Source organism: Lagenorhynchus albirostris, chromosome 16 (genome assembly GCF_949774975.1).
Source record: "Lagenorhynchus albirostris chromosome 16, mLagAlb1.1, whole genome shotgun sequence".
Lineage (NCBI taxonomy): Eukaryota > Metazoa > Chordata > Mammalia > Artiodactyla > Delphinidae > Lagenorhynchus > Lagenorhynchus albirostris.
The window spans coordinates 47,552,316-47,624,404 of record NC_083110.1 but is presented as its reverse complement, the minus strand read 5'-3'; the positions used below and the strand labels follow the sequence as shown (position 1 = coordinate 47,624,404).

Here is a 72,089-nt window from a genome sequence, read left to right as displayed (position 1 = left end):
GGGGTGAAAATCAAGGAGATGGAGTCCTAGACAGGACATGAACGAAGCCAGTCCATGGCGTGAGGACCTGGGCTCACGTGTGGGGCTGAGCCGAATTGGAGGCTGGCAAGAAGCTGTGAATCGGAGCGCAAAGATCAGAGAGCAGCCAAGAGGGGCCAAGTCCAGACCTTACTGGAAGAGCCAAGTCAGAGCTCAGGAAACTCAAAGAGGAAAACATGTTTGGAACCTGTGTCCTGCCTAGGTTTCAAGACTTGAGCACACATAGAAACTTGAGGCCAGGTTGTGTGGTTTACCTTTAATCTTTAAAAAAAAAATCATATTCTAACACCTTTCCACCAAATAACTTAATATGACGTAGAAATGGTTTCTTTAGCAATTTTTCTTAAAGTATACATTTTATGAAAGCGCAACACATACAAGTGTGCAGTTTAAGGACTTCTTTTTATAAGTGAACATACCATGTAATCAGCATCCAGATCAAAAAATAAAACATTACCAACACCTTCATGGTCTTCACAGACATTATCCTTCTAAGGCTAACCGCTAACCTTACATGACACATAGATGACTTTTTCTTGTTTTGTAATTAATATGTAACTGGAATCACGCAGTACATACTGGCTTTTTCGGTTCAATATTACATTTGTGAAAATCACACATTGTTGCACGTAGCCTTGTTTTACTGCTGTTGTATGAAAACACCGTAATTTATATATTCATTCTATTAGATGTGCATTTGAGTTGGTTTCCTTGTCTTTTTCATTTTAGCCATTCATGTAATTGTGAATTGGTACTTAAATTGTTTTTAATTAGCATTTCCCTAATAACCTGTAAAGTTGAGCACCATTTCTTATGCTGATTGGCCATTTGAGTATTCCCTTTTAAAAAGCATTTTTTCATGTCTTTTGTCCACTTTTTCCTATTACATTATTTGCTTTTTTCCCTTTCTATGAGTTTTAAAAATATATGTATTCTGTATATGAACCCTTTCGTGATACCTGTTTTGCAGGTATCTTCTCCCATTCTGAAGCTCGTCTTTTCACTAGTGATGTCTTTTGATGAACTGATATTTTAAATTATAATGTAGTCCAATGTATCTGGTTTTTTTTTTATGGTCAGTGCTTTTTAACTTATTTTATTTAGGAAATCTTTGCCTACTTCAAAGTCATAAAGACATTCTTCTATACTTTAAGCTTGAAGCTTTAATTATTTTATCTGTCATAACATCTGTCTATCTGGAATTAATTTTGTTTACAGTGAGAAGTAGGGGTGAAATTTTTTGTCATACGGCTATCCACTTGACACAGCGTCATTTATTAAGACCAACCTTTCCCCAGTGCACTGCAGTAATCAAGTGACCATATGTGATTTGTTTCTGGACTCTCCTTTCTGTTCCACTGGTCTATTTGTCTGTTCTTGCACCAGTGCCCCGCTGAAACTGATTAACTGCTCTATAACAAGTCTTTGTATCTAGTAGTTTAAGACCTTCAGGTTTATGTTTCTTCTGCAATATTGACTTAGTTATTCTTGGATCTTTTCACATCTCATATAAATTACACAGACATCTTATTAATTTCTACATGTCCACACACACACCGACTTGCTTGGAATTTGACAGGATTTGCATTAAATTTATAGATCACTTTGGCGAGAAGTGACATTTTTACAGCAGTGAGTCACTTTATCCATTAACATGATTTCAGTACCTGTTTTTTAGGCCTTCAGCTTTCTCTCAAACTTATTTGTATTTCTCAAAAAGACCACACCGTCCTTCTCACAAGATTTTATTTTTTATTTATCACTATTTTATTAATGTACAGTTTTCTGATTACCTACATAATAATTATTCAATGTACAAAAAATGTTCAACTACAAAAAAGGGGAGAGAAAATCAATAATTCATTCATGATTTCTACCTTCTGGTAAAATCACTGTGAATATTTTCATGTAAATATCTTCCATATATGCCATAAAATGAGGACCATGCTATATATAATCTTTTCTATCTTCCTTTGTCTCCTAACATATTTCAGAGATATTTTCTCACTTGAATAAATTTCTATATATTATATAATAAATTTATATATAATAAAAAATTATTATATATGATAAATTTCTATGACTTTAAAAATAATTAAATAGTACTCTTCCAACATATTGGCATCAAATAAACAATTTAACAGAACCATTATTATTGGTAATTTCAGGTTTCTTTGGATTCTTTCTCTGTTCTGAATCATACTGGAGCAAACATTCTTGTAAATTAATATTTGGTTTTATGCCTGACTCCAGGAAACTGTTGGGGTCCCTCTTGCCAGGTGTCCTCATGAGAATGAAATCATCTTTAAACCCTACATGACAATCTCTGATGCACCACCAGTTTGCCCAGGGAAGACAGCATGACCTAGGAATCCAACTGCTTCCTTAAGATCATCCAAGTATTGGATGATTATCCAAAATGCTTCATTGTGGGAGCAGAAAATGTGGGCTACAAACAGGCATAGCCAAACCACACGCCCCTGCATGTAAAGACTGTGGTGCTGATGGGCAGGACCGCATGATGTGGGAGGCCACCGAGGATATCTGGCAGGCAACCCAGATCCCCCACTTCTCCTGTCTTCACTGACACCAAATGGTATTAAACCACATTTGGTAGTTTCCCACAGAGACATCTGGTGCATTTCCCCAATGCCCTCAGAAGCTCCAGAAGTGGTATGCACAGAGCCCCAGAGGACATTTAGAAGACATTGCTTCACAGTGAGTTTTCCCCCGGTGTGTTTCTCATACTATAGGAACTTCCCCCCCACCCTTCCTCTCTTCTTTATGCCTCTCCTCCTTTGAGGAGGAAAAAGCAGTGGAGAGGGCAAAGGAAGTGGGCAAGCCAAAGTCCTACAACTGCTGTGGTCAAGTGTGTCTGGTTTTGTATAGAATCTGGTGTTCATCTCTGTGGGAGTTTGATTCTTGATCCTAAAAGTTACTTTTCTGGTTGCCCTTCATCAGGGCTAGGGTGACAAGGCTTATCATTTGTTCAGCACTACTCTTCTGGGAGTGATTTACCATTTATTTATATCCCATTGTGAAAAATCATTCCAGAGAGATTTGTCTGTAATGGCATATAGGTTTAATGCCTGTATCAATTCCTCTTGTTTGGTATTGGGTAACTGGAGAACTAGGTGGAGAAACAGATTCCTAGTTTAGAAGAAAAGAATGCTAGAATAGTTTACCAATATTCATTAGGAATGTGTGTGTTGGGGGGAGTATGTTTCTGAGTCTATGTTCTCATTGCTTAGGATGTTAAATTAGGGAAGGTACAGGAGGCTGCTGATAATGACCATTAGGAAACAACTAGAGGTAAAAATTAGTTGAAAAGTATTAGCAGAGAGCTCCTGATTGGCACCTTGGCTGATGGGTCTAAATAATGTTTCCCTGAACCAACCCATTTCTCATCCTGTGAGAGGGCTTTTCTCCCAGCCCTAAATATGTGTCCTTAAATTGCTCCTGATTTTTTCATAACTTCACTCTCACTTTCACCTCTACTCTCCTGTCTTCTAAGACGTTTTTTTTCCTTCAAAAAGTTCCTTTAGGGCTTCCCTGGTGGCGCAGTGGTTGAGAGTCCGCCTGCCGATGCAGGGGACGCGGGTTCGTGCCCCGGTCCAGGAGGATCCCACATGCCGCGGAGCGGCTGGGCCCGTGAGCCATGGCCGCTGAGCCTGCGCGTCTGGAGCCTGTGCTCCGCAACGGGAGAGGCCACAGCGGTGAGAGGCCCGCGTACCCGCAAAAAAAAGTTCCTTTAGCAGGAGAATTTGCAAATAATAGTAATTGAATTCAATTCAATTCAGTGCAACATATTAAGTCTTCAGTTCAGTTGAGGGCCACCAAATTCCTCTAATGATAATTGTTTCACTGAATCACATGAGGTACATATACAAGCAAAAACACAAAAACGGTCACTTACTTCCAGTGGGGTTATCACAATATAAACTGAGTATTGGAGATGACTAATGCTATGATAAAAAGAGTTAACAGGGAGGCCACTTATCAAGAGCTGTGATGGATCAGAGCTTTCACCCTCCTTGCAAGCTAACAAATTAGTCTAACACAGTTTCATGGAAACTGTGAATTTCATGTTTGTGTCACTTCCTCTTGCCCAGCAATTTCCACAGAGGTGACTGGGAGAGACGCATCTGGATGCTTGCTTCATAGCTGAGGTCCCCCTGAGTTTAGGGAACCTGAATCTAGTATGAAAGTACTACTCCCTCCTCCTCAGAGGGAGACATTGTATCTATCTTCCAAGGCTGCTTGCTGTATAAATATCCTTAAAAAGGCCGCCAGAAACAAAAGGACGCTTTGTGTCCCACTCACAAGACATGCAGAATCACAAGAGACCCATGGAGAATTAGCTCTGCCTGGAAATCAAGGAGGGCTTCCTAGAAGAGTTGACTAATTTTAACAATAAATAGGAGGTCACCAGGCAGAGAAGTAAGAGAAAAGACACTTCAGAGAGTGGAAACCGAGTGAGCAAAGACCTGGAGATGGGATGAGGAAAGTACCAGGACAATTTCCAATGACTAGGGACTAAAGTATTTTTCTCAGCTTCAAAGATTTAATCAAATTTTGATCATTATTTAAATTTATTTTTGCTCTAAGTTGATGTAATCATGATCCCAGGTATGTTCGTGAGACAGATCATTGAGTTGAAGGCGCTGAGGGGTGGGGTACAGGTCAGGATGCAATCTGCTGGGATAAATATATTTTACCTTCTGGAGCCCACAGAATAAACGCCCCTCCACTCACCCCAGATTATGACAGCAGTGTTACAGCTATCTGAGGACAGCTCCTTCCCCAAAGCCTTCAGCATCCTCAGGTCTTTCAGCCACCCCACAGATGTCATGGCTTTTAAACTCTTCCCCAACTTAATCTATTTCTGGACATATCTCAGAACACTCTAAGAGTGTATCATCTGGAACTGGACAGAATTTTGGGGTCCTGAGTTCATCTTTTAAACTGCTGAGTATCTAAGTGACTAACTCCATTGATTGCTTCTGGTTCTACTAGAATTCATGTTGCCAAAGCAACCAACTGAGCGGTAAAGGTATCATCCTATCAGCCCAATTGGTATCATATGGGGCTTTTGGACACACCTGGCCCTGCCAAGGAAGGTGCTGACCAGTCTGGAGAAAAGAAATTTTGGGAGCCTAACAATCTTTCCTGAATTGGGGCCAGAAGACCATCTGCATCAGTATAATGGGGAGGGGGGAGAGTCGTGACTGATAAATGCAGATTTCTGGGCACTACCCCTAACAAATTAGTCTCCCAGCAGATGAGGCCTGGGAAATCTGCATTTTTAATAAACTCCTTTGGTGATATTTATGCACTCAAATATTTTTATACACTTGAATATTTTTATGCACTAGAATATTAGAAAATTCCTGCTTAAGAAAGTCCTTAGGAAATGAGTCATTTTGTCCTGAAGGAGTTAATAGACCTCCTTCAGGAGCCAATGCACTTCCCAGCCCAAGGGAGAAATTTCCCACCTATTCCTGCCAGTGTGTCTCCAACATCCCTCAGAGGAAAGGATAATTTATTCTCCTAGCTCATTATTAGGGGCAGAGTGGGAGCAGAGATTGTTTCCTTTTGTCCTGAGGGTGACTCACACAAGTGGGTGTACCCTGTGTTATGCAGCTCAGACTTGATAATCCTCAGAAGAAGTTCCAAATGGGTAGTCAGGCTCAGTGTAAGGCACACATAGGTCAAAGAGGTGAACAATACATGGTGCGCTTGGATGTCTAGAGAAAGTACTAAAAATAAGGCGGCGGGCACACCAAAAAACATGCATCATAATTAGTGCCGTGAATGAAATAAGTGGAGTACAGTGAGAGAAGGAATAAAAGATGAACTGGGCTTGTTTTCCTTCAAAGGCAAAGAAAAAATGTAAAGAAAACACACTACGTCTATGGGAAACCAAAAGGCAGGCAAATGCCAATGATATGTCCTGAAATATACATTTTCTGTTATATATGGTTACATTTAACACATGTCTTTTAGTCCTTACAATAATTCTTCTAGGTTAGATCCAATTACACCCGTTTGATAGATGAAAAAACTGAGAGCAGGAGGGTTATTTAATTTATTCCACAAACGTTTATGGAGCACCCTCCAGGCGTGGCATCATATAACCTGTATGATTAGGGTCCTATAACCAGTTTGTGTCTGGCCTCTGACTTCAAGATGCAGACTTTCTGTGATCTCTAGTCAAATTGCTCATAGCATGTGCCAAAGTATAAACGTGAAAATGTAAGTTACAATATCACTTAAATGAAAGTATAATGTACTATATAAACTAAAATATGAGTTATTCCCCTATAAGAACTGTAATAAAACATTCATGTACTCGCCACTTTCTATCAAAAGTCAATGACAAAGAAAGAATTTTGAAGGCAGACAGGGAAAAAAGGCAGTAACCTGCAAAGGAAACCCCATTAGGCAATCAGCAGACTTCTCAGCAGAAACTTTACAGGCCAGGAGACAGTGGAATGACATACTTAAAATACTGAAAGATAAGAACTGTCTGCCAAGAATACTCTAACCAGCAAAGTTATCATTCACATATAAAGGAGAAATAGTTTTTTGGATCTGTCTCCTCAGGCAAGGGAGACAAAAGCAAAAATAAACAAATGGAACGACATCAAACTAAAAAGCTTCTGCACAGCAAACTATCAACAAAATGAAAAGACAACCTACTGAATGGGAGAAGATATTTGCACATCATATATCCAATAAGGGGTTAATATTCAACTATGTAAAGAATTCAAACAACTTAACAACAAAAAAACAAACAACCCAATTAAAAATGGGCAGAAGATTTGAATAGACATTTTCCTAAAGAAGACATACAGATGGCCAACAGGCACATGAAAAGATGTTCAATGTTACTGTATTAGGGAAAGGCAAATCAAATCTATAATTAGAATTATAAAGGCTATTGTCAAAAAGAATAGAAATAACAAATGTTGGAGAGAATGTGGAGAAAAAAGCACACTTATACACTGTTGCTGGGATTGTAAATTGGTACAGCCACTGTGGAAAACAGTATGGAGATTCCTCAAAAAATTAAGAATAGAACTACCATATGATCCAGCCAATTAATATCCACCTCTGGGTATTTATCTGAAGAATACAAAAACACTAGTTCAAAACAACATACACACACCTATGTTCACTGCAGCATTGTTTACAATAGCCAAGAGATGGAAACAACGTAGTGCCCATGGATAAATGAATACAGAAGATGTAGTTAGTACACACACACACACACACACACACACACACACACACACACACACAGTAGAATACTACTCAGTGATAAAAAAAGATAAAATCTTTCCATTTGCAAAAACATGGATAGTCCTTGAAAATATTATGCAAAGTGAAATAAATCAGATGGAGAAAGACAAATACCGTATGATTTCATTCATATGTGAAATATAAAACAAATAAATAAATTAACAAACAAAACCAAACACATAGATACAGAGAAAAGAGTAGTGGCTACCAGGGTGGGCGAGGTGGAAGGGGGAAGGCAAAATGGGTAAAGAAATTCAACTGTTAACATGATGGGTGGAAAATGTATACAGAAGTTGAAATATGATGTTGTACACATGAAACATATAATGTTATAAACCAATGTTGCCTCAATTAAAAAATAGGGGAAATGGGGTGCTAGGTATATGGAAACGCCCTGTATCATCATCTCAATTTTTCTGTAAACCTCTAACTCTGTTCTAGAAAACAAAGTCCATTAAAAAAAATGCACTGTCTTCCAAACACAAAACTTGCAAAAATGGAAACACTTCCACCAACTATTCTGATGGAAGTCCAGGTCCAACTGGAAAACTTATGTGCTATGATTTGAGAGTGACTCCCAGGAAGCCTGTGCCCCCAAACTATTATGCAACGAGCCAGTCACTTCATTTCTTGAGTTCCTAAGGCCTTTTCTTAATTTGAGATATAAATACCTTGTGTGTTTGGAAGCCTTAGAGGGAGGTAGAGAAGAGGGATAGTGAAAAATGTGGAATTATACCATTTCTTTTTTTGTTCTCTGGGTGGTGCGTTTTACCTCTATCACAATTTGATTTCGTAAAACTGAAGTTAGAGCTTCGCCTTCCCCTTTGTATTAAAACAGTTTTGTATCTGTCAGCCCAAGCTAATCTTTTCCACCTTCCTCCTTCTTGCTGTGTTGGACTTAAGTTATGCTGGGGTTTGCCTCATTTGTTGATGCTGGATGTTGGATTGTAGCAGTGAGCTGTATTCCTAGTGCCAAGAATTTGGGAGTACTGTAACTGGGCAAAACATTTGTTTCTATTTTGAAAAATTTAAATGTAGTATAATGCAATATATATGGTACAGATAAATATAATACAATATTACACAGTGTGATACAATAATAAAACATTCATGTACTCACTACCTAAGTGTAACAAATAACAGTTCTTATAACTGTTTCAAATATTTTAATAAAAGAAAAAAATTAAAAATATAAGCCCAGGAAAAAACTATAAAAACTACAAAAATTCCATTCTAAGAATTCTGTATTGTACCTTGAATATAGTAGGAAGTTAAGATGTACAGCCTCAGCAAAAGAAAAAAAGTACAGTACAAAGTTCTGAGAAATAGGAAATTAATAGAAATCTGTACCCTTAAGAGGAGGGGGAAAATATCACAAGTTTCCTCTTATAGTGTCAGGAAGTAACTTACTTCAAAAAGGATACAGAAGGGAAAAAGGAAAAAAAAAGATACAGAAAGACTAAAATACAACCTTGAGTTTATCTCTCCTGGAAAAATACAATCATGTACACACACATACACACACACACACTAATTTGTCTCAGGGTTTTTTCTTTCTGGAACTTCCAAAATCACTGAGAGGTCAGATTTACTTTATTTCTAATTTCTTTGCCTCTTACTGTCTAAACAACCATCACCTTATCATCTGCTATCATATTCCTTGATTTAGACAGTTGAGTGATCTATTACATAACTCCATAATGCTGTTAGTTCTTATCACTAATCATTTTGTTTATAATTTTATAACTTATCTCCCCAAGTGGATTGTAAATTCTTTTTTTTTTTAATTTATTTATTTTATTTATGTTTGGCTGTGTTGGGTCTTCCTTGCTGTGCGCAGGTTTTACCTAGTTGCAGTGAGTGGGGGCTACTCTTCATTGCGGTGAGCGGGCTTCTCATTTCAGTGGCTTCTCTTGTTGCGGAGCACAGGCTCTAGGCGCCTGGGCTTCAGTAGTTGTGGCTCGCGGGCTCAGCAGTTGTGGCTCACAGGCTCTAGAGAACAGGTTTAGTAGTTGTGGCACACGGGCTTAGTTGCTCCAAGGCATGTGGAGCCTCGGATCATGTGGGATCATGTGGGATCTTCCTGGACCAGGGCTCGAACCCATGTCCCCTGCATTCGCAGGCAGATTCTTAACCACTGGGAAGCCACCCGGGAAGTCCTGGACTGTAAATTCTTTAACAAGAGCTTGGTGTTATGATTTTGGAGTCCCTGAGCTCAGTGACTTCAGAAGTTGTACACCTTGTAAATCTTCAACAAGCACATGCTGCTTGCTTGAGTGAACTGGTATTTTTAATGTGTATAATTAGTGGTTTGTTTGCATTTTTCAACTTCATTGAAAACCTCAATGAAGGTTGCATTGTGTAACCTTAGCAAATGCCCTCTATTCCTGAGACCATCACTAAATCCTATTAACTTTTTTTTTTTTTTTTTTTGCGATACGCGGGCCTCTCACTGTTGTGGCCTCTCCCGCTGTGGAGCACAGGCTCCGGACGCGCAGGCTCAGCGGCCATGGCTCACGGGCCCAGCCGCTCCACGGCATGCGGGATCTTCCCAGACCGGGGCACGAACCTGTGTCCCCTGCATTGGCAGGCGGACTCTCAACCACTGCACCACCAGGGAAGCCCCATATCCTACTCTTTGGAAGGAAGTCACCCTAAACAGCTCACACGTAGAGATTAGGGAGTATCTGCATCAATTATTTGGAAGTTTTCTGCATGGGAGACTTGTCTCTTCTCCCTTCTTTGTTAATTTAATCAATCATTTGTTTATATCAGTATGGACTTGTGGATATTTCTTTTATACTTTGGGTTATAATCCAATACTGTGTTATTTTGTTGCTCAAATTGTTCCAGCTTCGACCATTGAGAGCTCTTTCTGTTGGTTCCCTGTGGTCATATATTCTTATGTAAGTATGACTATCTTATTTGGTATTGAGAACATTGTATATGTCATTTAAATTTTAAAAAATTTGTTCTAATTAGATATATTTATGAGAGATAATTTTAACAATACAAAGTGCATAGGAAGCTAATCACACAGAATATAGTACTCAGAGTTAAAAGTTTTAGCATATAAATTTATGTTTATATGAATATTTAGAGATCTTACTGATAACTTAAGCTTACTTAACACATTCTTTGGCCTTCAAAAGAATACAATATGGAAAACTTCTTGATGAAAGAGAATTTTTGTCTCTGAATAGTTTACTAGTTTCTTCCCAATTAAAAAAGGAAATAGAATGATAAAGGACTCAAATCAATGTAACTTTTTGTCATAAAAATAATTTTGCAAGTTCCTTGGCAATTAAAATTATGAGCTGCTTCTTTGTAATTCATACAGATCAGTACCTGAGGTTATATATAGAACTAAGCCATTGTTGGTATAGAGCTACTTAATAGACTCTTACCACTAGGATTATTATGTTATACTCAAAAAATGGTGAGGGATTCAAACTAAATGGAACGAAGAATGTGGTGCCAGAAACACATTTCAATACTGAGAATAAAGTAGAAATAGAAAAGAAACTTCCAAACACTGCTAGTCCTACATTTCAGCTCTTTATCCACTAAATTTTATTAATATGTTTAATTTAGTCATGTGCGATATTACTTTGATTCCAATTGTACTGGTTAACTTATTAAAGTAAAAATTTAGAAACCTAGTTTTCTTTAAGACTTTATACATCTTTTGTCAATCTTGTATATTTACTAATTGAGTACAAATTATGTAAAACAAGAGCTATTATTTCTGGGGGAGGTTTTGATTAACGTTCGATAACCTCATTTCAAACATATTAAATTATCTACAAACTTAGTAAATTAAATTATGTGACATTTTAAATGCATTTATAATTTTTATATTCAATTTTCTTGTTAAATACTTCAAAATTTGCAATAGGTTTTGGTTTCTGGGTTGACAATTGATAACTTGAATACGATTATGTGTCAGTCAAAAGCTTGGGACCAGTATGAAGAACTGGAGGCTACATAATTCTAAGATGAGTCTTCTTGAGCCACAGACAGAAACACTAACACCCTCCCACTCCACCTGCCTACACACACATTCTTTTTGAGTTTTTATGAAGGCAATGGGAGATTCCAAGTTAATACTCATTTTATGAGATTAGTTTTAAAACCCTGACCTCTGGGTTCTTTCAAATTTGTCACATGATATGGTTAGATGATACTCTGTAAACCCTTCCTAGGTTGTTTTATTAATTAATTGGATGAAATAAATCCATAAATCTATTTAATGCTTGAGTATATTAACCACAACTCTAAAGTCATTTTAATGACAAATATTTGTCATCTTCTCCTTTTATTCACTCTTTCAAATCATTTCTTTTTCACCTCTACATTCAGAATTTTTCCTTTCCCATTAAATTGATTTGATTTTTTTCATTGTAATTAGAGTATCTTAAATTGCATGTGCATTATTAACCTCCTCTGCCCTATGAAATTTTTTGTAAAATAGCTACTTTTCACTAGTGTCCATGAATATATGTTGTTGTCTTGAATCACAAAAAGAACTGATAATCTCTCTCATGTGGTTAGAGCTGTGTTTCTCCTGGGGAATTTGTAACATCTGATTTAAATCTGACAGAATTCTGCCTCTAGACCACCTTCAGACTCAAAACTGTAATGTAGATTCCTGCCTACCTGCCCTGCAAATTGCAGGCATGTCAGCCCCATGATTGCATGAGCCAATCCCTTAAAACTCTCTCTCATTATATATATCTTGTTGGTTCTGTTTCTGTGGAGAACTATGTATGACAAATACAATTTTTTGGTTTTATTTTGTGTTTTGTTTTGTTTAGGATATGAAGTGCGATGTAGAAATGACTCTATATGATTGATAAGGCTATAGGTTATAAAGGCGATGGAACTTCTCCTTGCTTCTTTTGGAGTGCTTGCTGTTGAGAGCCAGTGACCATGCTGTGAGGAAGGTAAATCAAAAAACTGCATGTTGGTGTTCTGACCAGAGTCCAGCTGAGATCCCAGGTGGTAGCCAACCTCAACCACCAGACACAGGAGGGAGAGAGGGAGGGAGCGAGTGAGCCATCTTGTGGTTCCAACCCTCAGCCACTGAACTGCACTAGTTTATACTGCAGGGAACAGAAAGACACTACTCAACTCTCCCTAGCCCCAAGCTCCACCTAAGTTGTAGATTTGTAAGCAAACACAATGATTAGTGCTGTTTTAAGCCATTAATTTTAGGGTGGATTGTAAACAACAATTGATAACTGAAACACCTTGTCTGTGAACATGTGGATCAGCTTAGACTAGGTTTTACTACAGGAACAACTCCCCAAATCCCAGAGACTTAGTAACAGCAAAAGTTTACTTCTCGCTCATTTCACTTGTCTAATGTGGGTCAGCTGCAGTTCTACTCCAAATAATCCTTGCCCTGGACCCAGATGAAAGAACAACCTCAATCTGCAGCATAATGATGTCATAGTAAAGGGCAAAAAGGAAATGAAGGAACCACACTAGGGCTCTGAAAGCTGCTACTCAGAAGAGGCACACGTTTCCACTCACACGTCACTGGGCAAAGAAATCAAGTGGCCCAGACTGACAACATTTCAAATGGGGCAGGAAAGGATGATCCTCCTGCAAGAAGGAGCAGAAGTTGTATGTCCAGCCACACTGGGGCCTGCATGCATCACCCTTTCACAGGGAGGAGTGGGGGACACTCTGGACAATGATGTGATCTGCCAGAGTGAACATCCTTATGTAGGAGAAAGAACAGTAAAGAGTCAATGGTTGGACACTTTTTAAATCTAGTTTCCAAAAAAACATTGCTCAAATATCAACACATTTCTTAAAACGTTGCCCACTATCCCAACCAGCGTGTAAGATTGTTTCCCTGTTCTCATAGCACTTAGTATTTCCCTCCTCAATATTTATAATACTCTTGTAATTACTCCATACTGGTGGGCAGGTGGTCACACAATGAGTTTAACCTGGAGGCTTTCTCTAAAAGACGGTGAGGAATTATTGAGGATTTGTGAGCAGAAGAGCAAAGCAATCTGCCTTATATTTTAGAAAGACTGATCTGGGGACTTCCCTGGTGGTCCAGTGGTAAAGAATCCGCCTTCCAGTGCAGGGGCATTGGGTTCGATCCCTGGATGGGAAACTAAGATCCCACATGCCATGGGACAACGAAGTCTGCGTGCCACCACTGTTGAGCTCGCGCGCCTCAACAAGAGAGCCTGTGTGCTGCAAACTACAGAGCCCATGCGCCCTGGAGCCCTCACACCACAACTAGAGAGAGAAAACCTCACTCCACAACCAGAGAGAAGCGCGAGCACTGCAACGAAGAGACCACGCGCCGTAACAGGAGATCCTGCATGCCTCAACGAAGATCCCATGTGCCGCAACTGAGACCCGACGCAGCCAAAAAAAAAATAAGGAAAATTTTTAAATGAAGTAAATAAATATTAAAAACACAGTGTTTAAAAGAAAAGAAAGAAAGATGGATCTGGTGGCAATTTGGAAAATGGGTTCAAGTAGGGTGAGACTGGAGGCTGGCTAACCAGCAACTCTGAGGATTTTGTCGAGAAGTGTGGTGAGTAGAGGCTGAATAAATTGATAATGGGACAAAGACCAAGGACATGGTTAAAAAATTATTAATAAGTTCCATTGACTAGCATGGGAGATAGATAGGCTGTGGGAAGTGAGGGAGGAAAAGAAGATGACGATGCTTGAGTTTTAAAGCTTAAATGATTTCTCCTTAAGACAGAACAGCTGGAATGTTTCCTTTCTATTGTTGTCATTTCCGACTTTTCCAGAGAGCCTGATCTGCAAAAGTCTTCCAGGAACTTATGTTCAGGGCACGAGTTTTCTACTAGTTTATCAATGATTGTGTCATAGCTCTTAGATATTTCTTACTCAAAATCTACATGAAAACAATTCTTAAAAGAAAATTCTTACACCAAAAAAGGAAGTAATGGCAATAAAATTTAGAACTGAACTCTGCTGAAATGTGTATCTGAGAATTCCTGGCAAGGAAGGATGTGAAGCCATCAGAAATGATGCTGTCTACTGCTCCATGACAAGTCATGAAAAGACACAGTGTTGCTCAGCAGGCATCTCTGTCTACTTGGATGTTCTCCAATTGAGTGGCAAGGAGAAACTATCCTTTGAGGAAAGAGGAGGGAGAGAGGATTTATCTGCCTAGATTCCTCCCAATGGATGTTTTCCAATGGTCAAATGCCCCTGTACTTCTGGGTTGTGTCATCTAGTCTTTTCAGTAACCTCTTGGGATGCTAGACTCCAAACCCTGATATGGGGCATTCTGTCTAAACCCAGAAATGATGATCAGAACCAGAAATGCCAAGAACGCGGGTGGTCAGTCAAGGCTGAGTCAACACACTCAGTGCGAGTTACTGGGTGGCCTTAGGTGGCAGATGACAGGGATAAGCAGAGTTTAGGGGACTGTACTTGATAGGTGGGGTAGTAGTTGGGGCCCTGGGAGATAGGCGGAGTTGAAGGAATCTGAAAGGACTCAGAAGATTTGTGCTCCATACATAACCTATTCTTCTTATCTATGTCATTGCTGCACACTAAGTGCTCTGTTCACATCATCTAATCTTTTTAACCTTATAGACATTTTACAGGTGAGGAAATTAAGATCCAGAGAGGTTACATGTGTTGGCCAAGGCCACACTGCTAGAAATGCAGAACGATTTGGAAGGAATTTACGGGTCACAGTACTAAACTGGCAGGCTTGGAGGAAAGCTTCCTGCACTTGACTGTCAGTGTCGTGAAGTTGAGACCTTGTCTGTTCTGTTGCCCCAGATGGTACGTGTTCAGTTAGCATTGCTTAAATGAATTTAATAAACAAGACACTCATTACTAGAAAAAGTATTATATTTGCAATTCTTTCTCCTTAACTTTCCTGTTACGTAATTTTTCAAAATCATAGGATTCTGGGCCCTTTTTTGAATGCCGAAAAATATAGTTTAGAAGAAAAAAACAGAGAGTCTTAATTATATACAACATGAATTTTTATTGGTAGGAATACTTCTCTCACCTACAGTATATTATTTATGGAAAAGTGCTCACCTAGAGCAGAATGGAATCCCCATCTCATCATTTAGAAACAAATTGTTAAATTTTAACAATATACCAGCAGATTTTATTTATCTCAAATGTTATACTTTAAGCATGTAACCTTAACTCCTGTATAGTAATCAGTCATCAACAGTATAAAAGCCTTTGAAGCACAACACTTAGTAAGTTATTAAGATCCCATAGCTTTGAAAGCCCATAACATTACAGATATTTTGGGTTTTCCTTCTTTGACAGCTATAATTAAGTTTGTGTTTGATGATAGTTTGGTGAAAATTGAATAAGGGGGCTTCCCTGGTGGCGCACTGGTTGGGAGTCCGCCTGCCGATGCAGGGGACGTGGGTTCGTGCCCCAGTCCGGGAGGATCCCACGTGCCGCGGAGCCTGTGCGCCATGGGCCCGTGAGCCATGGCCGCGGAGCCTGTGCGTCCGGAGCCTGTGCTCAACAACGGGAGAGGCCACAACAGTGAGAGGCCTGCATACAGAAAAAAAAAAAAAAAAAAAATGTAAAAAAAAAATTGAATACGGAAACATTATTTAATAACACAGCATCTTGAATAGCATATATGTCTGCCAATGACATATATATTCTGGGTCTAATATCAAGAAAGAAGAGGGAGGGGCTTCCCTGGTGGCGCAGTGGTTGAGAGTCCGCCTGCCGATGCAGGGGACACGGGTTCGTGCCCCGGTCTGGGAAGATCCCACATGCCGCGGAGTGGCTGGGCCCGTGAGCCATGGCCGCTGAGCCTACGTGTCCAGAGCCTGTGCTCCGCGACGGGAGAGGCCACAACAGTGAGAGGCCCGCGTACCACAAAAAAAAAGAAAGAAGAGGGAGATAATGTATAAAATGTGGTTTGCAGTTACATGGCTTTTTTATTTCTCACAAATGTAAAAACTGATTCTAAAATTTATATGGAAATGCAAGAGACCTCAAATAGCCAAAGCAATCTTGAAAAGAAAGAATAAAGCTAGAACTCGTATTTTCTTGTTTCAAAACGTCCTGGCATAAGGATAGATATATGGATTGATGGAGTAGAATTAAGAGTTCTTATATAAACGCTTATATTTATCGTCAATTGATTTTTGACAAGGGTGCCAAGGCAGTTCAATGGGGAAAGAACAGTCTCCTCAACAAATGGTTCTGGGACAACTGGGTATCCACATGCCAATAAATCAAGTTGGGCGCCTATCTCACACCATATAACGAAATTATCTTGAAATAGACATAAACCTAAAGGTATAAAACTATGAAATTGTTAGAGGAAAACATAAGTATAAATCTTTGTGATGCTGGGTTAAACAATGGGTTCATAGATATAATACCAAAAGCACAAGTGACAAGATAAGAAGATAGATAAAGTGGACTGTATTAAAAGTAAAAATTTTGGACCGCAAATGATATCATTAAGAAAGTGAAAAGTCAACCCAAAGGACAGGAGAAATATTGCAAATCGTATATCTGATAAGTGACTTGTATCCAGAATGTATAAAGAACACTAACAATTCAGTAATAAAAAAGACAGATAAGCCAAAAAAAATGGGCAGTGGAGATGAATAGGCATATCTCCACAGAAGATGTACAAATGGCCTATAGGCTCATAAATTATAAGTTGACATCATTAGTCATTACTGAGTTGCAAATCAAAACCACAGTGCGATATCATTTCACATCCCCGTGGGATGGCTATAATCAAAAAGGCAGACAGTAACAAGTACTAGGGACAATGTGGAGAAATTGGAGCCCACATTCATTGCAGCTGAAAATGTAAAGCGGCATAGCCACTTTGCAGAAAAGTTTGACAGTTCATCAAAATGTAAACCATAGAGTTACCATATGATCCAGCAATTCTAGGTATACACCCAAGAGAAATAACAACATATGTCCACACAAAAACTAGTACACGAATGTGCATAGCAGCATTATTTATAATAGCCAAGAAGTTTAAGCCACCCAAATATCCATCCACTGATAAATAAACTGTGATACATCTATACAATGTATATTGTATACAGTGTTCACCTGTAAAACGGAGTGAAGTACCGGTACATAGTATAACATGGATGAACTTTGAAAATATTATGCTGAGTGGAAAGAAGCCAGTCACAATAGGTAACATATTGCATGATTCCATTGACATCCAAGGTCCAGAGTATAGAGACAGAAAGTAGATTCGTGGTTACCTAGGGCTGGAGGTGGGGAAATGTGGACTCATTGGTAATGGGTATGGGTTTTTTTTGGTGAGGTGATGAAAATGTTCTAAATTTAGATTATAGTGATGGCTGCACAATTCCATGAATATTTTAAAAACTACTGAACTACACACTTTATTTTTTTTAACATCTTTATTGGAGTATAATTGCTTTACAATGGTGTGTTAGTTTCTGCTTTATAACAAAGTGAATCAGTTTTACATATACATATATCCCCATATCCCCTCCCTCTTGTGTCTCCCTCCCACCCTCCCTGAACTATACACTTTAAATGGGTGAATTGTACAGGGGTGTTGAGGAGGTGGAGGGAACAGTTAGCTTCTCTGAGCTTCAGTTTCGTCATTTGTAAAATACTTAGTCCATAGGTTTTTTTTTGTTGTTTTTTTTTTTTTGCGGTACTTGGGCCTCTCACTGCCGTGGCCTCTCCCGTTGCGGAGCACAGGCTCCGGACGTGCAGGCTCAGCGGCCATGGCTCACGAGCCCAGCCGCTCCGCGGCATGTGAGATCTTCCCGGACCGGGGCACGAACCCGTGTCCCCTGCATTGGCAGGTGGACTCTCAACCACTGCGCCACCAGGGAAGCCCCCAGTCCATATGTTTTTGTTGGAGTGAAGTGAAATGCCTGATGAGCATCTGGCCCTTGAGAAGTGCACGGCAATCAATACTCTTCAAGGAGGTGATTTGTAACCCATTTTCAGCGTGGATTTTAGAGACGATGATGAACAGGATGGGCTGTTTCCTAGACAAATTTACACACAACCTCAATTTAATACATAATTTTAGAGGATTCAAGGCTCCTTGAAGCCCATCTACAGGTCCTCTAGGTCAGTATTTCTCAGGGGGTCTTCACTGGAATTCACTAATGGGGAACCACGTTAGGAATTCAGATGTCAGCTCTGCTCCTCTGCATTAGAATCTACACATGAAAACAGTCCTCTACGTTTTAAACTCTCCCCACAAGGTGATTCATGTGCCCTCATTACCATACGGATTAAATGACCACAGTCAATATGTCCTGCCTGACATTTTGGGTTATTTGCAGGAATAAGAGAATGCAGCCCATGTGCACTCAGAATGTGCTTTTGTGTGATTGGCTTGTCTTTCCCGCAAGACAGCAAGCTCCCGAGTACTGGAAACTCTGCCCAGTGGCCTCCTTCACATACCCACCCAGCAAAGGTGCTGTGACCTGAGTGAGTTCGTCACAAAGAAGGCTCACTGCCTGGTGTTACAGGAAAATTAGCCCCGTGTGATGGCTTCAATTAGGGTCCAGCAGACACTGTCATTATTTGAGTTTGTAATACCTATTTTGCAATCCAATTCTCGGAAACATAAAACATCTGAGATTTCCTAAGTTTCTCTATGAACATCAAATAGCTCCTTATTTAGTAAAAGTTACAAAGTCAAAGATACAAAATCAGCAGAGATTAAACCAGCTTTTGATTTGATTGTGCTTAAACCTAACTTTCAACAAATGTGTATGTACTTTATCTGCATAGGAAATGCCTTAAAAAATAACTTTTGTTTCATATATGTGTGTGTGTGCAAAAGAATAATCCCACATCATTCCAATGCTCACTGCCCGGAGGTAATCATGTTTTAATTTTTCATGAATATCTGTTCGTATCTATATAGAGATACATTTAGATATGGAAAAATACACAGTCTGACATCATTTCCTTGAGAAGCCCTTCCCTAATCTTCTAGCCCCATCCCAGTCTAGATTAGGTTTCCCTGTTACACCAATTCATGGCACCTGTACTTTTTTCTTGATATCCCTCATTAGAGAAGAAATTATTTAGTTAATTAGTATAGATGTTTTCTGCTATATATTTCCACCATGAGATAAACTCAAGAATATATATATATTCCTGAAATATATATATTTCTTGAGTTAACAAGGGGTAATATTAAAGGTCTGTGTGTATGTGTGTGCTTCTAAAGCCAGTTAGCTGCCATCTCAAACATTTTGTCAGGAGCAATCATGAAAGCATCACATGGAAACGAAGAATGCTACTATAGCTCTCATTAGGAACCACTGCCTCTGGTAGACTTGAAACAGAATAGGGAATTCACACATACACACACACTCTCACACACACACACACACACACACACACACACACACAGAGTTTGTGAAAAGCGGTATGAGGCATAGAGGATACCTGGCTGAATTGAGCCTGGTCTGGTCATCTTTACTGAGTGTCACTGAGAGCCTTCTCTAGGTGGGGGCAGGCACCCTCTCATCTAACTCTAAATCTTATGTCAGACCCATGTTGGTTTTCAATGAAAGTTCATTAGGCTTCTGGTGAGGGTACTAAGAGTTCCAGGAAATGACACTGCTCATTATTTTAGAACTTTCTCTAGAGTATAAAATCTCAGTCTCAGTTGTCAGCAGAAAGATGTATAAAGTTGTACAAAGCTTTATCTTCTTAAAGCCTCAGTTTCTTCATCCTTAAAATGGGTGTAATAATACCTACCTCAAAGTCTGGGAATAATATGCATTGATGGAGTTAAAACTGAAAAGGATTCTTGAGGGGCCCATTGATATTTCTCCATAAATAGAAGAGTAAGACTACCTCGAAGCTCTCCACATCTGAGACCCTCCATCCTCACTCCCTGCAGGAAAACATTTCACTGAACTTCCCTACTGAAACATTTGCTCTTATTGACAGTAAGGGCAGAAATTGAGGGTAAGGCTATGAAATGATCTATCAAAGCTATTACCATTGTCACCTTATTCCGGATTTTTAAAAAAAATTTTTTTACTGGAGTATAGTTGATTTACAATGTTGTGTTAGTTTCAGGTGTTATTCTAGATCTTTACCCAAAGAAAACTCGCCCTAGAAAATAGAAGTCTGACAATCATTGTATATGTCACCTTCTGAAGCTGAAGAAATCAGAAAAGCCTTTGATTGTTACTATCAGATAAGAACTAGCTGGCATTACACTTCCTTTTCTGACTGTGCAGAATTAAAATACGCAGCTTCACTTGAATGTTTTTGGAAATACTGCTTCACGAAAGAAGCTGGACATAAAAGACCACACATTATATGTTTCCATTTATATGAAATGTCCAGAAAAGTTAAATCCTTAGAGACAGAAATCAGATTGGTGGTTTCCAGGGGCTGGAGGGAGAAGACGGGGAGAAGTGACCCCTTAATGGATACAGGGTTTTCTTTGGGAGTGATGAAACTGTTTTGGAACTAGATAGAGGGGGTGCTTGCACAACACTGCAAATATACTAGATGCCATTGAACTGTACACTTTCAAGTGGGTAATCTTATGTGAATTTCATCTCAATTAAAAACAAAAAGGGAGGGGTGAAGAAAGGGACTTTCCAAATGCTGTGTTCTTAAGAAGTCCTGTCTCAGTGAAAAGATGACTAAGGTGTGAGGCATAGGTCAATCCCTAGAACAGCTGGCAGAGTGAAGAAAATGCCCAAGGGCAGAGTGTATTCTGCACAAGGACTTGGCGGGATGGGGTGTGGAAAGTGCTGCGTTGAGATCCCCCCTCATTTACTGATTCAGGGTTCCACCAATTCAACAAATGGTCCTTACAAAGACCAAGTGCAACCAAGTCCACTTATTGTTAATTGTGTGTCTCCTGTTGTTAGAATCTCAGCTCCAGAGTCTCTGGATATTTTATTAACATTTTAGTGAAAGGCTTAAAATGGTGCTGGCTCAAAAACAGTTGCTCAACAAGGATTTTCTAGAAGACTAAAAATTCTGTAGTTCTGTTTAAGCACGTTCCTTTCTGTAGCAGTGTGAAGTCTGAACAAGGTCCAAGTGAAGCAAAATTCTATAGCCCTTTCAGAAAACTTCGCTATCTCCTGTTGCCTAAGGTGAAACTAGAAACACCCACGTCCAGGTGCTGGGGTTGTCATGTCTGAGCTATCCCACCCTAGCCCCGCACCCAAGGGGCCAGACTGCATAGCTCTCCTGCTCTGTTCATCCTTTGAGTGGGACCTTCTCTGCTGGGGCAACAGCCCACTGGAGGAGTATCCTTGGAAGAGTAGGGGGGCCGAGGCTTTGCGTAGAAATTGTGAAAATGCTGCCAGTACTGGTCAAAAAATCCTGGTGGTCTGTGATAGTCATAGTGATAGAGCACTCCAGGAGATTCCTGAAACTTCATTGCTAAACTTCCTGCACATCTGCTTCTCTCGGCAGGGTGAAGCCCATGATCCAGCCATTACCAGAAGGCACTGGGTCAGTTATTTGGAAGCAAAGATAAGCCCATGGGAGTCCAAAAGCAAAGCTAAGACAATTCTGTTGAGTCTGTCAAGTCCTGTTACCCAAATATACCCATAAATGGGGTAAAACTTTTAGGGATGCCCTACAGACTGTCCTAGATCTGATTATCACACAATAAATATTTCCAAATACTTGCTGTGAACATGAAAGGATGAACAAAATGCACATTTCTGCTTTGATTAATCTATGAGGAGAGGGGATTTCATAAAATTTTATTCAAAATAGAAAATAATACGTGCCATTACAAAGGGAGTTAAGAATAACTTCTGTGCCTTAATCTCTCTTTCTACTCGTATGTATTTGTATAATGCGGTTTCTTAAATTACGGTCCAAGGGCCTTCAGCATGATGATTATCAAGGGTGCTTGGTAATATGCACATTCCCAGGCACGGCCCTGGATCTACGGAACATCTCTGGGTGCAAGACCTGGGAAATATGCAGTTTCAAAATTTCCTCAGGTGATTCTTAGGCACATTAATAGTTAACAACTCGTTCCATAGTACATTATAATTTATTACACTTGCCCATGTATTTTCTTCTTGTTCCTCTCCAAGTCACAAGAAGGGTAAGCCAGATGTGTCTTTCATCTTCTAGATGAGGAAACAGAAACTTGGAGATGTTCAATTCAAGGCTGTAAGTTAGTTTGTGGCAGAGCCAGAAATTGAACTTGGATTTGCCTGATTCCAGACTGCGTCTTGACCTACTACTCCAGGCTGTGCTTGGCCTCTACTAGAAAAAAAAAAAAAAAGAATCAAAATATGAGATGACTGGGATATGTTTTGGTAGGGATAAGTCTTTTATACAAGGAGGGCAGTTAGTACTAGGAGAAACACTGCCATCTTGTGGCCAACTGAGAGCAAAGTGTAGCCTTGTTATTTATTTATTTTATTTTATTTGAATTAATTAATTAATTAATCCTCTATGTAACTGAAAACAACTTGAGTGCTAGTTGTAACTTAAAAATGTAAAACAAAACAAAACATTGTTTCTGATCATCTAATGACAAAATTGGGGCCTTGGGGTTAATATAGAATTGTAAGTGCACTTCTTGAGGGCCACCCCCTCTCCATCTGACCAAACGGCAGTGACACACAACACATTTTAAAAGAAAAACTAAAAGGCACAGCCAGGCTAAAGAATAAGAAATCCTTCCTTGCTAGAAGAATGGAAAACAACAGCAAGATAATTAATGACCTGGACAGAAGCCAAAGCCTCGTGAGATCAATGCCTGGAAGGAAAGCAGAGTTTGCTCCTGGGTTTAGCCAAGAATAAATGGGCCCACCTGAGGCAGAGGACAAGAGCCAGGCTCCCTTCTTAAAATCGGGGACTGAGGCAGAGCTTTCTGACTGGTGAAAGACAGCTAAACAGAACTTCTGCCAAACACTGCCTGGGACTATGGCTTATATGATGCTGTGGGGCTTGGGATCTGGGAAGACCTAGGCACAACCTCATGACATGGAACTGAGCCAAGCTGCCCCCAGATACATGACTGAATATGTGACAGCCCCAGTGTCACCAAGGGCTGTGAGTTGCAAAACGCATCTGTAAATCCAGGCTCAGAACTGGGGACTCTGAAAGCCCTGGTAAAAGAAGCCACAAAACTACTAGATAGAGGTGAGTGAAGAGAAATAAGAAAAAACCCAAATCTGTTATTCAAGATGAACCTACAGAGCTCAAAAATACAAGAAGAAAATCACACCAGAAAAGCCACACTATAAAATCAGCATGAAATCACTGCAGTTAAGGTTAAGATAACAAAGCAATTCTAAAAGAGACTTTAAAATAACTGTAAGATCCTGAAAGAGATAGATGGTAGAATAAAATCTATTGAACTCTAATAAATTGCCAGTGAAAAACAAGCAGAAATGAAACAGGTACAAGTGAACGTGTGAAAGAAGCCCTTAGAAATGTTAAGAATGAAAAATGTAGACAACAAACTATATACCTCAGTGGATGTAATACTCCAGCCTGATTAGTAAGAAAGAAAAGAGTTAATTTGAAGAGGATGAAGAGGAATTCCCCCAAATGCAATATATAGAGACAATTATACTAAAAAATTAAAAAAGTAGAAGTAAGAGACCTGAAGAATAAGCCAAGAAGCTTCACCAGATAATACTAAGAGTTTCAAAAGAAACTCTTCTGAAAGAGAAAATAGCTGAGAATTTTCCAGACAGGACAGAAGCTACAGCCCTATCTTTCTGATTAAAAATTTACTCTTATTAAATAAGTTCAGTAAAAACAAATCTACATCAAAGCTCGTTGTAGTGAAACAGCAGAACACCAAGGAAAAGGTAGGGGAAACTTTAAAACGTATCAGAATTTAAAAATAAACATTACCTTTGAAGGAATGATATTTAGACCAACAGCAGACATTCCATCAGCAGCGATAAATGTAAGAAGACAGTAGATTAACATTTTCAAAGTGATGAGGGAAAACTGCAAGTATTCTGGCATAAAATTCTATACTCAGATACATTACCTTTCAGGAGCGAGGACGGACAAAATTCTAAGTTGCATTGATTATATACCTTATCCAGACAGCTCTACAGAAACTGATGATTCAATAGCTAAAAAGTTTCTGATCAAATCGACGTTGGGAGAACTCCGTATGCAAACCAATGAGGAAGACCAAGATGTCTGAGTAAGCAAGTCTCACCATATGATCTACGACCTCTTTCTACAAATAACCTTTTTTCTACAGCTCACGGGTGACACTCTTACCCAGGATGTCCGCCACAAAGAGGACTAGACCAGGTTCACCACAATAAGGGTGATCTTGAACCAAGGGCCACCTCAAGCTCTGGATCATGGCTGTGATTATTGGGAACAGTCACACTCAAGTGAAACTATGAGGGAAAAAGCCATACCACCAAGTCCCAAGACCTTCTCAACTTCCCTCGTCCTCCCAAAGGAACCTGAAATTCTCGGATTGGAACTTACCAGAATAGGTACAGGATGTTCTCTAACTCAACTTCACCTTGCAAAGTACAAGGTGAAGATACTGTGGATTCTGTTCTAGACCACCGCAATAAAGCAAATATCGCAATAAAGCGAGTCACACAAATTTTTTGGTCGCCCGCTGCATATAAAAGTTATGTTTATACTATACTGCAGTCTATTTAGTGTGTAATAGCGTTATGTCAAAAAAATGTACATACCTTAATTTAAAAATGCTTTAGTGCTAAAAAATTCTAACCATCATCTGAACCTTCAGCAAGTTGTAATTTTTTTGCAACAGTAACATCAAAGATCACTGATCACAGATCACCATAACAAATATAATCATAATGAGAAAGTCTGAAAGATTGCGAGAATTACCAAAATGTGCATGAAGTAAGCAGATGGAAAAAAAAATGGCGCTGATAGACTTGCTCGATGCAAGGTTGCCACAAAACCTGTTTGTAAAAAACACAGTATCTGTGAAATGCAATAAAGCGAAGCACAATAAAATGAGGTGTGCCTGTAGGACTTCCGCTTCTGGCCGTGAAGATTAACTAGTATCAGACTTGCCCCCCTGCTGTCTAGAACCAGAAAACCAGGTAACAGATAGTGCGGACTATCCCTCAGAGAAGAGAAACTAAGGAGGTGATCTCTATGACCACTCAGCCTTCCTGCCCACAAGCCCTTTCCCGATCCTAGTACAGGAGGAACTCTAAGCAGAGAACAGTCATCTTGTCAAGTTGAGGGGCAGAAGGTTAAGTTTAGGAGGCGGAGGCTGCCAGGCTTTTCGGAACAGAATACTGAAAAGAAGGAAGCTACACAGAAAAAGAGTTCCAGAAATCGGTACAGAGATTCTCTGGAGTCTTTGGATGATACTACGCGCACATGCAGGGATAAGACTCCAAGACCAGCAAAGAACAGCTACGGGTGCTGTAAGCAGAACAATTCCCAAAGCTGACATAGGAGTAGGAGACTGTTGATGCTCCAACCAACCAGAGTGAAGAGATCCCGTTGAAAAGCCACAGAGAGTACTGGACTTTAGTAGTAGGGCTAAACCAGCCATAGAGTCAAGGTTGCCAGATCTGCCCTAACAAAGATATAGACCTGAACTAACAATGCCGTAACCAGTCCAAACTGAGATGTGCTTGTAAGTATAAATAAAATACAAACCAGATTTTGTGGGCTTTACTATGAAAAAAAAATGTAAATTATATCATTAATAGTTTTTATACTGCTTACATTTGAAATGATAATATTTGGGAAATGATGGGTTAAACAAAATATATTATTAAAATTAAGTTTTAAAAAAGAGAGCTAGTCCAGTGGTCACTATGTAGCCAGAAATGGAAAGTATGCAGGAAGGATTATTTCTAAATCCCCATTTAGCTTTCTTACCAGTAAAACCAACCCTTTGAAATATTTACTTTCTTAACCACACGTTCAGTGCCTGATATATAATCCTGTTATAGTAAATCCTCACATAATAACTAATTATGTGTTTAGGAGAGGGGTATTTTTGAGAGTAACAGCCTATGGAGGAAATTATTTAACTACTAAAGGGCTTTAAAAAGGAAATACCTCCTAAGAGACCAAAGGAAGGATGAAAGATTTATAAACAGGTTACATTTAGCAATAGATGGAAAAAAGAAAACAAAAACAAAAACAAAAAGCAAGGCCCCACCAAAAAAAGAGATAACCACAGATACCAAAAACATGATTTTAATTAAATAGTTTTACCTATATTTTCTATTTCCAAACATAAGAGGAAAACACCTTCCATCAATGGAAGCTCTTTAGGTAGTTCTGAGTATCTGTCTCAGCTTATAACTGTCTTCAGCTTACAACTATATAAATATTAATAGTATTTATTAACATTCACATTTAGTATAAACTTTCGAAAGTGTTTAATGTAAAAGTAAGGAAGTGGTAGTGGGGAAAGGGGCTTGTTTGTCTAAGAAGCTACAGGAAATAACAAGAGCAATTCCTGAAACCTGACATGATTTCACTTTTGCTCTGTATAAGCTGCCTTTGCATCAAGAGAGAACACATGGGGAGTTACTGAACATTTTGTGGCGGGTGGAGCAAAATAAGAATCTACCTTATCAGCTTTGGTGGTAGACATGGGTTCGTGCTATGCCACAAAGCTACCTTCCGTAAGACCAGTTAGTCTCTCCAAACTAAGCTAGGTGTTTCCAAGGGCAGTCCCAGCTTTGCATGAATCAGTTAAGTGTTTCTTAGGCAGTCCTTCCAAGTCTGGGGGTGCACAGGCCACCAAGACGCACATCAAGGAGAAAATGGAGAGGTGCCAATGATCTAGTAATTCTTTCCTGATCAAAATGTTTTGACACCTGAGAAAGAAGTGGATTATTTTGATCCAAAGTGACAAACAAATATAAAATAGCCAAGCATTATAACTGAGTCTGCATTTTCTATGTGAATTCAAAATTGAAATATTTCACCATGAAATGCCAATAATCTGTGCAAAGACCTTTGAGGTAGAACTTTATTATATTCTACATTCAGATGTATGTGTAAGTTTTCCCTGAGTACGCTCCTCTCAAAACTAAACAAAATTTACAAATATGGTAAAATCTCTAGAATTATCAGTGGAGCTGGGGAGGTCATTTAGAGCCAGTTGATTGTGACAGGACAACAAAAGATCACATCTACTGATTTATGGAATGAGGTCAGCCTGTGGATAGGCATTTGTATTTACATATGTTAATTACATTCATACTTACAGAATCATATGTTAGATACTTGAACATGATCTGAAATCTTTTGTCCTTTGCATACGTTCTTTTTTGCGCACTTGACATGCCCCTGTATTTACTCTTAACTGTGTCTGTCTTCCCAGCTAGATTTTAAACATCCTTGAAGGCAGAACCATGAGATGCTCAACGCCTGTAAACATATTAGCTCTACAAATCTAATAAATGAAAAAAGAAAACACACCCAGTAAAAAAAAAAAAGCCAAGCAATATTTATAGCTTGCAGCTACCCAGAACTTATTCGAACGTTAATCTTTCTTTAGTATATTCTTAGAACTGAGTTAGTTGTTTTTCACTTTAAGCCAAGCTTTCATTTTCATTTTGCAAGTCTGCATTTTCATGTTCACTAGTAATGTCCTTCTGGACTATATCTTGAATTTTCTCTGCAAGGGCATGAAGTTTGGCTTTTCTGAGACTTTTAATCAAAGTGCAATAAGCATCTTTCTTCCCATGACTTTGATACCAATTACGGAGCAGTTGGACTTTCTGTTCAGCTGTATCTTGGGGATTGTCGTGCTTGATCTCATCTATTTTAGTTTCCTCCATACCATTCTTCCGAACAAATTCTTTAACTTCAGTTATTTTCATTTGTTCAGCAATACTAATGATATGTTTTCCCAAGTCAATGTCTGAAAAATACAGAATAGTCTCTGAAAATTTGTTTTTCTAAACAAAATTCCCACTTCTGAAAACCATGTTTATTTCTCCTCTTACAGTACTTAAGAATATGGGTAAGTCCTAGAGATCTAAAGAGCCAGTCAGGGAAAAACAAAAACAGAAACAACCTTGAGTTCTAATCCCAATTCCTCCTGTGTCCCCATTAATTTGCTCTATTACCTGGGCAAGATACGTAACATCTCTGTGCCTTCTTTTCTCATCTATAAAGTAAGAGGGCTGGAAAAGATCACCTCTAACGTCCGTATGGATTTGATGATCAATGACCCACACATCTCAAAGGCTGGCCAAGAGTTTATATGACCATCTTATCACTGACTCACAGGTCGAAGAACAGAACAGAATAGAATCATGAATGTTGTTACGGAACTAGGATACACCAATAATAACTGAGTCTACAATTCAGATTAGCCTCCGAGTCAATGTAGGCAGGAGCTCTATACTACACCTAACTGCTTGTGAAGGGAAATTAAGCCTTCAGAATACAGCATCTTATGTTACCTGAGTATTGGTTATACATTTAAACTGCTTAATAAACCCTTTTTGGTGAGCAGGAAGAACTGGAACCTCAAGAAACGGCAAGACCCCACTATATGTTTACTGAAATTCACAAAATTATTTAACTCTAAGATTAGCTTGTGACTCCTAAGGAAGCCAACTCGATGAAATAAAATGATAAAAGTTTTACCTGTGAAATTCAGTGGCATCATTTCCTGGGGAGAAAAAAAAATGGAGGGAAGGAGAAAGATAAAATATACTTAGAATACTCTAAATGTAACAGAATACTCTAAACGTAATAAAATACTCTAAATGTATAAATTTAGACTAAGTGACTAAGGAGGATTCTTTCACCATTCAAATTTTTATTCTGAAAGTTTCCAGCCTAACCAGAAACTAAGGAATATTGGCTTTTTTTTTTTTTTTTAAGGAGGCAAGGAACCTAAGTAATTTGTGGAATGTGCTGAGATTATTCTTTATATAGACTCATGAAAATAGACATAATAACCATAATCATTCTAAAATTTTCTTTACTGTAACTATTCTAATTTTTGACACGACAACATAGTTTAAGTTGAAATGATTTTGTACCACATTGATTTAAAGAACCCTAAGCCTCACTGGCCCCAAATGAGAAAATCATTATTCATCAAGTGAACTGGTTACTCTCCCCAGTGTATCTTTTGCTATATGTGTGTGGGGTTTTTTTTTTTTTTTTTGGCCGCTCTGTGTGTGGCTTGTGGGATCTCAGTTCCCCGACCAGGGATTGAATCCTGGCCACGGCAGTGAAAGCCACTAGGCTACCAGGGAACTCCCTCTTTTGCTATTTGAAATGCTTTGATTCCATGTTGTAAAAAGATATGGTGACAGATAAGGTAACAAGTGTCTGGAGAGAGCTGAGTTGTACCTTTACAATGGCTTTAAGTGTTATCTCTGTGCCTGGACTTGGATACGGAATCCCTGCTCTGGTAAAGGATGTCTCTCTGCATTTCTCTTCAGGATAATACCAACATGGAACATGGAAGCTTGGCCACATCCTTTTCTCAACTCCCTTTGTGTAAGTGAGAATTTATTACTAAGAATTAATTCTTGTTATTTGTATAGAAGCTTCTTATCAACTGGGAACCATATCTTAATTCATTTTTGATGCCCCTCTAACCCATGCACACACAGGCATCATAAATGTTTGTTTTTAAAAAAGTAAAAGTAAAAAGCTGAAGGACTACCTTCTCTATTTTTTTAAGAAGGCTGATGCATGTTTCAACACTTACAGTATTTGAGGCGATAGATTTCTGGTGACCATTCTTTCTATTCCTGCGCCGTCTTTTCACCTCTGAAAGATCCAAGAAATTTCTATCAGACTCAGGTCTCAGCCTTGTAGGAAGCATGTGAGAATATACTCTCAGACTAAGAGAAGTGTGAGAAGAAAGGAGAAACTCTTTCATTGAAATTTAAAGCAACCGAGCACCAAAGAGGCAGATTCGTCCTGATTTTGAAAATTCCATCCCACCGAGTCAAGTGGTCTAGAGATATGCCACACCTTAATGGAGCCATCCAGTTACCACACACTGGCCTAGCCTGAAGCTGGCTTTTGACTTATTGTATGGCCATCACCACTCCCTCTCTCTGGCTTGAAGCTGGGCACAGAAGCCATAGGCTATGGAAAGTCGACATCAGTTTGCCATGAAGTGGCATTCAATGCCCCAAAACTCAAGTACACACACTCACAAATAATTCAAATATATATACTCAATAAGTGTATGCCTTGAAGTCAGTATGAGGTGGAAGAAAGAAATCTAGAAGTCTCCAAGCACAATTTAAGTGTTTATATTTTTAGTTAAACAATCTCTAATGGCAAGGCAATCTCTTTATCTTCAGCTGACCTGGAGAAACAGTGATTTGTTCCAACAGAAAAAGAAAAATTGGATGTTTCAGAGTTATTGAAAGTTGGCACCACCATGTGTTGTATGAATGATCTAAAGGGATTTTTCTAGAGTAATTATAAGTATAGCCAATTTTGGTTTACGTGCTGACTTTACTAAGTAACCCTCGCATAAAAGGTATTGCCACAGTATTTTAAATTAAGGTGGAGAAATAATCAAAAAGCATGGAGTCTGGACAAGAGAAAGGAGGCACAGACAGGGGTGAATTTATCAAGTGTCCCCTGCAATGCCTTCGCTCCTTGAATTCTCTTTGTGCATGGGATGATCTCAATGTAGACTGAAGGACTACTTCCGATTCTTGGCCAACTCAGCTACTGCCTAAATACAAATACCCTTGTTCATGGGGAGGGTGGGAACACCCAATCAGTGCCCCAGAATGGTTGCTCAAAAACAGTAGCTGAGAGATAACATCATCTGTTCTTACCAGCTCTCAGGGGTGCATTTAGAAACAGGAATTTAACACCATACCAGAGCTGCCTACCTGGTAGGAGCTTTCTTTCTCCTGGTAGGTAGGAGACAGGAGGGAATTCTTGTGAACAACTACTTCCCAAGTTACTTCAATCTACAGTTTGAACAAAGTAAGAACTTACCCCTGTATAGTAGTGCAGGTATGAGGATCAGGAGGACCCATAAAATGTGTAAGTTAGATCTGGATCCTGTAGATTGGAACACTGGACATGGTAAATGAACGTAAGCAATTTTTAAGATTAAAACGAAGTACTCTCAAAGAATCAAAAGTTTTGGATTGGCTTTTCCTCATATTTTACAGTGGGGTTGGAAGAAAGGAGAATATAATCATAAAAAGGAATAATTACCTTCTCTGCATTTGGTGTTGCTGGTTGGTGTGCATTTCTCAATGATTCCATGTTCACACCTAGAAAAAAATACAGAGGGAATTCAGAAAGCCTGGTGGACTGATTCCTTGATCGTTTTCAATGACACACTATAAATCCAGGGCCATTTTATTCATTTTTGGCAAACATATTCCCTCAAATATTTCTAAATTAGCATCTACACTGGTGCAAATTCATAACATAATCTGATTGTTTAGATGAAAAATATCCCAAAGAATGACTATGGTTTAAAATGCCTTGAGGTAAAAGAAGGTATTAAAGCATCAACACAGAAGAAAAAGGATGAAATAGACACAAAAATAAAGTTTAATTTGGTCATAAACTGTGCTCTTAAAATCATAAATTTCCAAAAGCAATTTCCAAACTGTCCCATAGAACAATAAAATGGCCAGACAATAGCTACTGCCCAGGCTGCTGCTTAGGGAGTCTACCTAGGTGGTCCTTAAAGGTTACCCATTTTAGCATCAAGTGGTGATTACAGCACTCAAGAGGTTCCTGTGGGATTTTCTTCAGACAGCCAAACACTGACAAATTGTCTGAACTATAACCTGGCTCTGCCTATTACTTAACTAGGTGAGCTTGGGCAAGTCAGTTAACCACCATGAGCCTGTTTTCTCATCAATAACAAGGAGATAATATTACTTGCCTCAAAGGGTTACTGTGAACAGAAAATTAAATCAAGATTATGAGGTATTTAGAATTATTATTATCATTATCATTATTTTACTACATTAGTTCCCCTCCCAATCCCCACTTACACTGTCACCATGACCGTATTCTCAGACACTTAGGCTAGAAAGGAGAGTCTAGGTTAACTGCACATAATTTAACATTTTCTAGTAAATAAGAGACATAAGGCATTGTGTCCCTACTTTTCAAGTCTACTAAGTGAACTCCTAAAAATTTCCCAAGGTGAATTACAAGTTTAAGGAGAGGCACATGAATATAATCCTAAATATTTATATTTATACAAAACAACATCTTACAAAGCGAAAGCTGTTTTTACAACACATATTACCCAGTCTGATCTTCACAGAAATTAGGCTGATAAGACAAATGAATATTATCTGCATCTATGAATGAGGAAACTGAAGCTCAGGGAGGTTAAGTGATTTGCTCAAAATCACCCAATTAATCATAAGAAAAGTGAAATCTATAATCAGGTGTTCTATCTTTGGGTCAAAACCAAGCTCTTTTAGCATGAAAGACAGGTCTTTCACGATCTGATCCTGGCTCCTTCTCAGTCTTTCCTACACTCCAGCCAGGTCGTCTGTTCTCCAGAGCTTCCTTTTATCTCTTTGCAGTGGCTGTTCCCCTGCCTGGAATGTCCCTTCCATCCGTGTACACCTGGTAAGGCTCTTTCTTTCCTTCAAGACTCAAGCCATGTGTCATATCTTTACCCATCTCCCCAGGCAGAGTTGAAAGCTTTTCCTATATAATTCAACACCCTGAGTACAAGTCTCTTCTTGCCACGTGGTGTGAACACAATAACCACTGCTTTTCTTGACACTCTCTGCCTCTAGCCTTAGACCTTCAAAGCCTGGCCCGTGTCTGCTCATATCGTTGGCTTGAGCAGCCAGCACAGTATCAAGCACATAGGAGGTGTTCAATAAATGTTTAGATATAGGATGTTTGGGTGAAGAAATGGTTATCTAGTTGCTTGGAGGCTTCCCTTTAGGAAATCATTCTCTCTCAAGATATACCTAGTGTTTTAACCAGAGAAAGACTAAAACTTACGTGGTACAAGGGTTACAGTGTTCGCACAGAGATACGTTACAAAAAAAGTTTGGTTTACATCTGCACTTGGTATTCTGGGTCCGGGTACAGTTTTTTTCCACTTCTAGGCCTAGAAAAACAATTCGCAGACTATTAATTAGAGCAGCTAGTTATAAATGGACAATGAAAAGGATGGGCAGGAGCTGCATAGATTTTTGAGTTCCATCACTTGTTAGCAGTCACACCATCACACCTTTAGTAACACAACTAGCATTTAAATGCCAAATACGCAACCCCAGGTTGAAAGAGTTGAAATCGTTTAGCAGAGTTTTAAGTAGACAGACAATCCAGCAACCTAGATAACCCCACCTGTACTTAAATGGCTCCCTTTTTCTCATCTAGAGCCTGGCTACTCCAAGTATGGCTTAGAGACCAGCAACATCAGCATCACCTGGGAGCTTGTTAGAAATGCAGAGTGTCAGGCCCTGACCCAGGCCTACTCAATCAGACCAATGCCAAAACCCTCACTTAGAGATTCTGATTTTATTGCTCTGAGACGGGACCTAGGTGTTGGCATTTTTCGGAGCTTCCTGTTTGATTCTAATGTACAGCTAGGGTTGAGAAACACTGCTTTAGAGCCTAAATAGGGAGAAGAAAAGCTTTACATCCAGAGAGTTCTTGATGTCTAACAAAACTGGGAATACTTCCGTTTTATTTTAATCTGAACCCTCAAGATAGATTGGGATATCCATGAAAATTCAGGTCCCCAATTGGAATTATCAGGACAAACCAGATCCCCAAAGAAGGGGGAGCAAACCACCCACCTCTTGGGTTCCTCTGTCCTTGTATCTGAAGGAGTCTGAGCTCTTTCTGGCTAAGAACAAAAGCCATTATACAAGCATAAATCAAAGCAGGAAAAAAAAAGTCCCCGCAGTTTTGATTGGAGCTCATGGACCCTGTTCACCATGTTTACGTTTAGTCATTCTCCTACATCTGGGAGAATTGCCTAGACTTGACTCATAAATGTCACTCAGTACCTGGTCCTGCTTCACCCCAGCCAGGCCCATCCTGTCCCTCCTGTATGCTGACATAGTGCCAGAATAGGTCCCAATTTCAGACTGTATTATACATGGTGATACATGCAGTACCATGATTGGTCCCTTTTGATTGTTTATTAAGACACTTACCATGTTCTCCATCACAAACTCTACATCTTCTGCAGTTAAAAGAATGATGGTTCTTGTCTGTGTACTCCACCCCCTCTGCACAGAGTACACATTCTGGTTCACCTCCATCAATTTTGCAATCATCACTTTTCCGTTTGCCTGCCCAAGAAAAAAAATGGAGCAAGTGTTTAAATGCAAGGTAGTCAGGCAACAGCAAGGGAAGTCTGAAGGGATGATAATAAAACAGGAGTGGAGGGGCTAAGCTAATGAAATATAAATATAGTAGGGGAGAAAGTTGTAAAAATCGTGGCAAGAGACAGAATTTCTCCCAAGACAAAAGCTAAAAGAGTCACTAAGGAATATGCCTACAGAAGTAGGATGATTAAAAATAGGAGCATATAAAACAGAGGTTAGAATCATCAAAAAAGCACTAGAAGAGACGCCTTTACCAACTTTGGGGGGAGGAGAAAAGAAGGTTGCTAGGTATATATTCATGGTAGAGATGACTGCCACTGGCCACTGAGGTTACCTAGTTAATTCTTGTTTCTCTGACTTATTTTACTTTCCAAAGTCCACAAATCCTGACAAGGACAGTATTGTTTAAGGAAGAGAACATTTGAAGTTCTAAAGACTTTGGTCAAATATTTAATAGCAACAATATCTTTAACAAAGTGCTTAATCTGGGACTTCCCTGGTGATCCAGTGGTTGAGAATCCACCTTCCAATGCAGGGGATGCAGGTTCGATCCCTGGTCAGGGAACTAAGATCCCACATGCAGTAGGGCAACTAAGCCTGCGTGCCACAACTACTGAGCCTGAGCACTACAACTAGAGAGCCTGCATGCCGCAACTACAGAGCCCTTGTGCTGCAACTACTGAGCCCATGTGCCACAACTAGAGAGAAGTCAGTGCACTGCAACAAAAGATCCCACGTGCCTCAACTAAGACCCAACACAGCCAAATAAAACAAAAGAAAACAAACAAAAATAAGTGCTTAATCTCTCTAAGCCTAACTTCCTCATGCCTATGATGGAGATAATCATACTTCTCTTGCATGGCTAACATTACTGCACAGGACCTGCCTAGTAATTGCTCACAGTTCCCTTTTCACTCCCCTTTCTTTCTATTCCTTTGCCGTTAAGGGACAGAATATGTTATGATGTGCAGGCATGAACGTATTTACAACAAAATTTATTACCAGGTTTGCTATCTTAATACGCAAAAGTTTAAATCATATTCGCATTTACTTTTATTTACTTTAAAAATAAAATGAGTCATTGGATTTCTATTAGTAAGCATTATACAACAATGCCTTCTGGAAAATTCATTTATTTAAGAAGCGTTTATTAAATACCTATTGTGTGCCAGGCACTTTCTGGGAGCTGGAGATACTGCAGGAAATAAGACAAAGCCTGGTCTCCAAAGGCTTCACATTGTCAAGGCAGAAGCAGGCAATGAACAAATAAATACAAGACGGCAAGTGGTGATAAGTGCTGTGGGGAAAGCTAGTTTAGGGCAAGTGAATAGAGAATGAAGATGAAAGAGATAGAAAATATAAAGGGAAATCTAAGAGAAAAGCCTGACTAGTGACTGTAATTATTATGTTATAACTAATTTAAAAGAATAGGCAAAATCTAATCTGCCCCCCTCGCATGTACAGCAAAAATAATTTATGCTCTTTCCCCAGGTACATGACTTTCTTAACAACCTCATAGCATTCTTTTTTTTTGTCTTTTAAAAGAAAATTTATTGTAACATTTCAGACAATTACTTTAAATGACTGTTCAGAAAATATTCTCATTTTAGATCCCATGACAACAACAAAAAAAGATTAGTAGAACAACAACAAAAAAGATTAGTATACAGAGAAGGTGAAAGAAGGAACACTGGAGATCTAGATTAAATTTGAAAAGAAAATTCCTCAGTAACAGTAGCTCCTTGCCATTCATGAGCAATATGTTATAAAACCAACACAAATACTCAATTTCACTTATTCCAGTACAGCATGTAGTTTCCATCCAGAAGAATGCAAGTAAAATGTATGTGCACCCGTCAGATCCATAACAATTCTTATAATGGTAATAATAAATGACAATATTAACACTTATTAAGCCAAGGACTCTGCTAAACACTATTAACACATTTCCATTTAATGTTCACAATAATCATAAAAGGTCAGAACTATTATTATGTCCATTTTACAGTTAAAGAACCAGACTCAAAGATGTCAAGTAACTTGCCAAAGGACATGAAGCTTGTTAATAGCTAGGAGGACCAACCATCCCTGTTTGCCCAGGATGTGGGACTTTTAGTGCTAAAATTGGGGACGTCTCAGGCAAACCAAAATATGTTGGTCATCCTCTAAGCGTCAGATGGAGGATTTGAAAGCAGGGACTGATGCCAGAACTTGAGCTATTAAACATTATTCAATATCTGCTTGGTAAAGATTTCAGCTACCATGTTACAAACTAAGACAAAACTTTTGAAGTGTTACCACATCTGGTAAAGTGTAGGAGTTTACATTCCAAGACTGGAAGCTCCCTGAAGTCAGGGGCTCTGTCCTGTTTCTCCGCCTTCATCTCACAGTCCCCATGGCTTGTCTGCAGCACTGGAGAATGTGTGCCCTGGGACATGCTTCTTCACTTGCTTTGCCTTTTCCTTTTTAACACTGTCCCATAACTCTCTCTCTGAAGTCAAAGCTTCCCCATTTGCCTTCCTGGGATCACTCTATGGAGGAATTATTTACTTGGTATGCCCACTCTGGATGCCAAAAACCTAACTGCAAATGGTGATTAGTACACAGTTCAGCACATTACAATGTCTTTACGTTTTCCCTAATTTAGGACTTTGAAAAGGATTAGTCAATGTGGCAGAGATCCCTGATTGTCACCCAATATCCATTTTCCCTTCTCCCATAGGAATAGGATATTTACCAGGGGACATGGCTGCCCTGAGTCAAGACTACATCTCCCAGCCTCCTTTGCATGGCCATGTGACTAAGTCCCAGCCAATGGGATGTTAGCAGAAGTGTCCAGTAATACCTTCCAGGATGTCAGGATGTTTCCCAGAGCTGGTGTGCAGTTTAAGTCTAAAGTTTCATCTGCTGTATGTGCATGAACAGCAAAAATAATGTAAGCTGCCTCTCCTAGAAACATGACTTTCTTAATGATTTCATAGCATTCTTTTTGATAAAACAAAATACTACATAAACAAATTATGAAATTTAAACATATACAATATTTTAGTAAACAAAGGCAATGATAGGTCAATAGAAAAAAAAATACATTGTGGAAACTCAGAACCAAATTTAAATACAGTGCATAAGGGTTCTATACCATTGCAGCAGTATGTTTAAGAAAACCAAGCCAAAGTACAACTTTAATTGCTTGTCAGTGGAATTATACTGCTTTCTAAATGAATTGGCCTCTTTAATGAATTACCTTGCAGAATGTGCCTGGCACAAGGCCTACAGCATGACAGGGATACAATATCACATTCTTTCACAATATGATTCACAATATCATATTCTTTTTTCCAATGTATACAACCTAAATTTATCAAAATATTTAAAAAGTAGTTGTTTTCTTGAAAATAATATTTTAAAATATATTTGTTTCTGAGTATAATAGTACATATGCTCATTGTAGAAAATTTGGAAAATTTAGGAAAGTGTAAAAAGCACCTATACATCAACCACTCTGAGATACTGTTTTCATTTTGGTGCATTCCTATGCATATAAACACACACATATATACATGTGAGTATATGTGTGTGTGTGCATATATATGTGTGTATGTGTATATATATATATATATATATATATATATATATATATATATATATAAAATGTATGCAGTGTACCATAGAATCCTTCTTATTGGATATGGTGATGTGATGAGGACTTTTTTGATTAAAAATGTCAGTTCACATAAGGGATCATTGAAAAAAATACTGTCAATATTTCAATTTATAAAATATAACTATATAATTATTTGCCACTCTTGTGATGTAGAAACAAGTTATTAGAATTCTACAGTCTTTCTCACTTAAGTCACATCCAAAATGCATCGCCTATGATTTCCTTTTTCTTTTTTGGGGGCAAAATCTGACTTCATCTTTATTTTATTTATCTATTTATCTTTGGCTGCGTTGGGTCTTAGTTGCAGCACATGGGATCTTTGTTGCAGTGCACAGGCTCTGTAGTTTGCAGCACACGGGCTCTCTAGTTGAGATGCGTGGGCTCCGTAGTTGCGGCATGGGGGCTTAGTTGCCCCGTGGCATGTGGGATTTTAATTTCCCGACCAGGGATCAAACCCGAGTCCTCTGCATTGGAAGGCAGATTCTTAACCACTCGACTACCAGGGAAGTCCCTGATTTCCTTTCTCCCTTTCTTTCTTTCTTTTCTCCTCCTTCTTTCTTTTCTTTTTTCCTTTCTCTTTGATGGAAAGAAAACTTAAAGACACCAATAATCTGTATGAAAGGCGTTAACATTTTTGTGATTTTTCCATGTATTTTGCCTCCACCTAATACATTAACATTTTTTTTAGTAACCCGACTTTACTGAAATTCTCCAAAGCATTCAAAATAATTTTCATAGAAATAAAATCTGTTTTTTCTGTGTATTCATATATTGGTTTATGTAATATTTAATTAAATTACATATTAATATCACAACACCAATGAGCATAAACAAATTTGGAAGCAATCTGAATATTGATAAGCTTAAAATTAAAAAAAAAAAGGAATAGAAGTAGAAAGAGTGTTTAGTATATATTGGACACCATCCAGGATCTTTTAGAGATGGAGCAGAGAGAATCAGTTAATCCAGCCAGCGGATCAGTTAGAAATCTCTTAAGGGAATTTATATACATTGAGGCTTATATCAGAAATATATCAGAAAACATGACTTTGATTGATACATAATATTCCAGTCTTTGAATACTCCAAAATTTACTTAATCTTACATCATTGGGTATCATAGCGAAATGTCATGCATACAATATTTTCTTTTATTTTTGACTATTTTCTTAAGACATTTTTCTATAAACCTATTACTGTATCAGTGTATTTTCAAAGTTTTGATCCACATATCCAAATTTCCTTCTTAAAAGGTTTTTTTAACAATTTACATTCCAAGAATGACATATGAGAGTTATCTCACAAGCAAACTCACCAGGACTGAGATCACTTCTAAAACGAAAATAAAACAAAGCAAAACAAACAAACAAAAAGCAAACAAAGTCCTTAACAGTTTGATATTCAAAGCTTATTATCTTCATTTTAATTTGCATTTTAGGTTTTAAAAATAGGAGTAAAGGTCTCAATTCACAGGAAAAATAGATGGTGTTTAGCAAGTTACAAAAAAGCCAGAAAGCCATTCTTCATTCTCATTTGGAAAAGAGTAAATGTGAATATGCTTAAATGTAAATGGGTTAGATTATCAGAGATTTTCCATAAGGGTTATTAAAACCTGGAGAGAAGGCCAAGATGGACTGTTAGAATCTTTTTATAAACAGGGCCCATGCCTGTTTAGCAGCTAGAGTGCTGGAGGCCTGGAGAGCCAAACATGAAACTTACCACCGTCCTTTATGGTTCTATTAATCTATCGCATATGCCCATGTGTTGTTTTCCTTTATCTTCCTGTTTTCCTTCACAATGCAACTGGGAGATCCATATCTGTATAAAATAGTAGTCAACTCTACTCATGTTGAAAAAAAAGTCTGCCCAATTGCATTTTGCTTAGCTTCCAATTTGCTACTGTTTGAAGGATTTCCAATCTGAAATTGGTTTTCATTTCAAAAATACTGATTTTAAAAAATGGTTGGTTTTTCTCCATTGCTTTCCTAGCTTATCTAGTTATTTGGTTGTAAAATGCAAATGTATTTTGCAGGCTTCAGTGCTAGGACAAACAGCTTTCTCAGAGACTTTCTGATCGAAGGGAAGTGTTGAGACATCTCTTAAGGATAGAAGTCCCTTGCTTTCAGAGCTCCACAATTATTATGATATATTCTCACCAGTCTGATGTGCTAAGTTTTAATATCCACAAATTAGTCTGCTTTTGCTATTGAAAAATGGAGCTAAATAAATAAATCCTCTCATTTCTGAGGTACATGTCATTTATAAATTATATTTACTTATTCTCACATCAAACCAGTGTGATAAAGATGACATAAGCTGGTCTTCGGAAAATAATGTCATATTTTTTTTCCTTCCCAGTCAGGCCATAATGCAGGAGAACTAAACGCTATAAAAACACTCTCTTCGTTATTATTATATGCTACTCCTCACCCTGATTTTCATTCTGATCACTAGATTTTTTTTGTATAACATACCAGGAGGACACGGCTGACAACAAAATTCGTGCTCACGATACAGGCCTTCACCGCAGCTCTCCCTTTTAGTAATATTCTTACTCAATTTCAGCATCTCAGAGTTGCTATCAGCCACATGGGAATTATCACCTTTAGACAATGGTCCAGCAATGGAGGTAAATATCTGTAAATGAAAAACATGAAGAGAATTTTACTGACTTCTGAACTAAGCAACTTGGTAAACAGGTGTAAGTCGCCCCAAATGCTGTATTTTATTTGCCATGCACAGGCAAAATCAACGTGGGTTCCATCCTTCCACTGACTCATCTCCAAAAAAGGAGCAGATCAATTGCATGACAGTCCAGATCTTGGGTTCTCCAAACTACCCGAGAAACGGCATCACGGATGGTAGGAGCCACAGCTCTGGGCTCAAAAGTCACGGCTCCCACTTAGCAGCCCTATGATTGAGGGGAAAGTCACTTAAATTCTCCACGTCTCTGTTTTGTTATCTATAAGGTGGACATAATCTCTTCTTCATAGGTTTGCTGTGATGATTAAATAAAATAATGCACTTCAAGTTCTTAGCACAATTCCTCACACATAATAAATAGGTGGCTGGTAAGCAGTATTATTATTAAGTTCCAGTGAGGGACAACATAGCAGAGTAGGAAAAAACATGAAATTTCAAAACGACTGTGGTTTGAATCCCAGCTCTGCTGCCAACACTGACTTTGGGCAAGTTAAAGGGCCTCACTGATCCTCAGTTTCCTGATCTGTAAGTGACAACAGTATTTTCTGTCTTGAAGGGTTATTGTGAGGATAAAAAGTGATAATTTCTCCCAATCCTGGTACTTAGCTTACAGCATGTTCTGTTTCTTCCTTTTTTATATATAGCAATAGAATCTACAGTTTTGATGAACTCCTTCCTGGTTATCTAACCATACAATAAATCCAACAGGATTTTCTTCACTTTTATTCAGGAAAAATGAACTTCTCTTAATAGAGAACCAATCTTTATTATTTGTTCCTTTTTTCTGGAGACAAAACCCATAGGTCCAAGTGACACTGTGTCAAATTCATCTTAGTTAGGCTTGAGCTCCTTAGAAAAATGAGCCTCTAAAATGTATGGAAACATTTGGAGGTAATGTCTGTTTGATTCCTTTCTCAGGTTTTCTAAACATTTATTGTTTGTCTCTCTAAACACAAATACACATAATTTTTCATCTTATGTGGAATATGTAAATTCATTGCTAAGCATCAAAAAATTTTAAACTACTGGTTCTGAGGATTTTTCCCTCAAGGTCATTTTTCATAGTTTTCATGGTATACTTTTTTCCTTCTACTTTATGGCATATTCTGGGTCAAGGGAACTAAATATTCTTCACGTATAAATCACTGCCACAGGAGTCCCCACATCTTCCCTTTTAGCCCTTCCCCCTTTGTCACCAAAGCCTGCATCCCTTCTAAGTCACAAGATACCATGGGACCTCCAAGGAAGGAGGGATGAAGGAGATGCGGTTGCCATCTTTTCCTCCTGGGATGGATGTATTGATGTATTGAAAAATACATTTCTAACATCCAGACTCCAGGAGGGAATATCACACCAAAATATCAAGAAAATACCTGACTTATCCAGGGTCACTCATGAGCAAAAGGTAGAGAGCTAGGACTTGTCTGAGTCTCCTCACTCTTATTACAGTGTTTTTTCCCCTACACCCAACTCACCATAAAATACAGCTTACTTTCTCTATATGAACAATACTATGTAAAGAATAATTGGAAATGGTAAACAGATCAGAGGAATTATGCCTAAATGTACTGGCTTCACTATCAAACCACTGCCTTTTTAACCCAACAGACATTTCACTAGCACCTTCTATGTGCCAGGTTCTGTGAACACAGAGACAAGTAACATTGATTATAATCGAAAATGAATGTTAAGTTTCCAAAAGCAGATTTGCACATGGGCATATTATTTGTAATGTATTAATCATTGGGGGATTTTTAATGTTATATTTGCATGACTCTTACTTTTTAAAACACATTTGAATCTATGATCTGCTTCTAAAGCAGCTTTGAACAAAAAGTATTTATTAGTATCAATTTCTCTTTTCAAGATGACAGTTCCCCGCTTCTTACCTTTTCTACAGAAGGTCATCCTGTCATCCTGTTAATATTAGTCCCTCTTCCAGATCAGAGCATCAATAGCTAATGAACAGTAACTGAATTGGGCACTTTAGGAAATAATAACGTGATTGAAATCACACCAAAGGGTTAACTGCTAAGATGGGAAGGGCGTTCAAATGAAAGTCATTCACCTTTTAGGACCCTTATTCTATAACAAACTTTGTTCTATTTGACAGTCAGAAATTAAATATACTAACCATGTAACATTCCAGACATTGCCAGCACATGAAAATTCTCAAACAAATGTAAAAATCTCTGTAGCTAGAAGAAATCAGTAAGTCCTTTTTGCAAGAGATAATGGAAAACAGAATCTAGGCAACCAAACTGAGTAGACACAACTCCTTTCTGTTATCAGCCACCTCTGTTGCTGGGAAGAGGGACTTAACAGTGAGATGTTACTTGCTCTCCTTCTCTTTCAATTCTGGTTTCTCACCAGAAACTGAAGAAAATGACACAGGTTTAAACTCAAAGAGATCTGAGTCAAAATTGGGTAGCCAAAATTGACAAGTCAAAGGTGCTCAAAGTTGATACCCAATAGTGTGTGGATGTGTGTGTGTGTGTCCCCTACAGCTATAGGTCCCATCCTTTCCTTGGTAAGCTAATTTCATCCAGCAGTCATGTGACAATATTACAAGCAGGTCCACAATTCCTGGTTTAAATGATCAAGCACTCAGAGAGTGCTTAACATTTATGTAATGTAACATTTATGAATTGTTACCTTAGTGTTATTTCTAAAAAAAACTGTGCATATACTAAACGTTCTGGAGATGTCTAAGAGAAATGTACTTTCTAATTTTGCTTTAGTTTTGAAGTTTTTGACTGGAAATCAAAACCCACTGTTCAAAAATACATTCAGAACTTGAGAAATGTGAATCTTGGAGTAGAACAGTGAAAGACATAAACATCACTGGCCATGGAGCAGATACCAGTGCCAAACTCATCTCATATTTGATCACACCTGCTTCACAGAGCTGAATTTCTGGAAACATTTCCTACTTAGTTCAGCATCATAGAATTATGTCGAGGATAAAAAAAGAAAAATGGGTCTAAAGAGCATGTTCTAACTCTTACAAGATATTATGGAAGCAGTGTTCCACACAGCTTGTGTTTTTTTAAGTTTTTGCATTAGCTCAAGTTTGTAGTATGCAAAGATTTAACCCAAACTTTCCAGGCAGAAACTGGGGTGTTTTTGACTGTGACAAGGCAGGAAACCCACAAAGAACTAAGTGATCAGAATGCTCAAAAAAATTTTTTTTCAAAAAAGCTGAAAAGGCCAGAAAATCAGTTAAATCAAAGATGTGAAAAGTGGATAAACTAAGGCAAATGATAACCAAATGGGAAAAAAAGGAATACAATTAATTTAAAATTTCCATCATGACAAAGATTCAAAAGTCAGAGAGACCTCAATTTTATATTCCGCTGGGAATAATATTAGCTAACACATTAATCAATTACTTAAATGAGTAAATACTTTGTTGAGTACCTACTATGTGCTAGACAGACATCCAAGAACAGAGCAGTAAACAGATAAAGACTTAGCTCTCATAGAGTTTATATGTAAATGAAGTGTACTGTATTAGTCAGGGTTCTTGAGAGAAACAGGACCAATAGTGCTTGTGTGTGTGCGCACACACACGTGTGTGTGTGTGTGTATGTGTGTGTGAAGAGAGAGAGATTGATTTATTTTAAGGAATTGGCTCACACAACTGTAAAGGCTTGCCAAGTCCAAATTCTGCTGATGGGGTAGGCCAGCATGCTGAGGAGTCAGGGAAGAGCTGCAGCTCAAGTCCAAAGGCAGTCTGGCAGAACTCCTTCTTCCTTAGGGAATCTCAGTCTTCATTCTATTAAGGCATTCAACTGACTGAATGAGGCCCACTCACTTACAGAGGGTATCTAACTTACTCAAAGCTTACCAATTTAAATGTACAAATCAACCAAAACAAAAAAACAAGCAAAACTGTCGCAGAAACATCCAGAATAATGTTTGAGCAAATATCTGGGTGCCATGGTCCAGTCATGTCGACACATAATATTAAGCATCATGTGGAGGGAAATGATAAAGAAACAAAGAAATATGTCAAGGAGGAATAAGTGCTATTTAAAGGAATAAAGCAAGCTTGGGGGCATGGAGAGTTTGAAGGGTGAGGTAGTGATGTTTTAGGAAGAGTGGTCTGGGAAGGCCACAGAATAAGAAGACATTTGGGCAGTGACTTGTTGCAAGTGGATGACTAGCTGGGAAGGGCTTTCCAGGCAGGTCACACCTAGAGGAACTTGGCTTAGCCCAAATGGGGACATACCTGAGGACCTCAGCAAAAGCATTATTAGCAGCTAGCTATTAAGAGAGTTAAAGGTAAATGTCTCCTGAATCACACTGGTAATTAACATGTTGACCACTGAAGCCACAGTGGGATCATACAGCCAATCATAACCATAGACGCTGCAGTCTCGTAGCATCCTGGAACGTCAAAGCAGAAAGGGACCATATGAGCATCTGCTCAGCTTCAATATAGATTTTAAAAATGGATCTCCTTGCATCTTTCATTATCTACAGGATTTTAATATTTTCTGCAAATCAGAAAACTTGCTTCTCTCTCTCCTTCTGAATTGTTTGTGAAAATGTTAAGTCAGGAAACCAAACCCTAGACATTTGCCTAGCTTTTTACAAAGTTCATTCACACACATCACCTCGTGGTCATCGCAATAAATCTACACATGAGGAATTATTACAGCCTTATTTTATAGCCGAGGAAGCTGAGCACAGAGTATATGAAATGACTCGTCCAATAACCCACAGTTAGGACTGGCCAAGGGAGGACTCGACAACTCTGGCCCAAACACCTCTGGGCTGTTTCAGGTTTACAAATTACTTTCCTAGTTGCTTTCTCCACGTAGGCACACAAACAACTCAATTTGTTTTCAGACAATTGTTCGCAAGACGCCTGTGTGTTAATTATACAATGAACCTTCAAAGCAAATGCATGTTGAAGGTGGAGGCAGTCTGGCAGGAACTTCCTGGAACCCAGAAGTCAGTCCCCTGCCCTCTAGTCTGGGAAAACTGTAGCAGGACTGTCCAGGTTGCGGTTCTGGCTGGCAGGGAAGGTGAAACTTCCCAGCCCTGGTCTGCAGCTTGAAAGGAAGGGGAGTTTAGGTTTCCCTTCCTCCAGCCTGAGTGCCATCACACCCACTGTGAGTCCCTTGCAGGGGTGGGGATCTGCAATGCACAAATAGGAATCAGAAGTCTTCCTATCCTCCAATCTTTGCATTTGCTCCATTTGAAACTCTCAGAAACAGGGTGACGTGAGACTTTGTCCCTTGTATCAGATGATGAGAAACTGAAAGAACAGCTGGATTTTTATTAATTATCTGCAGCAGTGATGAATCACTTTTCATAGTCAACCAGGTTACTACGTAGAAGAAACAAAGCAGGAATGGAGCAGGAATGGCCAGACCCAGAAACTGATGGCCACCCTTGAGGTATATCACTTCACTTTGACAAGCTCTCCACACTTTCCCAGGAATCATAAACACCCAAGATTTAACATGGCAATTACAAATAGAGTAACACTGCAGTGACTGAATTAAACAAACTACTGGAAGAAACTGAGAATCCCATTAGCATTACTTCAAAGAAGCAGTGCGGCAATTGGCCCTAAGAGATGAGCTAGGGTTTGAAAAGGAAGTTTAAAAAATCACCTTTTTTTCTGTTCTTAGTGAAGTTCAAAGCAAACAGGAAAAGAATTTTAAAAAGCAGAGGCAAAAAAAAAAAAAAAGGTGTCTGGTGGTGAAAAATGGCAGCAAGAATAAGTAGACATCTCTGGAACAGTCAGCGAGATTTTTCAATACTGAGCACACACTTCAGGCTGATTATAGATATTCAAGCTGACTAGAAGCTCTCCAGTAATCATGGTGAAGAGTTTTAGAGATGACCCAACCCAAGCCCTTCACCTTATAGGAGAAGCTATGCCCCAAACGGGTGGTGGGGTGACTGGTCCATGTCACACAGCTAGCTCAAGAGATTCAGACTCCTATGGGCTGAATTGTATCTCCCTCACATCCATATTCCTATGGTGAAGTCCTAACCCCAAGTAGCCCAGAATGTCACCATGTTTGGAGATAGGGTCTTTAAAGAGGAAATTAGTTAAAATGAGGTCCTTGGGTGCACCTTAATCCGATATGACTGGTGTCCCTATAAGAAGAAACTTGGACGCAGGCACAGACAAGGGGAAGATGACGTGAAGACACAGGGCCATTGACAAGCCAAGGAGAGAGGCGAGGAAGAGATCATTGCCTCAGAGTCTAGGCTTCTTCTAACCTCCAGAACTGAGAGAAAATAAATTTCTGTTGTTTAAGCCACCCAGTCTGTGGTGCTGTGTTACGGCAGCCATGGGAAATGAATACAGGCCCAAACCACCATCTCTTGATTCCCTCAGATTCTGGATTTGAGGGAGGTCAGTGGTGCATACACACTTGGGAACTCCTCATAGCTGAGCACTAGGATTTCCCATCTTGAACTATCACTGAACTAAACAGACAAGAGATGGCAAACAGTCTTCAGAACCGGAATCATCAGGGGCCCCTAGGAACCTGAACTTCTTCCCAGTCTTACAGGCCCCACTAGGGGGTTGAAATCTCACTGTCCCCTACTGTCCAGGACACAACTGGAACAAGAGGCTAGTTCTGGTCATTCGCTCTTTAGACTTTTAATTACTTATCAATACTTTAGGAAAAAGGAATTCTAAAAAGACCATTAATAGTTCACCATTTCCGATTGTACAATGCATCTCGAATATATTTGTGTAAAGGGTAAGGAAATAGTAATGACATTTTGTAGTAGGTGCATTATTGAAAAACTGAAATAAAAACAAATAAAAGAAAATTTTCTATATTAAAGAGATAAGTGAAGATCCCGTTCGTTCTTACTTTTTTCAAAATGAGTAAATAAAATTACACAAGGTAATCTTATTCCAGTAATGTTTTCATTCTTTCTTAAGGCTAGTTTCTTGGGAAGACCAGGAGAGAGATAGCTGAGGCAGTGGGAGTACGGGACTGGTTAGACCCCTGACTGAATCAAGCCATAAATAAAACAAAATGAGGAAACCCAGAGAATTTCATCTGGGATTAGATTTTGAGTTTAGTGCTAGAGTTAGAAAAATCATTTTCAAAACCCTGAAAGACATTAGAATCATGTAGTGATGGATTAAAAATTTTAAAAATGCTTAGGTCCCAACACAGACCTAAAGAATCTGGATCTCTGAGAATGGGGTCTCCTTATGATTATGTTCTGTTACCTAATATTTAATAACCCTGGTGGTTATTTTGATGCTCCTCCCAGCTGAAGACCAACTGGAGGAAGCACAATTTGAGGTTAGCAGGCGACTACATTTACATGTGAGAAGATAAGAGTGTTACAGAGTAACAGCATCTGTGCTCTGCACTTGCAAATCAGAATTTGACTTTTCATGGAGAAATAATGACCCTTCTAAAAATAAGCCCGAAAAGAAAAGAAGTCATCTTTGGTGGAGGAAATGGGTGATGGGAGGGCTACCAAGTCCTAAACTAGAACCCTAGAGTCCTTAAATGCCCAGAGGGGTCCCAGGGCTATCACAGGAGTAAAGCATCCAGGTGGAACAGACAACAAAGTGTAGGAGGGCCTGGTCAAATGGAGAGGTGCACGTGGACCAAAGGGGCAGCCATTTGATCCAGGGGAGTGGGGGTCAGGTGGCAGGTGGGTCCAGATCTTCCAGTTTTCAAGAGAAACCAAAATCTTCCAACATTTAAGTGGTGGCAGCTAATATTAAAAATATATACCTGCACACATACATACTGTTTGTGTCAGTACTGTGCAGGGTAGACAAAACATAGCCTGGGGCAGTGTAAGCCCAATTTTTGAAATCAGGCCTAAATCCACACAGACATCCATGTGAAAAAACAGTCCATCAGGAACAAGGATCCTTTTGTGAGGATGGCTAAAAACCATAGCTCAATCCTCAGCAAGGGGCAAGAGCCTTACACCACAGGTTCTGAGTTCATTTTCTCTCTCTGTCTCCCCTCTTTTTTCTAAGATCTCTGACCTCAGAAATCAAAAGTGTTGATGTTTCTCACATCTTATATTTTTATGGCCTCCCAGAACACAGAGGAGACTAAATCCAGAATGCTGCATCACTTGACTGTAGGACAGACTGACGTTAATGACTCCGAAGCAAAGTTTATTCTAATTTTCCAAGTTTATCCCAGTTCACAGCTTAACAAAACCTACCTACGGTAGGCTTGCTTGCCTCGCTGGGCTGAGTACATCTGACGATTGAATCTGTAGTCAGATTTGCTAACTTACAAGATTGGCCTTACTCAAAATGTACAATTTCATACGAAAGTCACTATCATCCCGCACTTAGTGGATCTCGGGCCAGGTGTCCAAGAGAGCAATGGCTGCTGTTTCTAACTGCCCAAAGATGGGGATGGCTTGGTCGCACAAAAGCTCATTCCAAATCAGAAAGGGAGCTGTGATCAAAGAGGAGAACTAGCCCATTTCCTTCTGAGGAAGGTGAAGTTAACAATCTTACAATGATCAACTTTCTAATTTGGGCCTTACAACTCATAGTCTCACTTCAAAGAAAATAGTATGAAAGTAGGCAAGTACTTTTGAATTATTTGTTCCTGTTTAAGACTGAATGGAAGATAGTTAATTGGTGTTAGGAGTCCAACTACATAAGAGGCTAAAGATACATTGTTTTATTTCATTTTGTTTGTTTATTTATTCATTTTATTTCTTTCATTTTAAAGCAAGGGTCTTCCAGAAAATGAAAGGACTTATTAGCTAGTTAAATGCTGTTTTCCCACTTTTGTGAATAGATACACACACACAGCAAAAAGAATACAATACTATCCATTAAGGTACTTACAATGGTCCTATAAATAATTTTTTGGTAATAAGCTATATACAGTATTATCTTTACATGATTACTTATTATTTTTCATCATAAGTCAATAAGTCTTTAGTACCTATTACAAAACATGTGCTCATTTAAGGGACTTTTGGAACCTAAGATAATTCACCAAAAGGCACTTAACTCACTAGGGGTTTTCAAGTGGGGGATTTCCTTATTCAGGTTTTTGATCATCTCTTAGAAAATGATTACTCTGTCCTTGGCAGTTGTGGTAGCCTTCAGAGAGATTCCTTTGAACTACTGACATTTCCACCACTAAGAACTATTTAGAAGTAAATTACTTGTTTAGTGTCCCAAAGAAACTTACTTAGAGACAACATCCAAATCCTGAGTCCTCTTTGTCTTTCACCTTTTGCCTTCTCTAAACTCAACGCAAGAGTAAAAATTGCTTTTTCTAAATTAAACTCTAATTTTGCCACCAAGGGTGGTAATTGTATTATGGAGACAGACAATAGAAGATTTTTCATTCACCCAATTGTAGCTAGTCATGAAGGACCCAAAGATTTCCATATATCAATTTCATTTTTCCTTTCCAATCTTGCCATCTTTTATAAATTTCTGTTTTTCCATCCTGGTTGTTAATGTTTTAAATTACATTTCATAATTTATTTTATTCGTAAGAATTTTCAAGTTTTTTATGATTTAAGGAAAACCTGTTAAAAACAACAATAAACAGAAACACATTGCAACCTATTTCATGTCTCTTAGCCTGGTTTAAGAAAAATTATTAAATTATAAACTAAACAACTGTCCTTTATTTTGTCCCTGAAACTCTTCTGTATGATTACTTATAAATACACCGACTTCTTTTTCAGCGGCCCTCTCCTTGTCCTCGACCATAATTTTGAGAAGTGCTCTAAGAAATAAAGGAGAGGAAAATGGCTAATCTAGTAACTGCCTAACCATAGACCTAAACAGTACAAGACAAAGCCTATCAGGACTATGTGCTATTAAAAGAAGCAGCAGCAGTCCTCACAGCTATTTCTCACACAAATTTCTAAAGTAAGTTTGCCTCTTTTTCTGTCTCCTTTAGACACTTGTGAATTGTTTGGGGCTTTCAAACTTACTTATCGTAGGTCCCATGGAAATGACACCCAGAAACTAGGGGAGAGAAAACTAACTCCAAGAGGGAAGAAAGAAGGGAGGAGAAGCAAAGAGGTAAAGGATGGGATATTTGCTGACCACAGATTGCGCTAGACACAAGAGGACTAGAGGAAGAAAGAGGAAAAGAGAAAATATGGCCGCTCCCTCCCATCCACTTCCAGCCCACTGACATGATTAAACCAAACTTGCTTCTGCGTTCCATGTAATTAGCACTCGAGCCCCCATTTAATTTATTTGCACACTAGTAAATAAAGCCCTACTAAGTGCGAAGTCATAAAAGCAAGCATTTTCTAGAGACACACAAGGTGACATAATGGTGTGGAAACTTCTTTAAGAATAGAGGCGTGATAGTGTGCCAGTGATGGGGGCAGGGCAGCATTCTGTGTAGCTAAATTTAAGAGTCATATTAGAAAAGAGAAATAGAGGATATACTACAAAATGCAAACAATGATTATCTAGGTGATAGGGTTATGTCAGATTTTTTCTTTTTACACCTCTGTATTGATAAATTTTATTTGATAAATGTTAATTTCTTAGGCCACATATCATATATAACAGTAATAAGCAAATTATGTTTAATAGATATTATAGATATTATAACATGTATATATAAATAAATGTGTATGTATATATACATGCATATATGTGTGTGTATGAATGTGTGTGCATTCTTTCAGAAAAGCAGTTTCCTTGGTGCTTTAAACATGCACCTCTGGTAAAGATGCTATAGTATAAAAGTTAAGCATAGCTCTGGGCCTTGATAATTTTGCTACACTTATTAGTATTGTTGTTCCAAGAGCTAAGAGACTGTCAAAGCAACTAACACTGCAATAAGGCAGTGGTTAATGATAAGGAAGAGAAGAGTGTGATCTGAGGTTGTATAAATGGTTTCTCAATTTTGAATCCTAAATTTTCTCGAAGAAAATTCCTAAAGGAGCCCAAATATTGTACATTATTTCTGAAAGGATCAGGGAAATTTTTTTTTTTCCAATCATAAGATTGTTCCAGACATCAGTGCTTTCTTCCTTTCAACTCTTGTCATCTGGACATCAGGTGCAATCAACGAACCGCCCGGGCTTTGGAACTGGATCTAAATGAAATCCCAGCCCTGCCGCTTACTGTTTGGACTCGGTCTAATTACTTAAGCTTTCTGAACCCCATTTCGCCATCTGTAAAATGGAGATGAGGACATCTTCCTTCCTGCGCAGCTGCGAATGAACTGAGATCACATTCGTAGACATTCTGATCACAGTGCCTGGCACTTTGATGGGGACCAACAAAGTAAGAATCCGTTGGCTTTCAGAGAATTCGGAACTCACATGAACCTCTGGAGGCCCAGTGTCTTCGATCAGCCATCACCACGCTGGCATTGCTGAGGCAGGGACTCTCCAAAAGAGGTGGCCGCTGCTTAGGCTTCTAGGCCAAGTACAGGCTCCCCAGCGCGTGCGCGGTGGCAGCAGGTACCACCGCCTGAGCAGTGAGGCCCAGGTTCCCTACCGCCCCGGAGTTCAGCAAGCAATGAAAGATAACAAGAAAGAAAATGGAGAGAAGAAAATTTAAAAAAAAAAAAAAAAAAAAAAAAGACCAAACCTGAGATAGTGACTCACGGTCTTAAGGAGAGGGATTACCGGAAGGGAAACAAAACAGTTTCTTTTTCTGTGTAGCGATAAGAAGGTAAACAAGTCTCTTAAGGCGCATTCACCCCCAAGATAACTTTTTCAAGAAAGAAACGGTGCAGTCCAAAGCCTCAGGTTTAACCACCGCCTCGGGGCTGATTTATTCCCTAAAGTTGGGAACTGCCGGAAAACCTGTATTACCAGTGCAGGGAGTGCAGGTTCTCACCGCCCCGCGGCGCGCACATCCACCAGCACAGCAGCGGTGCTTCGGCATGACTTGTAAAGACTTGTCCAGAAGATCCCCTCCAGTCTCCGGTCCCTCCAACGACCCTCAAATCTCGCACGCCCCGGCCCGCCCCCCGCGCCCACCCCTCTCTGGGCCGCGAACAGCGTCCCCGGGGAGCACCCGGAGCTGTTCCGCCTGCCCCGCGGGCTTACCGCTCTATATCCAGCCCCAAGAAAAACGAGTTCCCCGGTTTCCTGAGATCCCGCCCTCAGGGAAAGTCCTGGCAGCCCTGGTGAGCCAGCCTGTCAGAGGCCGGACAAGCCCGCCGCCCACGCGCGCGTCCCCCTGACGCCCCCGGAGCTAGTCCAGCGCCCGCCCGCCCGCCCGCACCGCGCCCGCCCAGTGGCCGAGCTGGGAGAGGCTCCCGCCCGGGCAGGAAAAGACTCACCAGTGGCCAGAGAACCCAGATCTCGGACATGGCTGTGGAGCAATCGCCAAAGTGAAGGAGCCTCTCCAACTGGCACCCGAGCGGGTCACACACCCCGTGAGAAGTGCCAGCCCCGCCGGGCCCCTCCCCGCGCTCCAGCCAGCCTGAGAGAGTGTTCCCGCCGGGACCCGCCCCGGGGCGCTCACGCACAGTTACTCCGGTAGCGCTTTTCTCTTTCTCCAGCAGCGTCTCCGAGCACCTGCGTGTCTCTTCTGAGAGACCCGAAAAGACTTACAGAAAGGTCCCCGGGCCCGGGGGCGGGGGGGAGCCGAGGTTGGAGGAGGAAGCTTTGCTGCGGAACGCCTGGGTGGGGGAGGGCGCCGTCGATTCAGCCTGCGCGCGCACGGGGCGGGGTGGGGGGGTGATGGGGTTGTAGAGCCGGGAGTGGGGATTTGTTACACAAACGGGCATTCCCCGTTGCGGGCGTTTCCGCAGTCGGCTGGCATGCTTAGCTCAGGTGAGGATCTTGAGAGCGGGCTTGATGTCCTTTCTAAACTCTTCCGCGGTTTAAACTGGGAAGGCTGGGGAGGACTGGGGTGCAGAGCGCAGACATCCTGCCTCCGTGCAGAAGCCTCGGCTAACTGCTGGGATTCTCAGAAAAGACCCAGTCTTCCCTCAGCTCCACGTGTTGTGGTGGTGACCTGAGAGGCTCACAGGAGTCCCCGGACTAGTGTATGTAGTGAGAGTTACCGAACGAAAAGTTTCAGATATTGTGCTATGGGGATTCCGAAGAGGACGGACCCCTTGCCTTTTATTTCTCAAGAGGAGTACAAAGCTAACTCCCAAGACAAATCACACAGCTCCAGCTGTGTTAGAAGTTCACAATTACTTCCCCTCCTTTGTTACTCATTATTTCCTGGCGAATTTTCTTAAAAAAAAAAAAGTAGTACTTTAGTGCTTTGGTTAACAGCTCGAAGTCACTATTGTTTTGGAAAAGTTGATCTGTCTGTTTAGCCAGTTCTGCAAGAATTTTACAGAAGAATGGTTGTATAATGACATCATCAAGGAGCATGACTCTGAAAGTAGTTCCTAGGCTGGGCACCAGTGAAGCGGTATTTCCTCGGCATCCTTCACTAAGCTTTACACCCTCACTCAGGTACTCTTCTTCCTTCCCAGATGGCTGTATCCCATTAGGAACACTCTCCTTTCCCTCCCTTTGCCTGGCTCATTCCTCATCCATCAGACTCCCTCTCTGTGGACATTTTCTTCTGGTAGCCTTTCCAGGCTCCCAAGTCTGGGTGAGGTCACCCTCCTAAATGCTTTCACTCACCTGGTGTTTTGCACTGCCCTCATGGCCCAGTCTTGTAGGTATGGATTTACCTGTCTCTGCTCATCTCCTTGCAGATTGATAGTGCTGTGAAGAAGACCCTGGCTGGCCAGTCCGGTTCCTACAGTTCCCAGCCCAAAACAGACACAAAAAGAAGTGAATGGTGGGGGGCTGGAGCCAGGAAGTTGGGGGTGTGTGTGGGATGTGGAGAGACTGTGTATTATCTTTGCAACTTTTCTGTAAACCTAAAACTGTTCTGAAATTTAAAAGTTTATTGAAATTAAAAAAGAATCATAAAAGGAAGGAAGGGAAGAAAGGAGGGAGGAAGGAAGGGAGGATAGAGAGAAAGAGAGAGAGAGACAGAGAGAACAGTTGACAAAATCAGCATCTCATGAGTGACTCATGAGCCAGCAACTTTTACAAATGGTTCTTCCTTACTTAATATTTACCATTTTAACCCAGTGAGGTAGGTGATTATGAAACTTACTTTATAAATAAAGAATTGTAGCCAAAAAAGTTTAAGCAACATTGGCCATTTGGTTAGTTAATAAATAGCAGATCCAGGAATTAAACTTTGATATTCTTCTTCCTGAGGCCCTGTTCTTTCTAACCCGCTCTGCCCCCCTCCACCCAATTACCCTCAAGTTCAATGAAATAGTTATAGATGCTTTGTGGGGAGGAATGTGTTTCATGATCAAATGATTTTAGAAAATTCTGGGTTAATTTAAACAGGTCTCTTAATCCAAGACTTCTCAGAGCCTTCAATATGCCAATATGCACTGTGACTGTCTAAGAGGGGGCTATGATATATACTGTTCCCCAGCCTCTGTCTTCTTTATAGAGTCCTTTGAAGAACACCTTCTGAATGACCACCTTAGGAACGCTGGTGTTCTGCGAGAAACAGTTCAGACATCTCTAACGGTTATTTTTATTTAACAATGTATTCCTACGGGCCTCCAAGCCTTCAAGGGCAAAGAAATACAATTTTAATAACAGAATTTCTGGCACTCTACCAGATGTGGGAGATACTCGGGACAACCGTCCTGATTTTACTGAAACCACACCATATGAGTTAAAGCCTGTTCTACTCTAAAGATATCCTTGCCATTGAACATTTCCTTCTGAATAACATTTAAACACACATCTGCCTATTTTAAAAAGCTGGGAGGAAGAAAACCCCCAATTCCTTTTTGCCATCAAGACTACTTTTATTTCTTCTCCACGAATGTTTTAAAAATTGTTATCAAAAAAACTGCTCTCACTAAATGGCAACACATTGATTTTAATAATCCCCACTTGCAGTGCACATTCATGATTGTTTATCCTACATCTTTTCCCCTTCTCCCTGGTAATAGCGTCTCTAAGTTGCCTTTGTTCCTCTTCCCTCTTCTTAGCTATTTGATGTGGGTGGTTGTACTTGTCAGGATTCTCTAGAAAAACAAACACAATAGGATATATATAGACAGATATCAAGATCTGTATAGCTAGATCTATCTATTTATCTATCTATCTACCTATAGATAGATAGATAGATAGATAGACCTATGTATATATAGAGAGAGAAAGATGTAAGGCATTGTTTTATTTGATTATGTAGGCTGGCAAGTCCAAAATGTGCAGGGCAGGTTAAGCAGGCTGGAAACCCAGGGAAGAATTGCAGTTCTCGTCCAAAGACCATCTGCTGGCAGAATTCCCTTTCTCTCAAGAGAAGTCACTCCCTTTCTTAAGGCCTTCCATTGACTGCATAAGGCCTACCCACACTATGGAGGGCACCTGCTTTACTCAAAGTCTATTGATTTAAATATTAATCCCATTCAAGAAATACACCTAGAAACACCTCAGATAGTACCACCTGTTTGGGTACTGTGGCCTAGTCAGAGTGACACATCATCCTATGTGTCAACATAGGATTAACCATCACAGTGGCATTGACACCAATCCCAGGGCCTGTGTGTGTATGTAGTGAGGGGAGAGGAAAACAGGGAATCCCAGTTGGTTAAGGCAACCAGCATATCACATTCTGTCGTGAGCTTTCCTGGAAACAGTGGGACACAAACTCTTTTTTTTTTTCCTCCACTGCATTTGAAGTGGGAATATTTGAAGTGTGGAACTGGTGAGGTGGTTCCTGCCGGAGCTGGAGACAGAGTCAACCCACGCTGAGAGAAAACCACCCTGAGAGGCTGAGCCTAGGAGTGTCGCCTGAGTCCTGGATTGATTTAGTCCTGAAATTGAAACCTAGACTACCCACAGTTACCTGGCTCAGTACATTCTCAGTGTTTGCTTCTTACAGCTAAAAGAATCTTAACTACTATGTCATCAGAGCTTATAATCAGTGTAAGAAACTCTCTGTTATCAAAATTAGTTGTTACAAATGGACTGTTGCAGTTTCAGGCTCAAGTAAGGATAAAGGCCTAAACAAGCCTGTAGAGATGGCCGAAGGTCTAGCGCATCACTTCTACCAAAGAATTTTTCTATAGCTAGAGGGCACCAGATACCACATCAGCCAAGTGATGAAGAAAATTGAATACTGTTTCCATCCATGAATAGAAATATATTTGAGTTCTTGGGAAATGGAAGAAAGAAGAGGGAATGTTTTGATTTGGGTATGTAATCTGTGAACCTGATCACTGAGACATTTTCATCTCCCAAAGAAGATCTTATTTCTCTCAGGGTTAAAGAAATGACGTATCCAAAGCACCTAGCACACTCAATAAATACTACTTACTACTTTGGCACTGCTCTTCCTAAATGAGGTGCCGTCACAGGACAGGTTGCTAACCGGGGTCACAGTTCAGGTAGAAAGAAAGACAAGTTTAGTAGCTTACAACCACTTTCCTGTATTATTTCCTATATGAGTGTGTTCATGGGCCCAAAGGTACAGGAAGGTACTTTTCCTTTTTCTCCAAAGAAAAGTGCTTGGAGCCTGGCTGACAGAAGCTGGAAAGCTTGGCCCTGGGATGTGGAGCAAGTTACTCAATCTCCCAATGTCTTCCACCGTGAAAACTGGTATATTAACCTACCTCTTTAGCAAGAACTTGAAAAAGACAATGGATTAAAGAGCATTTAGACTGCAGTGGCTAGGACGCAGAGAGCACCCTGAGAAGCCAGTAGTTGGAGAAAACAGCTCTTCTGTAGGGCCTGATTTTGTAATCCATTGGGCACTCCTCCCCTGAGTGCCCCGAAAGCACAGATTTTCTATGAATCCACACGCGAAAAGTGGGCCCGGGCCCACCCAAGGTGTTCAGAACCGACACACGAAAAGGTAGGGACCACTTTTCAAGAAGTGCTAATCTGGGGCAGATGAGATTTAAGGCTTATTTTAAGGCTGTATTTCTTAAGCCTCAGTCTACATTTTGCCATATCTGTGGTCCACTTGTACTTTCATTTAACTAATATATATTTTTAAGTCAACTTGCTTTGTTTCTTCAGTAATTTATTTTTAAAAGCAAAGCATTACTTTGTAACTATAAATGGAAAATCAGCATTCCTTACCAAAGATAGAAGGTATCCATAAAAATAAATACATAACCATTGAAACAAAATATTTGCCTGCGTACCACTAAAAATATTTCCCAAACCACCTGTGGTAAGGGTACCACTACACTTCTGGAAAGGTTGGCCTAAGACATGAAAGTCTCTGCTTTAGCCTTCCTCTCTGCCTCCAGAATGACAGCCAGAGAAAAGACCAGCAAACCTGGACCTCAGGCCCATCTCTAGGTAATGTCAACAGCAAGAGATGTCAGAGCAGCATGGGGTTAGGGACAGTCATTGCCTGTTAAGCCCCATCTAGTGCTAGAGGAGTGTGACTGGGGGCAACCCTCCACCAGGGCACAAACATTTCCCTATTAGAACAGGCTGAGTGACAGATCAAGGGAGATGATGGATGCGGAAGAGGGGAGGGTTACAGCAAGTCCTGTAAAGCTAGAGAGAAAATGCAGAGTGAGGTATTAGAGGAGAGATGATAGGGGAACAGGAGGCTAATTTAGAGCACAGAGCACCTGGAGAGAAGGAAGAAGTAGATGGTTTTCTGCAGAGGATGGCCTTAGTCAACTAATACAGAAGAGTAGAAGGATAGACCCGTGGATTTAAATCCTAGTTCAGTTACTTCACTAGCTGTGAGAAGCTTTGCATAATATTTAACCTCGTTCGGCCTCAGTTTTCTCACCTGGCAAACCTAAGTGCTTGCAGTGATAATGATTTGTCTGGGAGTTGGTCTTGTATTTTGTAATATTATTTTAATCTTTGCAATGTGCAAATGTCCTCTCAAGACTACGTGATCACCAACACCTTTCGTAGGTAACAACCTATGTGGCCTTGGCCCAAAGTTACCAACATTGGTGCCCTTTTATTTATCTCTACTGCTTTTCCTTCTTCACCAGGTCAGAGAGCATAAACATTGCCTGCAGCCCCTCATCTTGGCTTCTCCACAAAGGAAACAGTATATTTTAAACTTTTTGGAAAAGAAATAAAAAGAAATCATTGGCTCAGGCTCCTCGTTCTCATGATCATCTATTGTTGGCTCTGATCAGGTCTCTCTCTTCATATGTGACTTGACCATTTAGACAGGCCCAAAGGTTTCATGAAGAACTAAATGCAAATTGCATGCCCAGTTTGTGCTATGTCTGTGGTTCCTTTGCTGGTTCGAGTCCACCAAATGGGTATTGACAAAGAACAAAGATCTTAATAACTTGCTTTGTGATGTGCCTCAGTGATTATTACAAAGTTGTTCAAACCCATAATGAGAAATGCCCAAAAAGGGAGGGTGTCATGGATATATGATTTAAAATTGTTTTAAATTTCTAAGCATCCTCTCCTCCCATATACACACCACCTCCTAGGAAGGATGGTTCTCTAGAAGACTCTCCCAAGTGTTGTAGTGGATATGAGTCTGCTGGGTTTGGAGAGGCTGAGACTGAGCAAAGATACAAAGCAGGCGTCGCCCACTCACCTGGCTTTGAAATCTTGGAATTTCCAAGTCATCCAAGGGGCTTTAAAATTTTTCTTCAAACTTATTTTTATTTAAACCATGAAAATATGTTGGGGAGAATTGTTTAAGGAGAAAGGAATGTGAAATCCAACAAAACTAAGGTATTATTCATAATAATATCCAATAATATTAATTAGATTTTTTTAACATCTTTATTGGAGTATAATTGCTTTACAATGGTGTGTTAGTTTCTGCTGTATAACAAAGTGAACCAGCTATACATAAACAGATGTTAATAGTAATGTCTAATGCTTAATAATAACTAATCTTAACACAGACATTTGTGCGTTCTTCGCCTTCTTATTAACTCATCTAAGCCTCATAACTACCCCATGAAGTAGGTCCTGTTACCATCCCATTTCATAGACAAGAAACTTGTTATAGCAACTTACCCAAAGTCACACGGTTATGTGGTAGCCGAGGTGAAGTTCTGAAGTCCATGCTGAATCTACTTCCTCTTCAAACAAGTTACATCAATGGCCTTATGATCAAGACATAAACTCTCTAAGCAAGTACAGAACCTGATTGTTTTGTGGTTCTGTTGAACACATGGTTTCCCATTGATTAATGTCATACTTTTATCATTTTATTTTCTTCAATTTCAGGCTTTATTTCCTAAGACTTCATGAGTTAAGGGTACTGTTTATTGTACTGAGCGATTCTACCAAGTAAGAAATTTTGCTGTCTTTATATCCATTCGCCCCTTCTAAGAATCATAGCTCTTGTCCATGTCAATTGGATTGAAATGAAGACTGTGATGATTAAGATTGTGTGGCTATAACTCCACACTCGAACTCAATGCTTTCCAAACCTTCATATGGAGATAAATCTCCTGGTGATTTTATTAAAATTCAGATTCTGATGCAGTAGGTCTGAAGAGGAGCATGAGATTCTGCATTTCTCACAAGCTCCCACAAGATGTAGATGGTACAGCTGGAGAGGACCCTTGCGTTGGCAAGGTAATCAGCTCAGGGAAACCAGCCATCAGTCCAGTTGTCTGATCTCATGCAGATACAAACAAGCTGACAACACTTTTAACATTTTGACCAGGTGTATTATTATTTGAGGATTTCTTTTATGGTGTTAGGTAGGGAATGTAGGGAAGTCAACAAACCAAATAATGTCATAATAAACGTATTTTTATCCGGTTTCCATTTAGCTTATTCTTATACTCCCTAGGCCAAATTTTCACTTAGCAGAAACAAGTCTGCCCTGACTACATAAATAAATCCTTTCTATCAAGAGAAAGAAGGGAAAAAAAAAACTTAGTTCATTTTCAAACACACTGAGCTTTTATTTCCGTGAACAGAAAGAAAACTGGCAAGAAGCCTGCTGATCCCCTCAGCCAATCAGAATAATATGACCATAAATGTCCATAAATTCCCCCCTCAGTGAATCTCTGCCTTCTTTATTTCTGTCATGGGGACATGTATCTCACAGTTCGGTGCCACATACTCTGCCTTTTATGTCTTACTTTCCCCTTCTCAAAAAAAAACAAAAAACAAAAAACCCACATTGGATCTCCCATGTAAAAATTTTTTTATGTTAAACTTAGTACACGTGCAGCTTTTGATTACCTTTTAATGATAATATCTAACACATTTAGAGCATTTAATATGAGCCAGGTACTATTCTAAGGGTTTTATAAATATCATGTCATTTAATGCTAATAAAAATCCCGAGAGAGGTCTTTCTTATACCCATCATATAGGTGCAATAAAGTGAGGCCCCAAGTGGTTAAGGATCTTGCACTTGTCACATAGTGAGTAAATTGTAGAGCTGGAATATGAACCAAACAATTGCTTCTTACATTTAACAGTGTGCTGCCCTCTTCCTGAGCCAGCACATACTAGCTAACTGAGCATTTGCTATGCATCAGACCCTTTTCCATATATTATCTCATTTAATTCTACCCACATCTACAAGGAAAGACTAACTTTTTAAAAAATTTTGATTTATTTACTTTTATTATATTGGAGTATAGTTGATTTACAATGTTGTGTTAGTTTCAGGTGTACAGCAAAGTGATTCAGTTATACATATACATATATTCATTCTTTTCTTATTCACATAAGCAGGTACCTTGATCAAATTCTCAAGTCAAGTAAGGGACCCAGGTCTGTCTGACTCTAAAGCCTGTGCTCTTTGCACAATATCTTGATATCTACCACCTTTTTAGTGAATGAGAGTTTGCCTCTTGCTTTTTTGTTGTTGTTGTTGTTATTGTAGGGCCAATCGGAAACCTTTGCATACACCAGAGCACAGACTAGAACATATATTATCTGGTTCTGGGACTCTTTCTGAAAGGGTCTAAAATACCTTGCCTAAGTTTTTCCTACCCTTTTCCCCACCTCACCTTTCCTACCTCTCTCACAGTTCCCTCTTCCTATGACCTCATGTCTCTCATCTCTGCCCATCTACCTCTTTGTGGCCTTATTAACAAAGTAGACATTGGATGGAATTGGAAAATATCCCTCCCTTGCTTTCGCTTGGGGCTTCCCCACAGTGTGGGATTGCATCTCTTCATTTTGCTTTCTTTTCCTTAGATACTAGTCTAGCCCTCATGCAAAATAGAATTTCCTATCTTCTTTTCATGTTTGTCAGTAGAGTGAAAGTTCATAAACCACAATGATGAAGGATAAAGCATTGGCCAATTTCTTCAAAAGAAGCATTTCCTCTCTCAACCCAATGATTGACACATTACTAACATTTATGAAGAGTTTAACTGCACTAGAAAGCGCTTTATGCACAATCTCATTTGATCCTAATATCTTACTATTTAAGATTATCCTCATTTTACAGGTTAAGAACCTTAGGTGTGGTGAATTTAAGTAACTTGCGTGAGTATCGCACGCCAGTGTATGTTAGAGCTGGGTTGGACCACCTGTCTTACCCCTCTGTCAACTGACCCCACTCCCTCTTTGATGGTGTATTGTCTTTCGCCCTTTGCTTTTGCTGACTTCCTGGCAGTTGGCCTCCCCACACCCTCTCTGCACCCTGTCATCAAACTGCCCCTCTGGAAGGACCCTCTTCCTCCACTTTGACAATCCAAATCCCACTTCTCACATAAGACAAAATTGAAAACGCGTAGCCTTCCCAGACTTGCTTCACCCCATTGGGACCTTTCCAAATGTAGAACTTTCTCAGCACTTTCTTTTCTTTTTCATCGTTTTATTTATTTATTTTTAACATCTTTATTGGAGTATAATTGCTTTACAGTGTTGTGTTAGTTTCTGCTGTATAACAAAATGAATCAGCTATATACATATGTATAGCCCCATATCCCTTCCCTCTTGCGTCTCCCTCCATCCCACCCTCCTTATCCCACCCCTCCCGGTGGTCGCAAAGCACCAAGCTGATCTCCCTGTGCCATGCAGCTGCTTCCCACTAGCTATCTATTTTACGTTTGGTAGTGTATATGTGTCCATGCCACTCTCTCACTTTGTCCCAGCTTACCCTTCCCCCTCCCCGTGTCCTCAAGTCCATTCTCTACATCTGCGTCTTTATTCCTGTCCTGCCCCTAGGTTCAACAGAACCATTTTTTTTTAGATGCCATATTTATGTGTTAGCATACAATATTTGTTTTTCTCTTTCTGACTTACTTCACTCTGTACAACAGACTCTAGGTCCATCCACCTCACTACAGGTAATTCAATTTCATTTCTTTTTATGGCTGAGAAATATTCCATTGTGTATATGTGCCACATCTTTATCCATTCATCTGTCGATGGACACTTGGGTTGCTTCCATGTCCTGACTATTGTAAACAGTGCTGCAATGAACATTGTAGTACATGACTCTTTTTGAATTATGGTTTTCTCAGGGTATATGCCCAGTAGTGGGATTGCTGGGTCATATGGTAGTTCTATTTGTAGTTTTTTAAGCAACCTCCATACTGTTCTCCATAGTGGCTGTACCAATTTACATTCCCACCAACAGTGCAAGAGGGTTCCCTTTTCTCCACATCCTCTCCTGCATTTATTGTTTGTAGATTTTTTGATAATGGTCATTCTGACTGGTGTGAGGTGATACCTCATTCTAATTTTGATTTGCATTTCTCTAATGATTAGTGATGATGAGCATCTGTTCATGTGTTTGTTGGCAGTTTGTGTATCTTCTTTGGAGAAATGTCTACTTAGGTCTTCTGCCCATTTTTGGATTGGGTTGTTTTTTTGATATTGAGCTGCATGAGCTGTTTGTATATTTTGGAGATTAATCCTTTGTCAATTGCTTCGTTTGCAAATATTTTCTCCCATTCTGAGGCTTGTCTTTTTGTCTTCTTTATGGTTTCCTTTGCTGTGCAAAAGTTTTTAAGATTCATTAGGTCCCGTTTGTTTATTTTTGTTTTTATTTCCATTTTTCAAGGAGGTGGGTCAAAAGGATCATGCTGTGATTTATGTCATAGAGTATCCTGCCTATGTTTTCCTCTAAGAGTTTTATAGTGTCTGGCCTTACATTTAGGTCTTTAATCCATTTTGAGTTTATTTTTGTATACGGTGTTATGGAGTGTTCTCATTTCATTCTTTTGCATGTAGCTTTCCCAGCACTAATTATTGAAGAGCCTTTCTTTTCTCCATGGTATATTCTTGCCTCCTTTATCAAAGATAAAGTGACCATATGTGCATGGGTTTATCTCTGGGCTTTCTATCCTGTCCCATTGATCTATATTTCTGTTTTTGTGCCAGTACCATACTATCTTGATTACTGTAGCTTTAGAGTATAGTCTGAAGTAAGGGAGCCTGATTTCTTCAGCTCCGTTTTTCTTTCTCAAGATTGCTTTGGCTATTCGGGGTCTTTTGTGTTTCCATACAAATTGTGAAATTTTTTGTTCTATTTTTGTGAAAAATGCCATTGGTAGTTTGATAGGGATTGCATTGAATCTGTAGATAGCTTTGGGTAGTAGAGTCATTTTCACAATGTTGATTCTTCCAATCCAAGAACATGGTATATCACTCCAACTATTTGTATCTTCTTTAATTTCCTTCATCAGTGTCATAGTTTTCTGCATACTGGTCTTTTGTCTCCTTAGGTAGGTTTATTCCTAGGTATTTTATTCTTTTTGTTGCAGTGGTAAGGGGGAGTGTTTCTTTAATTTCTCTTTCAGATTTTTCATCATTAGTGTAAAGGAATGCAAGAGATTTCTGTGCATTAATTATGTATCCTGCTACTTTACCAAATTCATTGATTAGCTATTTTAGTTTTCTGGTAATGTCTTTAGGATTCTCTGTGTATAATATCATGTCATCTGCAAACAGTGACAGCCTTACTGTCTTCTTTTCCAATTTCAATTCCTTTTATTTCTTTTTCTTCTTTGATTGCTGTGGCTAAAACTTCCAAAACTATGTTGAATAGTAGTGGTAAGAGTGGGCAACCTTGTCTTGTTCCTGATCTTAGTGGAAATGGTTTCAGTTTTTCACCATTGAGAACAATGTTGGCTGTGGGTTTGTCATATATGGCCTTTAGTATGTTGAGGGAGGTTCCCTCTATGCCCACCTTCTGGAGAGTTTTTATCATAAATGGGTGTTGAATTTTGTCAAAAGTTTTTTCTGCATCTATTGAGATTATAATATGGTTTTTATCCTTCAGTTTGTTAATATGGTGTATCACATTGATTGATTTGCATATATTGAAGAATCCTTGCATTCCTGGGATAGACTCCACTTGATCATGGTGTATGATCCTTTTAATGTGCTGTTGGATTCTGTTTGCTAGTATTTTGTTGAGGATTTTTGCATCTATGTTCATCAGTGATATTGGCCTGTAGTTTTCTTTCTTTGTGACATCTTTGTCTGGTTTTGGTATCGGGGTGATGGTGACCTTGTAGAATGAGTTTGGGAGTGTTCCTCCCTCTGCTACATTTTGGAAGAGTTTGAGAAGGATAGGTGTTAGCTCTCCTCTAAATGTTTGATAGAATTCGCCTGTGAAGCCATCTGGTCCTGGGCTTTTGTTTGTTGGAAGATTTTTTGTCACAGTTTCAATTTCAGTGCTTGTGATTCGTCTGTTTATATTTTCTATTTCTTCCTGGTTCAGTCTCGGAAGGTTGTGCTTTTCTAAGAATTTGTCCATTTCTTCCAGGTTGTCCATTTTATTGGCATATAGTTGTTTGTGGAAATCTCTCATGATCCTTTGTATTTCTGCAACATCAGTTGTTACTTCTCCTTTTTCATTTCTAATTCTGTTGATTTGAGTCTTCTCCCTTTTTTTCTTGATGAGTCTGGCTATTGGTTTATCAATTTTGTTTATCTTCTCAAAGAACCAGCTTTTAGTTTTTTTGATCTTTGCTATTGTTTCCTTCATTTCTTTTTCATTTATTTCTGATCTGATCTTTATGATTTCTTTCCTTCTGCTAACTTTGGGGGTTTTTTTGTTGTTCTTCTTCTTCTTTCTCTATTTGCTTTAGGTGTAAGGTTAGATTGTTTATTTGAGATTTTTCTTTTTTCTTGAGGTAGGATTATATTGCTATAAACTTCGATCTTAGAACTGCTTTTGCTGCATCCCATAGGTTTTGGGTCATCGTGTTTTCATTGTCATTTATTTCTAGGTATTTTTTGATTTCCTTTTTGATTTCTTCAATGATCTCTTGGTTATTTAGTAGCGTATTGTTTAGTCTCCGTGTGTTTATATTTTTTTACAGATTTTTCCCTGTAATTGATATGTAGTCTCATAGTGTTGTGGTCAGAAAAGATACTTGATACAATTTCAATTTTCTTAAATTTACCAAGGCTTGATTTTTGACCCAAGATATGATCTATCCTGGAGAATGTTCCATGAGCACTTGAGAAGAAAGTGTATTCTGTTGTTTTTGATAGAATGTCCTATAAATATCAATTAAGTCTATCTTTTCTAATGTGTCACTTAAAGCTTGTGTTTCCTTATTTGTTTTCATTTTGAGTGATCTATCCATTCGTGAAAGTGAGGTGTTAAAGTCCCGTACTATTACTGTGTTACTGTTGATTTCCCCTTTTATGGCTGTTAGCATTTGCCTTATGTATTGAGGTGCTCCTATATTGGTGCATAATATTTACAATTGTTATATCTTCTTCTTGGATTGATCCCTTGATCATTGTGTAGTGTCCTCTTTGTCTCTTGTAATAGTCTTTATGTTAAAGTCTATTTTGTCTGATATAAGAATTGCTACTCCCGCTTTCTTTTGATTTCCATTTGCATGGAATATCTTTTTCCATCCCGTCACTTTCAGTCTGTATGTGTCCCTAGGTCTGAAGTGGGAGTCTTATAGACAGCATATATATGGGTCTTGTTTCTGTATCCATTCAGCAAGTCTATGTCTTTTGGTTGGAGCCTGCCTTCTCCAGCTTAGGGGCTCTGGAAAACCCTTTCCTGCCCCAATCCACAGTTGTCTGAGAAGAGCTTAAAAATCAGACTCCATCACTCTGGAATATGTCTACTATTTGTCCCTTTTATGGATAAGAGTAAGCGAAGACAAAGTTTGTCATTACATTTTGCTGTGTTTTGGTGGTAAAATCCCAGTGTCAGACACAAATTCAGACATATCTCTTTGTCAGATTTTTGGATTTGTAAATACCAAGTGGAAAATTCTAAAGCTGCACAAAGTGTCTAATTTCAGGACTATCTAAATGCAATATTAATATTCTAGTATGATGTCCTTCTTCCCACCCCCTAGTACTCACTGCTAGGGCTGAGTTGTTTTTAGCTGGAAATAGCTCTATTCAGATGGTCCCCGCATTCCTAACTGAATGCCCTCTCTTAGGAGCAGGGGCCTGAGCTCCAAGGAAACCTTGGGATAAAAGTGGGGATGGAAGTCAGAGAACACTCAGCAATTTGCTGCATTCAAAAGGGAACTCAGAGGAGAGGACAGTCAGGTCAGCACGACTTTTCTGGGATTTCAGAGTGTTTCTGGAGAGTGGAATAGGATGTGGAGATTGGAGTGATGCTTCTTGGAGAAATAGATCTACTTGAATGGAGTGGTGACTTTGCCTGTGAGTGGAGAAAGAGCTGGTAAGCTGCAAGCTTTACTTTTTTACATAAAAGTAAAAATTTTTCTTGAGCATCATATCCTGCAGTTTAACATTAAACGTGAGGAATTTATGGATTCCCTGAATATTGAAAACACTGTTCTATCACTAGAAATGCATTTAAATTCATCTTTCTTTAGTTATTAGTGTGGTCTGCTATCAGCATATTTTGCAAAAAGTGCCTATTTCCTGAAGGATTAGAGGCATTCATTCATCATCAAAGTCCAGGCAGAGTTGATCATTTACCAATATTCACGTGAGAGACGTTTACTGAGCACCTGCTATGCCCTTGGCACTTAATAGACACTGGAGATAACGTGGTGAACAGTCAGGGTCCCTGCCCTAGCCTAGTGAGAAAGGTGGGTATAATGAAAGAATCATACACTATCACAAATACTGATAAGTACTACGAGGTGAAGTTTGAGTGCTCTTAAATTACATACTGAGATCTAGTTGGGAGGGAGTGTGGTGTTCAGGAAAGGCTTCCAAGAAGTTGATCATCTCAGAGATCTGAAAATTCTGAGTGGGAGTAAACCAGCCAGAAAAGGATGATGAGAGATGAAACCAAAAGGTCTGAAAGTTTCCTTTACACAATAAGACAATACGCCATTCTGGGCGGGTTGTTTCCCTTCAAATAGAGACATCAAAGTCATATCAAGGCAGAGTGACGCTCAGGTTACAACATGTGTTTAGGCACAGTTGATGCCCCAAACATACCAGAATGTGGAAATATTTGTTTCTTACAAAGCAGTTTGTTTTTTGTTTTTTTTTTTAAAAAAAAGATGGAATATTGACACTGAAGTCAAGAAAGTTTTTCGGGAGATGAGAGAAGTGGCAGGGCAAACAAGGCATTGGAAAAGCTATTTTAATTTTATGGAAATAATGTGTCCCAATTTCCCCCACTCCCATCACTTAGGATTACACTTGTTGGTTCAACCATCAAGATCCTACTTTTAGGGCTTCCCTGGTGGCGCAGTGGTTGAGAGTCCGCCTGCCGATGCAGGGGACGTGGGTTCGTGCCCCGGTCTGGGAAGATCCCACATGCCGCGGAGCAGCTGGGCCTGTGAGCCATGGCCGCTGAGCCTGCGCCTCCGGAGCCTGTGCTCTGCAACGGGAAATGCCACAACAGTGAGAGGCCCACGTACCGCAAAAAAAAAAAAAAAAAAAAGATCCTACTTTTAAATTGTCTTGAGTACCATTCAATGTGAGGGAAAAGATCTTAATGCAACGTAGATAGTAATTTTCCAAGCCCCTACACCTTTATGTTTTCTGGGATGTTTCTTTTTATTCAGTAGGATCTTCTACCCAGACACATTTTCCATCTGTATGTAGTCTGGGAAAAAAATAAAACAATGTGGTGTTTTACCACCAAATGCCAAACCCATATAAAGTTCTGATGGACAGAAACTTTTCCTTCTGTATGTCTGGGAAATCTTCCATCCACATCCACTTTCCAAGAAAAAGACTTTAAAAGGGGTGAATGAGGTATAGGGGTCTGTAGAATTTCCACAACACATACACATTTCGTTACTAGAAAAGAGGACAGAAATTCCTAAATCAGCAGTTGCCTGAAACATTTTTAGCAGAGCCTCACTCCAGGCCAGCCAGTGAGAATTAAGCAGGAAAAGACTTTGTGACTCAGAAGCTGCCTTCCCTTATAAAGTCAAGGTTCTCCCGAGTGGTATTTTGACTACTTTTGGAGGAGGGGTTGCCTGCATCCAGTTCTCTGAAGAAGCCAGAATTTTTTGTTCCTCTCTACCAAAAAAGTACTCCATCAACAAATATGTGCGCAAGATACAGACCCTGCCTGCATTCTTTCAGGTCAGCGGAGTGCCTGTAATACCAGCATCCGCAGCTGGTTTTTGGGTAAAGTCTTCGTTGTCATGGGTTCAGGAAAACAAACATGTTTTATTGCTCTATTATGAATTTTAAACCCAAGGTGACCAAAGACCCTGCCTGAAGTCTTCCTGGGTTCCTGTGCCTGTGAGGAATCACCTACATTACATATAAGAAAATTACTGCAAAATAAAGAATTTCATTAATGCATAGGTGGGACCATTATGGAAACATAATTAAATATTGTGATTAGTCAGATAGTCTGGATAAATGAGAGTTGCTAAATCTAACATATCTGAGTTATAAGTTTTCAAAGACTTACATATAGATTTATTATACAACATGCAAGCTGTCCACAAATAATTATCTATACAACCCTACTGAATTGAATACTTTATTTCTGAAGAACTGTCAGGACCATGCCACACCTTCAGGTCACAAGTGAAAAATCTCAATTATTGTTATATGTTACACCAAAAAAAAAAATTGTTATTTGGACACTATAGTTTGAATTCTGGATAAAATATAAGATTGCAGTATGATGATAATACCAACAAAATCTTGAGATTCATTTAAAAACCTCAAATTTATATTTATTTCTAGTAAGGTCCCAAGTTAGGGGATGGGGGAAGACTTGTCAACCATCTTCCTATTTTTTAATTTAGTGATGATTAAAATGATTTAAATTAAAATTTAAAAATTGTGAATCACTATGTTGCACACCTATAACTTACAGAACATTGTACATCAATTATACTTCAATAAAAGAAAAAGAATAAATGCATAAGGTAATCAGATATATCACCAGAAAAATAAAATAAACTGGATTCAGGGATGTGAACTTCATGGCTTCTGGACTGGCTGAAGTATTCACAGAGATTCAGCCGGTTTTTTTTTTTTTTTATTGGCCTTTACAAGACATGGCCTATGATAAGAAAACTATGAAACAATTTGTTCTACTTTATACATTTATCTTTAATCTTTGAAAGTTTAAGATACAAGGGTTCTTAGGCTTATTTTTGTTTGTGTTTGAAGGTTGCCAAGATGTGCTGCATTTGCAATTTGGGTTCAGGTAATGTGGATTGTGATCAAATGCATGTAAGAATGGAACAGTGCTGAGGAACATTCTATTGCAAGTCACCAGAATTCAGTATTCCGCTGCGTTCTCCTGTCAGTACTCACAACAATTTGATGGAGTAGATGTTATAATATTACTGTTTTACAGATGAGAAAACTGAGGAGCTGAGATGCTGGATAATTTGCCCAATGACTCAAATTAGGTTGAGTTTGAGTCACAACTGACTGGTGTTTGAATCCAACTTAATTCCGAAGCCCATATGCTTTCTCCTACTTTATGAAGCTTTTCATCACATACAGTGAGAGTTTTGGCCTGTTCCAACTATCTCAAATTCCAATCAGGTTTTAAAGAATTGGGAGTTCCTCAGCCTGAAATTACCCTATAGGGTCTCAATTTTGTTGGAAAAGGAAGTGAATGCCTTGAATTCCAAATTGTAGCATTTAGACTTCTTGAAGCATCCAAAGATATCTCATGGGACCCTTCCTGTTCACTTTCTTTTCTAGGGACTAAAAGTGTGTCTGATGCTAGAGAGAGAGTGTTGTGTAAGCTCCCGGCCGATCTCGGCACACAGCCTGCCCTCCCTCAACGCCAATCAGGCCACATTTGCTCTCTATGGAATCATCTCACTCAAACCTTAGCATCATCTAACAGAACCCTAAGTTTCCAAAGCTTCCCATGGCACTCTGGACAACAAACATTTCAGCATCTCCCGACACCTGATATTCAGCTGAATTAATCCTCCTTTAGGTGACAGCTTATAATATGCCCCCTGGATTGGCATTTTATAGTTTTCAAGACACTCGAGTAGTTTATGTCTTTCTGTAAATTCTACCAGCTCAGGAACCCGGTGCAGTGGTTGAGCCAGTATCGTTGTCATTTTGCAAATGAGGAGACTGGGGTGCAAGTCATACACAGCCAGTGGATAATAAGGTACCAGGTCTTGGGGCAGAATTTCAGCCACTGTATCTGGGTCACACTTTCCTTCTGTGAAAACTATCAACCTCTTTAGCCTATTACCTCATAGATGCCATCAGGCCAGTTTATACTATATATTTTCAGATTTAATATTTCAATCAGAGATAAGTGGAAGTAAAAAGAACATTAAAATATATAGGCCCACACACTTATAGTTATGGATGACAAAACCAAGGCCACAGGGGTTAGTGAACTGTTCAAAGCCACACAGACACTTAGTGACAGAGCCTAAAATAGAGCAAAGCCTTCGGGTCTTGCCTAGTTGCCTTCCCCTGTCTCTGTGTCTGCTCTCTGGAGACATGTGCCTGGGACCTGTAATCTAACTAGAGATGATAATGATAATAATGAACCGACCTACACAATTTTCCTATACTTTTGATAGTTCTATGTCACATTATCTCCCTACACTCTGCTCCAGTGCTTCTGGGTTGCTCTTGTTTAAATGCACATCTTCAAGCCCCACCCCAAAGAATCTGTTTCAGGTGAACCCCAGGAATGTTCATTTTGAGAAACTAATGAGTAATTCCAATGGCTAAGGTTTTATAAACTGAGGCCATGCTTTAAGAAACTCTGCTCTAACTCACTATTTTCAAGGACTGGGTTGGGAAATGCATTGGTTAACTACATTTAAGCCTTAC

General features: G+C 39.4%; 1 protein-coding gene across 10 annotated transcripts; it reads right to left on the bottom strand.

Annotated features, from left to right (window-relative positions):
• Positions 1 to 22,073: 22,073 nt before the first annotated feature.
• FAS (Fas cell surface death receptor) lies at positions 22,074 to 53,569 on the bottom strand. 10 transcript variants are annotated; one of them, XR_009536061.1, is made up of 10 exons: positions 53,276 to 53,569; positions 40,772 to 40,934; positions 34,461 to 34,598; positions 33,295 to 33,403; positions 31,519 to 31,577; positions 30,032 to 30,093; positions 28,951 to 28,975; positions 27,558 to 28,216; positions 26,915 to 27,164; positions 22,074 to 22,605 (listed from the first exon to the last, which is right to left on the bottom strand). XR_009536061.1 is itself a non-coding variant. In XM_060126191.1 (9 exons), the coding sequence occupies exons 1-9, from the start codon at positions 53,303 to 53,305 to the stop codon at positions 27,885 to 27,887; spliced, it is 984 nt and encodes a 327-aa protein (XP_059982174.1). In that variant the 5' UTR covers positions 53,306 to 53,569; the 3' UTR covers positions 26,520 to 27,884. The 10 variants fall into 10 exon arrangements, 2 of the variants coding, with proteins under 2 accessions (XP_059982174.1, XP_059982173.1); XR_009536066.1 differs by having other exon boundaries at positions 26,915 to 27,745; positions 30,032 to 31,359; XR_009536059.1 differs by having other exon boundaries at positions 26,915 to 28,216.
• Positions 53,570 to 72,089: the final 18,520 nt, after the last annotated feature.

Coding starts and splice junctions, on each gene's coding strand:
- FAS (XM_060126191.1), bottom strand. CDS start 53,305: ATGTCCGAGATCTGGGTTCTCTGGCCACTG. Junction 31,360..31,518: donor CAACACCAAATGCAGAGAAG/GTAATTATTCCT, acceptor TCCAATCTACAG/GATCCAGATCTAACTTACAC. Junction 28,217..28,950: donor GATGCCACTGAATTTCACAG/GTAAAACTTTTA, acceptor TGTATTTTTCAG/ACATTGACTTGGGAAAACAT.